The sequence below is a fragment of the Phyllobates terribilis genome, unplaced genomic scaffold, assembly GCF_046119375.1.
Source record: "Phyllobates terribilis strain yellow unplaced genomic scaffold, ASM4611937v1 Scaffold_201__1_contigs__length_3545014, whole genome shotgun sequence".
Lineage (NCBI taxonomy): Eukaryota > Metazoa > Chordata > Amphibia > Anura > Dendrobatidae > Phyllobates > Phyllobates terribilis.
In genome coordinates this window covers 1,815,401-1,887,489 of record NW_027362961.1, presented here as the reverse complement: position 1 = coordinate 1,887,489, position 72,089 = coordinate 1,815,401, and the positions used below count along the sequence as shown (strand labels likewise).

Here is a 72,089-nt window from a genome sequence, read left to right as displayed (position 1 = left end):
GCTGATCATCGGGGGGCCGATGGTTGGACCCCCACCTATCTTATATTAATGACCTATCCAGTGGAGTATAAAAGTGTTGGATAAATCTTGTTTCCATCCCATTGTCTTATACAGCGTGTATCTGTGTTCTTTCTGTAACCAGATGGGCCTGACCTCTGATGGTTCTTCTAGGCTTCTATTACAGCTCTTACAGCCCCAGCATGCATCATTTGTGCTGGAGAGGAATATGAGGACGCAGGAGCAAATAGAAGAACAATTAGGAAAGCTTGGATTATTAGAAGAGCAAAAAATGCTCATAGTGGAGGTGAGCCGATTATTATTTTTTTTAACTTTCATTTTTATATTTTTTTATTTTTAGGACATTTGTTTCCTCTCTTCAGAAAATAACAGCAGATAAGATTGATTAAAGCTTCTGGAAAGGTGTTCAATAACGTCTGATCAGGTGGCTGGTTTGTAATGGTTGTCCCATCTTACCAATCCCTCTCTTCTACCATGAATGTGACATTGTGGGATGAATATATATATATATGTATATGTGTATGTGTGAAAAGTTGTTTGCCCCTTCCTGATTTCTCATTCTTTTGCATTTTTGCATGTTTGTCATACTTAAATATTTCAGATCTCAAAACAAATTTTAATATTAGACAAAGATAACACAAGTAACCACAAAATGCAGTTTTTAAATGAAGATCCTAATTATTAAGGGAAAAAGAAATCCAAACCTACAGGGCCCTGTGTGAAAAAGTGATTGTCCTCTAAACCTAATAACTGGTTGAAGCACCCTCAGCAACAACAACTACAATCAAGTGTTTGGGATAATTGGCAATGAGTCTTTTACAACACTCTGGAGGAATTTTTGCCCACTCATCTTTGCAAAATTGTTGTAATTTAGCCACATTGGAGGGTTTCCGAGCATGAACCTCTTTCTTAAGGTCAGGACTTTGACTAAGCCACTGCAAAGTCTTAATTTTGTTTTCCTTAAGCCATTCAGAGGTGGACTTAATGGTGTGTTTTGGATCATTGTCCTGCTGCATAACCCAAGTGCACTTCAACTTGAGGTCATGAACAGAAGGCCAGACATTCTCTTTCAGGATTTTTTGGTTAACCAGCAGAATTCTTGGTTCCATTTCCACAGCAAGTCTTCCAGGTCCTGAAGCAGCATAACAGTCCCAGACCATCACGCTACCGCCACCATATTTTACTGTTGGTATGATGTTCCTTTTTTAAAATGCAGTGTTACTTCTACGCCAGATGTAATGAGACATACACCTTTCAAAAAGTTCAACTTTTGTCTTGTCAGTCCACAGAGTATTCTCCCAAAAGTCTTGGCGATCATCAAGATGTTTTCTGACAAAACTGAGATGAGCCTTTGTTCTTATTGCTCAGCAATGGTTTTCGTCTTGGAACTCTGCTATGCGTGTCATTTTTGCCCAGTCTCTTTCTTTTGGTGTAGTCATGAACACTGTCCTTAACTGAGGCAAGTGAGACCTGCAGTTCTCTGGATGTTGTTGTGGGGTCTTTTGTGACCTCTTGGATGAGTCGTTGCTGCGCTCTTGGGGTAATTTTGATCAGCCGGCCACGCCTAGGAAAGTTCACCATTGTTCCATATTTTTGCCTATTGTGGATAATGACTTCCACTGTGATTCGCTGGAGTCCCAAATCTTTAGAAATGGGTTTAGAACTTTTTCCAGACTGATAGATCTCAATTACTTTGTTTCTCATTTGGTCCTGAATTTCTTTGGATCGCAGCATGATGTCTAGCTTTAGAGGATCTTTTGTTCTACTTCACTTTGTCAGGCATGTCCTATTTAAGTGATTTCTTGATTGAGAACACGTGTAAACAGGGCTGTGTGGGGCTACGGAAATTGAACTCAGCTTCCCAAAGATGTGACAAATCACAGTTAATTTATGTTTTAAGGAGGGAGGGGCATCACTTTTTCACACAGGGCCCTTTAGGTTTGGATTTCCTTTTCCCTTAATCATAAAAACCTTCCTTTTAAAAACTGCATTTTGTGTATACTTGTGCTATCTTTGTCTAATAGGAGTCTGCTGCTGACATTGGTATTGGGGTAATGTCCCCCAATTCTGTTACTATCCTCCATCCTGGTATGTATGGTCCCTCCTTCCTGGTATATGTGGCCCCCATCACATCTTGGTATACGTGACCCTCATCCCCATCCTGGAATGCATGGCACCCCTTGAGCCCCCGGTATTCATGGCACCCCTTTGATCAACCATCCTGGTATGCATGGCACCCCCTGATCCCCATCCTAGTTTTCATGGCACCCCTTGATCCCCCATCCTGGTATGCATGGCATCCCTTGATCACCCATCCTGGTATGCATGACACCCCTTGATCTCCCATTCTGGTATGTATGGCACCCCGTGATCACACATCCTGGATATATACAGTAACAGACCAAAAGTTTGGACACACCTTCTCATTTAAAGATTTTTCTGTATTTTCAATGACAATGAAAATTGTACATTCACACTGAAGGCATCAAAACTATGAATTAACACATGTGGAATTATATACTTAACAAAAAAGTGTGAAACAACTGAAAATATGTCTTATATTCTAGGTTCTTCAAAGTAGCCACCTTTTGCTTTGATGACTGCTTTGCACACTCTTGGCATTCTCTTGATGAGCTTCAAGAGGTAGTCACCGGAAATGGTTTTCACTTCACAGGTGTGCCCTGTCAGGTTTAAAAAGTCTGGTGGATACACAGCTGATAGTCCTACTGAATAGAATTTGTACTATGGCAAGAAAAAAAGCAGAAAAACATGTCCCCAGCATGAGACACCCATTCAGGGCCGGCGTAATGGCAAGCAGACTAGGCATCTGCCTGGGGCCTCCAGCCCGTGGCATGCCTCTATAGGGTCCGTGAGTTCGTCCCCCCGCATCGCGCATTGAACTGTATCGGTAGCGGGGGAATGACTGTGCCTGCAGAGTGGAGCTGCTGAGACGCTCTGCAGAGCATGGAGCAGCTGGAGAACGAGGAGAGGTGAGTATTGTATGTATTTGTTTTTTTATACGTGGTGACCATAATACTGCAGAACTGGGGGGCTGCATTATACTGTATGGAGTGGCTGAATTATACTCTATGGTTGGGGCCGAATTATACTTTACGAGGACTATGGGTTGCATTATATTATATGTACTATATGTTTGGCTGCATTATACTATAGGGAGGCTGCATTATACTCTATTAAGGACTGAGGAGAATGCATTATACTATATGAAGGACTATGGGGAGTGCATTATACACTATGAAGGACTATGGAGAGTGCATTATACTATAGGGAGGGCTATGGGGAGTGCATTATACTATAGGGAGGGCTATAGGGAGTGCATTATACTATATGGAGGGCTATAGGGAGTGCATTATACTATATGGAGGACTATGAGGTGCATTCCATTATATGGAGGACTATGGGGAGTATATTATACTATATGGAGGGCTATGGGGAGTGTATTATACTATATGGAGGACTATGAGGGGCATTATACTATATAGAGGGCTATGGGGAGTGTATTATACTATATGGAGGACTATGAGGTGCATTATACTATATGGAGGGCTATGGGGAGTGTATTATACTATATGGAGGGCTATGGGGAGTGCATTATACTATATGGAGGGCTATGGGGAGTGTACTATACTATATGGAGGACTATGAGGTGCATTATACTATATGGAGGGCTATGGGGAATGTATTTACTATATTGAGGAAAATGGGCCACATTATACAATATGGAGGGCTGTGGGGCACATTATACAATATGAAAGACTATGGGGAGTGCATTATGCTATATGAAGGACTATGGGGAGTATATTATACTATATGGAGGGCTATGAGGTGCATTATACTATATGGAGGGCTATGAGGTGCATTATACTATATGGAGGACTATGAGGTGCATTATACTATATGGAGAACTATGAGGTGCATTAAACTATATAGAGAGCTATGGGGAGTGTATTATACTATTTGGAGGAATATGGGCCACATTATACAATATGGAGGGCTATGGGGAGTGCATTATACAATATGGAGGACTATGGGGAGTGCATTATACAATATGGAGGGCTATGGGGCACATTATACAATATGGAGGACTATGGGGAGTATATTATACTATATAGAGGGTTATGGGGAGTGCATTATACTATATGGAGGGCTATCGGGAGTGTATTATACTATATGGAGGACTGTGGGCCTCATTATACAATATGGGGGGCTGTGGGGCACATTATAAAATATGGAGGACTATGGCATGTATTATACTAAACAAGCAAAATGCTGCCTATTCATCGAGTAATTGGATTGTTTATGCCAGAACAAAAATCCTTGTTCTCAGCAGCACATCGGCCGGTGTAACCTGCAGATGTGCTGCTGATAACATGATGCTGTATGGGGACAGATTGATCTATTAGTGATTGTTCTGTATCCATCATTCTTCCTCAGCTGGTGTAAAGAGGTCGGGAAACAAGCGTCGAACGGCTTCAGTATTGTGGATTGCGCTCGTTTAGCGGCCTGATCTCAGGGCATGTACATACAAGCTAAATGTTTGTGTGGTGCTGTATGTCAGCATTTGGGACCCCACTTTAAACTTTTCCCCAGGGCCCCACTTTATCTAAAATCGGCCCTGCACCCATTTAAATGGTTCCCGTCCGCTGCACAGACTGGGAGAGAGAGGGGAGACTATTTGTGGCTTATGTAGTGGCGCTCAGTTTTGTGGACATCGGAGGGAAAGTTTTCTTTTAATTTATGAAATTCAATTCATGTGCTAAATGTAAAAAAATATTAGTAACAATTCAACTTTATTTTAATCCTTAGGTTATGGGTGAGGATCTTTTGGCAGAAAGAACAGAGGAAGGACAAATGGACACAAAAACCACTCAGACATTGGCCTCTTACATAATGCCGTCTGACGCCGAGTTCACAGTCAAATGGTTTCAGAAAGCGACCACTTTCCTAATGAGCAGCGAGTAAAGATGATCAGCTCTCCGCCATCACTGACTGTCTGCAGACTGGAGCTTGTCCATCTCTAATCATTTCTGCTCAATGGGGGCCACAATATTTTGACTTCACAGTAATCACTGACATCTTTTCGGAGTATATTGTATACATAGTGATCTTTATACGGCTGGAGCACTTACAGTAGCCAATCAGATGGCATGCAGGTAGCGTTGTGCGAGATCCAGTATGCCGTCCTGCTTCTATCATTAGAGGGTCCTGCTAGAGAACAGCGGCCACACTATTATACTGTGTCCAGAGTTACAGGAGTCTGTCAGATGTGGACTGCTACGTTGCAAAAAATGCTTAATGAGTTATTTTTTTTCAAACTGGATTGATATGCAAAATATTTTTAATAAAATAATTTTCTTATACTTGCAGGGTTTCTGTTTATTCAGTAATGTTGTAGCTGTTTTCTCTCACGCTGTGGATGATTGTAAATGAATACAGTTTCCTACATAATCATTGCAGCGGATCAGTTAAAAACGGGTGCCGTATGTGTTGTACCCAGGGCCGGCATCACCACCCGGGCAAGTGCCTGGGCCCTGAGCGAGCAGGGGGCCCACTCACCCTCTGGGACACCAGCGCGCTATGGGGCCCATGAGTCAGCGGGGCCTGATGCCAGCGAATGGGCACTTGCACTGGGCCTTCCCCAGTGCTTTAAACTGTTTGCAATACTTACCTCTCCCTGTTCCTCTGCTGCTCCTCTGTCTTCTGCGTCTTCTTACTCTGTGACATCTCAGGACAGAGGGCGCAATGACGTCACTACAGAGCGCCCTCTGCTGAGCAGTCCCAGTGCAGAGAGTCAGAAGACGCTGATGAGACAGGCCTGCTTCCAGCATGGAGCGGTGAGTATTTGATTTTTTTTTTTATGTTATGAGTATTATATGGGGCTCATTATCTATTGAACAATATATGGGGCCCATTATGTATGGAGTATTATATAGGGCTTATTATCTATTGAACAATATATGGGGCTCATTATGTATGTAGTATTATATGGGGCTCATTATCTATTGAACAATATATGGGGCCCATTATGTATGGAGTATTATATAGGGCCCATTATCTATGGAGCATTATATGGGGCCTATTCTTTATGGAGCAATATATTGGTCCCACTATTTATGGAGCAATATATAGGGCCCATACTGTATGGAGCAATATTTGGGCTCCATTATTCTGTATGGAGCATTATATGGTACCCATTATGTATGGAGCAATATATGGGGCTCATTTTACTTTATGGAGCAATATATGGGATCCATTATACTGAATGGAGCAATATATGGGGATCATACTGTATGGAGCATTATATACGGTCCGTTATTCTGTATGGAGCAATATATGGTGCCCATAGTACTGGATGCAGGACCATGTGGTGCCCATAATACTGTATATGGAGGACCACGTGGTGCCCATAATACTGTATGGAGGACCACGTTGTGCCCATAATACTGTATATGGAGGACCACGTGGTGCCCATAATACTGTATATGGAGGACTACGTGGGGCCCATAATACTGTATAGAGGACTATATTGTCTGGTCTGAACTGTGCGCTGGGAGGATTCGCCGGTTTCTGAGCTGTTGTAGACTTTACAATAGATATCACTCATGTAATGTGAGAAGTAAGTGAAATCTTTAGCATTGTACTATACCTATATTCCTGTGCATCATGAATCGTGGTAGGTGTGAAAGGGGCCCACTGAGACTTTTGCCCGGGGCCCATGAAATCCTGGAGCCGGCCCTGGTTGTGGCATCTATTTCTTTTTGTACTGTATGCATGAGTTTTAATGGCGAATTTCTTTAAAAAAACAGTGGGATAAACAGTCATGTGAACTTGTCCCTTAACTTACATTGGTCTGTGAGGTGATCTGAAAGCAGAAAATCCAATGCTGACTTCTAGAACATTTGGGGTAACTTTCCCGCATTGGTCTCTACATAATCTGTGAATTCAGGGAACTGCTAGATCTGCGGCAGATAAAAGAGGGATTATATCAAAATGCCATCATGCAGACCAGCAAGTGACACATCGCTGGGATAAGGTCCTCTGCCCCGACTTGTTGCTTTTAGATTACATAGCAAAAACCTGATGACAGTTTCCCTGTAATAAAATCCCAGAGCTTCTCCCATGGGAAATCCAGCGGGTGGCAGATACTGGCCTGGAATCCTGCAGATACACAGCACTGCCGTCGCCTATACACTGCATTGTGAAAGGATTTGGCCCCCTTGAACTTTTCTACCTTTTGCCACATTTCTGGCTTCAAACATAAAGATATAAAATTCTATTTTTTGGGGGAAGAATCAACAACAAGTGGGACACAATCGTGAAGTGGAATGAAATTTATTTGCTATTTTAAACTTTTTTAACAAATTAAAAACTGAAAAGTGGGGCGTGCAATATTATTCGGCCCCCTTGAGTTAATACTTTGTAGCGCCACCTTTTGCTGCGATTAGAGCTGCAAGTCGCTTGGGGTATGCCTCTATCAGTTTTGCACATCGAGAGGCTGAAATTCTTGCCCATACTTCCTTGCAAAACAGCTCGAGCTCATTGAGGTTGGATGGAGGGCGTTTGTGAACAGCAGTTTTCAGCTCTTTCCACAGATTCTCGATTGGATTCAGGTCTGGACTTTGACTTGGCCATTCTAACACCTGGATATGTTTATTTTTGAACCATTCCATTGTAGATTTTGCTTTATGTTTGGGATCATTGTCTTGTTGGAAGATAAATTTCCGTCCCAGTCTCAGGTCTTTTGCAGACTCCAACAGGTTTTCTTCCAGAATGGTCCTGTATTTGGCTCCATCCATCTTCCCATCAATTTTAACCAACTTCTCTGTCCCTGCTGAAGAAAAGCAGGCCCAAACCATGATGCTGCCACCACCATGTTCGACAGTGGGGATGGTGTTTTGAGGGTGATGAGCTGTGTTGCTTTTACGCCAAACATATCGTTTTGCATTGTGGCCAAAAAGTTTGATTTTGGTTTCATCTGACCAGAGCACCTTATTCCACATGTTTGGTGTGTCTCCCAGATGGCTTGTGGCAAACTTCAAACGAGACTTTTTATAGATATCTTTGAGAAATGGCTTTCTTCTTGCCATTCTTCCATAAAGCCCAGATTTGTGCAGTGTATAACTGATTGTTGTCCTATGGACAGACTAACCCACCTCAGCTATAGATCTCTGCAGTTCATCCAGAGTGATCATCGGCCTTTTGGCGGCATCTCTGATCAGTCTTCTCCTTGTTCGAGATGAAAGTTTAGAGCAGTGTTTCCCATACTCCAGTCCTCACAGACCCCACAGGTCATGTTTTCAGGATTTCCATAGTATTGCACAGGTGAGAAAATTCCTGATGCCTTGATGATACTTCCATCACCTATGCAATACTAAGGAAATCCTGAAAACATGACCTGTGGTGGTCCGTGAGGACTGGAGTTTGGGAAACACTGGTTTAGAGGGACGGCCGGGTCTTGGTAGATTAGCATTGGTCTGATACTCCTTCCATTTCAATATGATCGCTTGCACAGTGCTCCTTGAGATGTTTAAAACTTGGGAAATCTTTTTGTATCCAAATCCGGCTTTGAACTTCGCCACAACAGTATCTCGGACCTGCCTGGTGTGTTCCTTGGTCTTCATGGTGCTCTCTGCACTTGAAACAGAACCCTGAGACTATCACAGAGCAGGTGAATTTATACAGAGACTTGATTACACACAGGTGGATTCTAGTTATCGTTACCAGTCATTTAGGACAACATTGGATCAGTGGATTCTAGTTATCGTTACCAGTCATTTAGGACAACATTGGATCATTCAGAGATCCTCACTGAACTTCTGGAGTGAGTTTGCTGCACTGAAAGTAAAGGGGCCGAATAATATTGCACGCCCCACTTTTCATTTTTTATTTTTAAGTTTAAAATATCCAATAAATTTCATTCCCACTTGTTGATTCTTCCCAAAAAAATTTGAATTTTATATCTTTATGTTTGAAGCCAGAAATGTGGCAAAAGGTAGAAAAGTTCAAGGGGGCCAAATCCTTTCACAATGCGCTGTATCTACCACTCGCCGACCTCCCTCTGTGAGAAGCTGATGGTTATTAATGATGGAATACAATGTTTTATTATAGCGGTGAGTGCTGCATTCACTTCTTACACTCATTCATGTGGATTTGTCTGATTAGTGACCTGCACCAGCTTATATCATGGGGCTGCTCAAAGTATAAAAATTTACCAAAAAGGTGTGGTCTGTTTATTTTCTTTTGGTTTCCATTTTTTTTTACTTTTTTTTTTTCTTTACGTGGATCTTTCAGTAAAAAATAAATAAATAAAAAATAAAATATAGTCAACCTCTGGTATGCTCTACTACCATGAGATCCCCATAATAAAGGCAGAATTTAATAAAGGGTTACACATTTATCCAAGACATTGAAAGTTATGGTTAAAAAGGTAAAAAGACTTTTCTTTTTTTGCAGCAAAATTGGCTACAATTGCCCAGACAGGTTATATTTGCCCACAGCGTCGGACTGGGGAGACTGGGGCCCACCCTACAGCTAGATGCAGATACCTGATAGCCGTTATCCCCGTTATAGTGGGACCTCGACTGTAAAACACAGGCGGCTCCTGCACATCTACTGTGCGCACAGCACAACTGGGATGGACAATTACGGTAGTTTGCATTAAAGGGCTTCTTTGGTGAAAACAAGTTATCACCGATCCATGGGCTCCTCAGGATTGGTGATAACTTAATGATCGTTTGGGTCCGACCATTGGAAACTGCACTGATCAGAATTGGGAAGTTTTATCCCTGACAGGACACTTTTATCCCCATTTTAAAATGCAGCGGCAGGTGGGATGTCTGACCGCAGATCCATTCATTCTCTTTGGGGCTTCCAGAAAAAAACAAGAGCAGCGCTCGCAGCCATTGAGGGAATGAATGGATCAGTGGTGAAGTCGCACATGCTGCTCCAGTCTAGTGGGGATAAAAGCTCCACATTCTACCAATCGGTGCGGGTCCCAGCAGTCAGACCCCCACCAATCAATACCTTATCACTTATCCTTTGGAAAGGTGATTACTTGTTTTCACAGTAGAATTCCTGTAAGTGCATCTTGTTCCAAGTATTTAATCACAAATCTAAATAAAGATTATTCTCCTAATATCAGAGAGAACAATTGACTGCTATACACAACACACTCCACTTTTTCAAGACCAATAATACCACATTCAAGGGAGAACTAACGTGACACTGTGACCAGACCACATATTACCAGCATAAAGCGACCGAATAATCCCACGTAGAAGGGAGAAATACAGCCACACCGTGACCAGACCACATATTACCACCACATAGTGACCGAATAATACCACATATTGTATAAGGGACAAATATCGCCACACCATGATCAGACCAGATTTTAGCAGCATATAGCGACCAAATTATTCCACATAGAAGGGAGAACTACCGTCACACCGTGAGCAGACCACATGACCACCACATAGTGACCGAACAAGACCTCATACTGTAAAAGGGACAAATATCGCCACACCATGACCAGACCAGATTTTAGCAGCATATAGCGACCAAATTATTCCACATAGAAGGGAGAACTACCGTCACACCGTGAGCAGACCACATATGACCACCACATAGTGACCGAACAATACCTCATACTGTAAAAGGGAGAAATATCGCCACACCATGACCAGACCAGATATTACCAACATATAGCGACCAAATAATTGCACATACAAGGGAGAAATACCACCACACCATGTCCACACCACATAGTGACCAAATAATAACACATACAGGGATAAATACCACACCATGACCGGACCAGATATTACAACATAGTGACCGAATATTACAATACTGATCATTAATGAAATGTCCTCGGACGCACATTCAGTTGAAACCAGTGGGCCCCCTCTACGTCCTGCTCAAGGTCCTGCCAAGGACCCTGGTCCACCGGATAATCGTCCAGTGTCCCGGTGCACCAGTCAGACCCTGTTTGCCCACCAAACTCATCCATTTAAATGTCTGATTTTAGAGTTTGCATTGTGTTCCTTTTCTTTGCTTATAAAAACATAATAATTATAGTCTATGGACCTTTTCTGATGCTGATGGTTCACAAAAGAAATTTGAGACATGTTTGATTATAATCTGATTTGCAGATAAAGCTGGCCCATTCAAATGATTGGATTGCCAAAAAAAGATCCATTTGCATCCTTGTTCTGTATGTTTTTCACTGACTAATGTTAGAAGTTTGTAAATCTTCATCACTTTTTTTCTCTCATCAATAGGTGGCAGAAAATGTCATTTTTCAACATGAGGAGAGAAAACTTCATTCCACCACTTTACCTGATGGGCCCATGCAGGGTCGGACTGGCCTGGTGTGATAAATTCCCGGTGGGCCCCGATGAGAGAGTGAGAGAATTGGTAGCGGGGGCTCTTAAAAAGTGCGGACCCTTTAAAAGCGCAGCCGAAGGAAATGTAGCGTCGCGTGCGGCGCTCATACTATTCAGTGGTGACAGCGGGTGACGCGCATAGTCACATGACAGGAGGACGTGATCTTAGTGGGCGGTGACACGCACCGCGCTCTGCTTTCCCGCTGGTGGCTGGCAGTTGTGTGGTGTCAGGTGACACGCTGACGTCACGCTCTCCTCTCCCTGCTCCCCTGCCGGTTTTTGATACGCCGACGCCGCGCTCTGCTCTCGAGTCCCGGCTCCTGCTCCCTTGGAATTGGCCTTGTAACACCGGCTCTCGTCCGGGTATGTAACACCGCACCAGCACCGCGCACCGCCCTCTTCTCTCCTGCTCTCTTGGCCTTTTAAGCCGGCTCCTGGGCTGAGTATGCGGTGACCTGCACTCTGCTCTCTCACCATCACCCTGGAAACAAGGCTGCCGGCCCCGGCTACAGCTCTCCCTGCTTCAACTTCAAGTCAAGTGCAATATCCACGTTTTTCTGGGTGAGTGTTCCCAGCATTGGTCATCATCCATATATGGAGGGGTCGCAGGCTGGTCACATGGTGACATGGATGGAGACATGGGGCTGAAGGGGGGGCTGGATGGACCCATGGGGACATGGGGCTGAAGGGGGGGCTGGATGGACCCATGGGGACATGGATGGGAACATGGGGCTGAAGGGGGGGCTGGATGGACCCATGGGGACATGGATGGGGACATGGGGCTGAAGGGGGGGCTGGATGGACCCATGGGGACATGGATGGGGACATGGGGCTGAAGGGGGGGCTGGATGGACCCATGGGGACATGGGGCTGAAGGGGGGGCTGGATGGACCCATGGGGACATGGGGCTGAAGGGGGGGCTGGATGGACCCATGGGGACATGGGGCTGAAGGGGGGGCTGGATGGACCCATGGGGACATGGGGCTGAAGGGGGGGCTGGATGGACCCATGGGGACATGGGGCTGAAGGGGGGGCTGGATGGACCCATGGGGACATGGGGCTGAAGGGGGGGCTGGATGGACCCATGGGGACATGGGGCTGAAGGGGGGGCTGGATGGACCCATGGGGACATGGGGCTGAAGGGGGGGCTGGATGGACCCATGGGGACATGGGGCTGAAGGGGGGGCTGGATGGACCCATGGGGACATGGGGCTGAAGGGGGGGCTGGATGGACCCATGGGGACATGGGGCTGAAGGGGGGGCTGGATGGACCCATGGGGACATGGGGCTGAAGGGGGGGCTGGATGGACCCATGGGGACATGGGGCTGAAGGGGGGGCTGGATGGACCCATGGGGACATGGGGCTGAAGGGGGGGCTGGATGGACCCATGGGGACATGGGGCTGAAGGGGGGGCTGGATGGACCCATGGGGACATGGGGCTGAAGGGGGGGCTGGATGGACCCATGGGGACATGGGGCTGAAGGGGGGGCTGGATGGACCCATGGGGACATGGGGCTGAAGGGGGGGCTGGATGGACCCATGGGGACATGGGGCTGAAGGGGGGGCTGGATGGACCCATGGGGACATGGATGGGGACATGGGGCTGAAGGGGGGGCTGGATGGACCCATGGGGACATGGATGGGGACATGGGGCTGAAGGGGGGGCTGGATGGACCCATGGGGACATGGATGGGGACATGGGGCTGAAGGGGGGGCTGGATGGACCCATGGGGACATGGATGGGGACATGGGGCTGAAGGGGGGGCTGGATGGACCCATGGGGACATGGATGGGGACATGGGGCTGAAGGGGGGGCTGGATGGACCCATGGGGACATGGATGGGGACATGGGGCTGAAGGGGGGGCTGGATGGACCCATGGGGACATGGATGGGGACATGGGGCTGAAGGGGGGGCTGGATGGACCCATGGGGACATGGATGGGGACATGGGGCTGAAGGGGGGGCTGGATGGACCCATGGGGACATGGATGGGGACATGGGGCTGAAGGGGGGGCTGGATGGACCCATGGGGACATGGATGGGGACATGGGGCTGAAGGGGGGGCTGGATGGACGGATGGGGACATGGGGCTGAAGGGGGGGCTGGATGGACGGATGGGGACATGGGGCTGAAGGGGGGGCTGGATGGACCCATGGGGACATGGATGGGGACATGGGGCTGAAGGGGGGGCTGGATGGACCCATGGGGACATGGATGGGGACATGGGGCTGAAGGGGGGGCTGGATGGACCCATGGGGACATGGATGGGGACATGGGGCTGAAGGGGGGGCTGGATGGACCCATGGGGACATGGATGGGGACATGGGGCTGAAGGGGGGGCTGGATGGACCCATGGGGACATGGATGGGGACATGGGGCTGAAGGGGGGGCTGGATGGACCCATGGGGACATGGATGGGGACATGGGGCTGAAGGGGGGGCTGGATGGACCCATGGGGACATGGATGGGGACATGGGGCTGAAGGGGGGGCTGGATGGACCCATGGGGACATGGATGGGGACATGGGGCTGAAGGGGGGGCTGGATGGACCCATGGGGACATGGATGGGGACATGGGGCTGAAGGGGGGGCTGGATGGACCCATGGGGACATGGATGGGGACATGGGGCTGAAGGGGGGGCTGGATGGACCCATGGGGACATGGATGGGGACATGGGGCTGAAGGGGGGGCTGGATGGACCCATGGGGACATGGATGGGGACATGGGGCTGAAGGGGGGGCTGGATGGACCCATGGGGACATGGATGGGGACATGGGGCTGAAGGGGGGGCTGGATGGACCCATGGGGACATGGATGGGGACATGGGGCTGAAGGGGGGGCTGGATGGACCCATGGGGACATGGATGGGGACATGGGGCTGAAGGGGGGGCTGGATGGACCCATGGGGACATGGATGGGGACATGGGGCTGAAGGGGGGGCTGGATGGACCCATGGGGACATGGGGCTGAAGGGGGGGCTGGATGGACCCATGGGGACATGGGGCTGAAGGGGGGGCTGGATGGACCCATGGGGACATGGGGCTGAAGGGGGGGCTGGATGGACCCATGGGGACATGGGGCTGAAGGGGGGGCTGGATGGACCCATGGGGACATGGGGCTGAAGGGGGGGCTGGATGGACCCATGGGGACATGGGGCTGAAGGGGGGGCTGGATGGACCCATGGGGACATGGGGCTGAAGGGGGGGCTGGATGGACCCATGGGGACATGGGGCTGAAGGGGGGGCTGGATGGACCCATGGGGACATGGATGGGGACATGGGGCTGAAGGGGGGGCTGGATGGACCCATGGGGACATGGATGGGGACATGGGGCTGAAGGGGGGGCTGGATGGACCCATGGGGACATGGATGGGGACATGGGGCTGAAGGGGGGGCTGGATGGACCCATGGGGACATGGATGGGGACATGGGGCTGAAGGGGGGGCTGGATGGACCCATGGGGACATGGATGGGGACATGGGGCTGAAGGGGGGGCTGGATGGACCCATGGGGACATGGATGGGGACATGGGGCTGAAGGGGGGGCTGGATGGACCCATGGGGACATGGATGGGGACATGGGGCTGAAGGGGGGGCTGGATGGACCCATGGGGACATGGATGGGGACATGGGGCTGAAGGGGGGGCTGGATGGACCCATGGGGACATGGATGGGGACATGGGGCTGAAGGGGGGGCTGGATGGACCCATGGGGACATGGATGGGGACATGGGGCTGAAGGGGGGGCTGGATGGACCCATGGGGACATGGATGGGGACATGGGGCTGAAGGGGGGGCTGGATGGACCCATGGGGACATGGATGGGGACATGGGGCTGAAGGGGGGGCTGGATGGACCCATGGGGACATGGATGGGGACATGGGGCTGAAGGGGGGGCTGGATGGACCCATGGGGACATGGATGGGGACATGGGGCTGAAGGGGGGGCTGGATGGACCCATGAGGACATGGATGGGGACATGGGGCTGAAGGGGGGGCTGGATGGACCCATGGGGACATGGATGGGGACATGGGGCTGAAGGGGGGGCTGGATGGACCCATGGGGACATGGATGGGGACATGGGGCTGAAGGGGGGGCTGGATGGACCCATGGGGACATGGATGGGGACATGGGGCTGAAGGGGGGGCTGGATGGACCCATGGGGACATGGGGCTGAAGGGGGGGCTGGATGGACCCATGGGGACATGGGGCTGAAGGGGGGGCTGGATGGACCCATGGGGACATGGGGCTGAAGGGGGGGCTGGATGGACCCATGGGGACATGGGGCTGAAGGGGGGGCTGGATGGACCCATGGGGACATGGGGCTGAAGGGGGGGCTGGATGGACCCATGGGGACATGGGGCTGAAGGGGGGGCTGGATGGACCCATGGGGACATGGGGCTGAAGGGGGGGCTGGATGGGGACATGGGGCTGAAGGGGGGGCTGGATGGACCCATGGGGACATGGGGCTGAAGGGGGGGCTGGATGGACCCATGGGGACATGGGGCTGAAGGGGGGGCTGGATGGACCCATGGGGACATGGGGCTGAAGGGGGGGCTGGATGGACCCATGGGGACATGGGGCTGAAGGGGGGGCTGGATGGACCCATGGGGACATGGGGCTGAAGGGGGGGCTGGATGGACCCATGGGGACATGGGGCTGAAGGGGGGGCTGGATGGACCCATGGGGACATGGGGCTGAAGGGGGGGCTGGATGGACCCATGGGGACATGGGGCTGAAGGGGGGGCTGGATGGACCCATGGGGACATGGGGCTGAAGGGGGGGCTGGATGGACCCATGGGGCTGAAGGGGGGGCTGGATGGACCCATGGGGCTGAAGGGGGGGCTGGATGGACCCATGGGGACATGGGGCTGAATGGGGGGGCTGGCTGGACCCATGGGGCTGAAGGAGGGGCTGGCTGGACCCATGGAGACATGGATGGGGCTGATGGGGGGGCTGGCTGGACCCATGGGGACATGGAGGGGGACATGGGGCGGAAAGGGGGGCTGGCTGGACCCATGGGGACATGGAGGGGGACATGGGGCGGAAAGGGGGGCTGGCTGGACCCATGGGGACATGGGGCTGAAGGGGGGGCTGGCTGGACCCATGGGGACATGGGGCTGAAGGGGGGGCTGGCTGGACCCATGGGGACATGGGGCTGAAGGGGGGGCTGGCTGGACCCATGGGGACATGGGGCTGAAGGGGGGGCTGGCTGGACCCATGGGGACATGGGGCTGAAGGGGGAGCTGGATGGACCCATGGGGACATGGGGCTGAAGGGGGGGCTGGATGGACCCATGGGGACATGGGGCTGAAGGGGGGGCTGGATGGACCCATGGGGACATGGGGCTGAAGGGGGGGCTGGATGGACCCATGGGGACATGGGGCTGAAGGGGGGGCTGGATGGACCCATGGGGACATGGGGCTGAAGGGGGGGCTGGATGGACCCATGGGGACATGGGGCTGAAGGGGGGGCTGGATGGACCCATGGGGACATGGGGCTGAAGGGGGGGCTGGATGGACCCATGGGGACATGGGGCTGAAGGGGGGGCTGGATGGACCCATGGGGACATGGGGCTGAAGGGGGGGCTGGATGGGGACATGGGGCTGAAGGGGGGGCTGGATGGACCCATGGGGACATGGGGCTGAAGGGGGGGCTGGATGGACCCATGGGGACATGGGGCTGGATGGACCCATGGGGACATGGGGCTGAAGGGGGGGCTGGATGGACCCATGGGGACATGGGGCTGAAGGGGGGGCTGGATGGACCCATGGGGACATGGGGCTGGATGGACCCATGGGGACATGGGGCTGGATGGACCCATGGGGACATGGGGCTGGATGGACCCATGGGGACATGGGGCTGGATGGACCCATGGGGCTGAAGGGGGGGGCTGGATGGACCCATGGGGCTGAATGGGGGGGCTGGATGGACCCATGGGGCTGAATGGGGGGGCTGGGTGGACCCATGGGGCTGAATGGGGGGGCTGGGTGGACCCATGGGGACATGGGGCTGAATGGGGGGGCTGGCTGGACCCATGGGGACATGGATGGGGCTGAAGGAGGGGCTGGCTGGACCCATGGAGACATGGATGGGGCTGATGGGGGGGCTGGCTGGACCCATGGGGACATGGAGGGGGACATGGGGCGGAAAGGGGGGCTGGCTGGACCCATGGGGACATGGAGGGGGACATGGGGCGGAAAGGGGGGCTGGATGGACCCATGGGGCTGAAGGGGGGGGGCTGGCTGGACCCATGGTGACATATGGATGGGGACATGGGGCTGAAGGGGGGGCTGGGTGGACGCATGGGGTGACATATGGATGGAGGCAGGGGGCTGAAGGGGGGGCTGGCTGGACGCATGGGGAGACATGGATTGAGGCATGGGGCTGAAGGGGGGGGCTGGCTGGACGCATGGGGAGACTTATGGATGGAGGCACGGGGCTGAAGGGGGTGGCTGGCTGGACGCATGATCGGACACATGGAGGTGAAGGTGGCCAAGTTGGGGACCTGGATGGACACATGGAGGTGAAGGGCGGCAAGCTGGACACATGGGGACCTGGATAGATATATGGGGTGGGATGGGATGCATATATGAGGGGGACAGGATGGATATATGAAGGGGGGCGGGCTGGACACATGGAGGCCCGGATGGATATATGGGAGGGGCAGGCTGGACACATGGAGACCAGAATGGATATATGGGGGGGGGGGGGTCAGGTTGGATAGATGGGTGGCCACGCTGGACAAGGGACTTTATTACTGTTTAGGGGCCAGATTGAGGAACTTTATTAGTTTATGATGGCGAATGGGGAACATTATTACTTTAGAGTCCAATTAGGGACATTATTACTTCTGTAATATAATTTACTTTTTAGGAAACTGTTTTCCATAAGAGGGCACAAAAGGGGGGTCCTGTTACTGTGCAGGGCGCCACTATGTCGCTTTATTTCTTCAACTGGTGTAGTGTAGAATCCTGGGGAAAAGTGGGAATGTGCTCTAAAAGAGATCAGTTATTGATAACTGTGTGTTATTTTCTGCAGAGATGATTCCTGGCTGGAAGAAGTGATGGCGGACTGTGCCAGATGAAGAAAAGCGAAGATGAAGGACTTCACCTAGAGACATCACTGGTGAGTCAGTGTATTACTGTACACTTACACTATATAGTATATACTGAGCTCCTGTGTATGTCACTCGTGATAACTGTATTACCTGTACACTATATACAGAGCTCCTGTGTATAATGTCACCGGTGATCACTGTATTACCTGTACACTGACACTATATACAGAGCTCCTGTGTATAATGTCACTGGTGATCACTGTATTACCTGTACACTGACACTATATACAGAGCTCATATGTATAGTGACAGTGTTGTTAGTATTGTGGTTTTTATTCCTGATCAGTATTGTATTATTTGGTCACTATGTGGTGGTAATATGTGGTCTGGTCATGGTGTGGTGATATTTGTCCCTTTTGTATGTGGTATTATTGGTGTTGTTATAGTGGATGATGTTGTGTATGGCGGTTATTTGTTCTCGCTGAGATTAACTAGGAAAAGATTTTTTTCCATGAGGCCACGGCTTCACTATCAGTATTTGGTCAGTATTTTTTCTCAGTAGTGAGAGGCAAAAGCAGGAGTGGGTGATAAATCCAGAATTGGTGACTTGTTTCTATTCTCCCTTTTCTCTGATTGTTCCTCACCTGGTTTTGGCTCCCACTCCTGAGAATAATCCTGACTGAATACTGATAGTGGGGCTGTGGCCTTAGAGATGAAATACTTGGAGCAGAGCGTCAGAGATGCACTTACAGGGGTTCTCCGGTGAAAACAAGTCATCACCTCTCCACAGGATCAGTGATAACTTATTGATTGGTGGGGGTCTGACTACTGGGACCTGCACCGATCGGCAGAATGTGGAGCTTTTCTCCCCATTAGACTGGAGCTCATGTGCGACTCGACCACTGATCCATTCATTCCCTCAGAGGCTGCGAGCGCTGCTCTTTTTTGGAAGCCCCCAAGAGAACGAATGAGGCTGTGGTCAGACGTCCCACCTGTCGCTGCATTGTAAAATGGGGATAAGTGTCCTGTCAGGGATAAAACTTCCCCATTCTTCCAATCGGTGCGGTTTCCAATCAATAAGTGATCACCTATCCTGTGTAGCCCATGAATCTGTGATCACTTGTTTTAACCAAAGAAGCTCTTTCATGCAAACTCCAGAAATTGTCCATCCCTGTTCTAGTCTGTGCACAGTAGATGTGAGGAGCCGCCGGTCACTGCTCCACTATAACAGGGAGAGCAGAGAAAAGAGATCTGCATATTGCTGTAGGTGGCCCCTAGAGTCAATGTCCCCTGTGGGCCCCAGACACCCCAGTCCGACCCTGCTGACATCTGATTAAAGCCTAAGGCCCCGTTCACATGTCAGGTTTTAATCAGTGTTTTTTTCTAATTTTCATCTGATTTTGGTCAGTGTGGCAGTTTCTCTCCTCAGTGGGGCATATTTTTTTATATGTAAAGTAAAAGGCTAAAGGTTTCCTGGCCTCGCTTGCCCGGCCTATAGACACTGGAGAACAGGCAGTACAGGCAACATGGTTGGTTCTGGCCATTTTTCTGACCGACTCATTGACTTCAATAGATGATCTTTATCTACAAATCGCATGAAAATCGGACCAGTCTCAGTTCTGATTTACAGATCAATCGTCCACAATAAATAGAGCTGTAAACCTGTCCCCGGTCTATAACGGAGCATATTCTACCTGTTACAGAAATAACCAGACGTGAAAAGAGCCATGTGCTATTCTTACAGGGAAGGGGCCACCATTTTATGTTTTGTATTAATAATTATGTAATCAATTATTTTTAATACAAAATTAAATGTCCCACTTTATTAGTTTTTTAGTTATTTATGTTGACATTGGCCACTAGGGGCTGCCATTTTTATTTGGGGGGGGGTGTAATAAGCGCTCTTACACACCTCATTTACGGCAGCCCTGGCCATAAGAGACAGTAGTCTGTCACCGACCCTATCTCTAACACTAGAGGCCGCTCCTCCTGCCTCTAGCTGTGACCTGGGCACGCCCCCTTGGCTGTTCAGGTCGCAGCCGTGGGAGGAGATTGCAGCCATCTTTGTGGAGCCTGCAGTGTAAGCTGTACATTCCCCCTGTCGTCGCACGCACTGCTCAGTCAGAGCATGCCATGACAGGAGCTGCCGGGGAGGAAATGCCTGGGAGTGGACGTCCCGAGTGAGTATCTGCGGCGGCGCCGTGCGGTGATCTCAGCTTCTCTGCTGTTATCACTGCCGACATCCTCAGGCACCACAGACACAGCGCTGCGTGGGAACGTGGAAGGTGAGTAGAAGCGTTTATTGTTTTGTTTGTTTTTTTTCCTTTGCATTGAATATATGGGGGCATATACACACAAGGGTGTAGTTGGAGGCATATACCCACCAGGGTGGAGGGGGGGGGCATATACCCACCAGGATGGATGGAAGGGGCATATACCCACCAGTATGGAGGGGGGGATATACCCACCAGGATGGATGGATGGAGGGGGGCATATACACCTACCCAGGATGGATGGAGGGGGGCATATACACCTACCCAGGATGGATGGAGGGGCATATACACCTACCCAGGATGGATGGAGGGGCATATACACCTACCCAGGATAGATGGAGGGGCCGATACACCTACCCAGGATGGATTTATGGATGGAGGGGCATCTACACCTACCCAGGATGGATGGATGGAGGGGCATATACACCTACCCAGGATGGATGGATGGAGATGCATATACACCTACCCAGGATGGATGGATGGAGGGGCATATACACCTACCCAGGATGGATGGTTGGAGGGGAATATACAACTACGCAGGATGGATGGATGGAGGGGAATATACACAGACCCAGGATGGATGGATGGAGGGGCATCTACACCTACCCAGGGTGGATGGATGGATGGATGGAGGGGCATATACAGCTACCAGAATAGACTACCCAGGATGGATGGATGAAGGGGCATATACACCTACCCATGATGGATGGATAGATGGAGGGGCATATACAGCTACCCAGGATGGATGGATGAAGGGGCATATACAGCTACCCAGGATGGATGGATGAAGGGGCATATACACCTACCCAGGATGGATGGATGGAGGGGCATACACACCTACCCAGGATGGATGGATGGAGGGGCATATACACCTACCCAGGATGGATGGATGGAGGGGGATATACACCTACACTGGATGGATGGATGGAGGGGGATATACACCTACCCAGGATGGATGGATGGAGGGGGATATACACCTACACTGGATGGATGGATGGAGGGGGATATACACCTACCCAGGATGGATGGATGGAAGGGTATATACACCTACGATGGATGGATGGAGGGGCATATATGTGACACCCTAGGGGTCTGGTTGCCACAGTGATAGAGATATTACGTCTGAGAGCAGGTGGGAGGTCTCTTGGTCAGGAATCCTATGCATGCCACACCTCCTGCCCAGTCCTGGGAGGGGAAGAACTTCCCCTGTATAAACCTGGGTCTGAGGCAGGGTTAGAGAGTGGAGAGGGAGAGTTCAGCCAGGAGGGCTGACAGGGAGCTGTGGCTCCGGCTGGGCCCAGCTCCTGGGCCATGCCAGAAGTAGAGAAGAGAAGCAGCATAGGAAGAAACAACAGGAGCTCTGTGGGAGCAGTGTTACAAGGAGTCAGGGGCTGCAGAGCTCGCCCTGACTGAGAAGATTTCTTACCGGACCCGGAGTCCGAGGCTGTGGGGACTAACTCCTACCCAGCAGCAGAATCCGTCAGGCAGGGGATTTCAGGTCCTCTGGCCAAGAAACCCGAAGGCACGGTCGCAGGCAGGGGATTTCAGGTCCTCTGGCCAAGAAACCCGAAGGCACGGTCGCACGCATGGGACCAGCACCGCCGTCGTGGAGCGGAAGCTACTAGAAGGCCCCGAGTCACCGGCCATACGGGTGAGCACCACACGGTACACTCAGGGACGTGGGCTACTTATACTCGCTTCAAGCAAGGTAGCCAGAAGAGTATCGTTAGTTTGGGAGGCCTACAACTCCGCCTGGCCAGGGGAGATCCCATCTGCTCAAGGACTGACCAGGCCCCAACCGCTAGCCAGTACTCCGGGAGGGTCTATCTTTGTCACCAGTAAAGACCCTGAACTACACCGCATCGTCTCTGAGTGGTTCCTGCTACCCCCATCATCCACTTCGGCTGCCCTGAGGCCATACCCCTCCCGTTGGGGGTTATACCATCCCCGCTGCACCATCCTTCCACCGGCCTCAGCGGTCTGCCCTGCAGCGGCAGCTCCAAAGCTGCATTCAACGGGTGGCGTAGTCATCCAACATCTACTGCTAATAGACTCGCCACTTAGTTTGACTCCCTGGGCACGGACCGGGTCACCGCCACGAGACTACTACCCCCATCTGATCCGGCTCCGGGTAAGCCCCCGTGCACGCGATGCCGCACGACACAGAAGGCCCAGGGGCGCGTCAACTTTTGGCGTAGTCGGCAGGATTTCGTGCCCGCAACCACCGGGTACTGCGTGCCTGAAAAAGACTGTTCAAACTTACCAGTGGTGAAGATTCCCGCCATCCGGCGCCATCTTCAGCCTTCTTCCCGCCATCCGTGAAGATTCCCGCCATCCGGCGCCATCTTCAGCCTTCTTCCCGCCATCCGTGAAGATTCCCGCCATCCGGCGCCATCTTTTGCCTTCTTCCCGCCATCCGTGGAGTTTTCCCGCCGTTGGACGCCATCTTGAAGACGCCGCGCGGGAAGAAGAGGGGCGTGGACTCCGAAAGCGCGCGAGAACTGAAGCTCCGCCTCACGTCCAGACGTCGCGTAAGGTCCTGGAAGGAGCCCAGCAGACGCTGACGTCACAGGAGCGCGACGGAAGGTCCTCAACCCTGACGATCCACTGCGGAGCCGCGGCCTACGGAAGAGGATCATCGCAAGGTAGGCCACGGTCCACTAGGGGGGAGGAAGATGTCGGATACGGAGGAGAGCTTCACTGCCTCAACCCCCGCCAGCGCCACCGCTGCTGCAGTCATGCCTTTCACCATGCCCTATATCCCGGGAGCGGCCTGGCTACCCCAGTACTCAGGGGAGTCACATACTCTGCATGACTTTAGAGAAAAGCTGGATAGCCTCTTCCAGGTGTACCCCCTCACAGAAGAGCAAAATGTGAGCATCCTGGTGGCCCAATTAACTGGGGCAGCCCAAAGGGAGGTAAAGTCCTGGCCACCTGGGGGAAGGACTGTCGCAGGGATACTAACCCGGCTGAGGGACACCTTTGATACCCGCACCTCAGCCGAGATTAAGCTTAGATTCTATGGGTGCAAGCAGTGAGCACATGAGAGTATAAGGGACTATGCACTAAACCTACAAGAGGCCCTGAGAGCCATTAAGCAGACCGACCCTGACGGCGTGGGAAACGAGGACAGGCTGTTGACCGAACAATTTATAGAGGGACTATATTGCAATGCCCACCGAACCCAGTTGCGGGCAATGGCCTTACAGGATCCTCATCTGGACTTTACACAGTTCAAGGACAGAGCCATCCGGGTGCTCCGAGAACCGGCACCGGGTGGCGTTGTGACCCACAGGCGCCCTACTACCGCTTACCACTAGGAGGCGGCGCCCTTGTCGACAGGGCCTGTGGGAGCTGACGCGCAGGCTTTGAACAATGACCCGGCTCCGGACCTGCACCATCAGGTCCAAGAGCTAGCTAAAAGCGTTGCTGCGCTAACCCGAACTGTGCAGTCTTTACAGGTTTCCACTCCAGGGAAGATCCAGCTGGCATCCGGACCGGAGGACATCCCGTGGCGTCGACCAAGGAGGACCCCACCGGCCAGAGGAAGACCCAGCGACCGGTACAACGAGGACGGACAACCTATCTGCCGCCGCTGCAATCAACCCGGACATATGGCAAGGTACTGTCCTTTAAACTGGCACAACCTGGGGTAGAGGGCCAACCCCCAGGAAAAAGATCACCAGGCCCATCGAACTGGCGTGACAAATATGTGGGAGGACGTCCAGTCTTGCCTGTGGTACTGGATGGCATTCCTATGAGTGCCCTACTGGACACTGGGTCACAGGTCACCACCATCCCGTACGTGCTCTTCAAGCAGTACTGGAATGACTCGGATATAACCCGCTACCCTGACGACGACTTGAGTATCATCGCCAGCAATGGTCAGCCCGTGCCACAGATCGGATTTAAAGAGGTGACCATTAAAATCGGTAGAGTCGTGCTGGCAGCCCAGGGACTGATCATTGTGGACATTGACAAGCGCGAGAGTCACCCTAAGATAACTCTAGGAACTAATGTAATTGAAAATTGTCTTGCAGAGGTGATTTTTATTTTACAGCAGGTTGCCAAGAACGCCAGCTCCGGCCAGCAGCGAGTGCTCCAAAAAGAGATCCGGGCACTGATGCGACGGCAACAGGTGGAACTCTCCGGCGGTGAGATTGGTAGCGTGAGAATGTGTGACCCTTTTCCTATTGCCATGCCCCCAAAAAGTGAAATGATGATTTGGTGCCGGGCGGCTAATGGTCTGAGGGGTAGAGATTACCAGGCAATGGTAGAACCAGTTTACTCAGACAGTAGGCCCACCATTTTGACAGCACGGGGGGTGGTCAATGTACGCCATGGGAGGGTGCCCGTTCGCATAATAAATATCGGGAAGAGGGAAGTGTACCTGCCCCGGTATGCCACGCTAGCCAAATTGTATACTATCAATCAGAATTCCATACAGTCCGTAGAACCCTTGCCTCCATCTTCTCCGGAGGAAGGTAACGGCTCTAAACAACAAATGGAGGATTGGTGTCAGCAACTACATTTGGGTACTGACTCCACTCCCTCACACCAGAAACAGGGAGTCTATCGGGTGGTTCAAGAGTATGAGAGAGTGTTTAGTAAACACCCGTTAGACTTCGGGCGAGTCAAGGGGGTAGAACACCACATCCCCACGGGAGACCATCCTCCCATAAAAGAGAGGTATCGACCCGTACCCCCTGCACACTACCAACACGCCAAGGGGATGCTTAGAGACATGAAGGAGGCTGGGGTAATCAGAGATAGCTGTAGCCCCTGGGCAGCTCCACTAGTCTTGGTCAAAAAGAAAGACAACACCATGAGAATGTGTGTAGATTACCGGAAAATCAACCGTATCACACACAAGGATGCGTACCCCTTACCAAGGATAGAGGAGTCTTTGGCTGCTTTAAAATCTGCTAACTTCTTCTCTACCTTGGATCTCACTAGCGGGTACTGGCAGGTTCCTGTAGCAGAGGCGGACCGGGAGAAAACTGCATTCACCACCCCGATGGGACTTAGTGAGTTTACCTGCATGCCGTTCGGGCTCTGTAACGCACCAGGAACCTTCCAACGATTGATGGAATGCTGTCTGGGACACCGAAACTTTGAGACGGTTTTGTTGTACCTGGACGATGTCATCGTATATTCCAAGACTTATGAGGACCACCTGAAACACCTGGCGGAAGTGTTCGAAGCTCTGGCAAGCTACGGCCTAAAGGTGAAACCCTCCAAGTGTCACCTCCTGAAGCCAAAGGTGCAGTACCTGGGACACGTGGTGAGTGCGGACGGAGTGGCTCCCGACCCTGATAAGATCACCGCAATTAAGGAATGGCCAAGCCCCTCCAGCGTAAAGGAAGTGAGGCAGTTCCTCGGGTTGGTAGGCTACTACCGAAGGTTCATTCCCGGTTTCACCAAAAAGGCAGCCCCTATGCAGGACCTCCTGATAGGCCAGTCCAGGAAAGCCAAGAACCAGAAGCCACCCTTCAGATGGGAGAAGCTGGAAGAAGAGTCCTTCCGTCAGCTGAAGATGGCCCTCACGGGGGATGAAATCCTGGCGTACCCTGATTATAGCCAGCCCTTTATCCTCTACACCGACGCCAGTAGCATCGGGCTAGGAGCCGTACTGTCCCAGATCCAGCAGGGGAAAGAACGGGTAATTGCTTACGCCAGCCGAAAACTGCGACCCACCGAAAGAAACCCTGAGAATTACAGCTCATTTAAGCTAGAGTTCCTGGCAGTGGTGTGGGCAGTCACCGAACGCTTTAAGCACTACCTCGCTTCTTCCCGGTTCACCGTGTACACGGATAACAACCCGTTGACACACCTGGACACTGCAAGACTCGGTGCCCTAGAGCAGAGATGGATGGCCCGCTTGTCCAACTATGAGTTTACAATCAAATACCGGGCAGGACGCTCCAATACCAACGCGGACGCCCTGTCCAGGATGCCAAACCTACCGGACGAGGGTGAGGATTCAGAAGACTTGGAAGAGGTCGAACTCCCTGCGTTCCACCGTCATGGGACTATCCAGTATTCCCACCGTGTAAGGGGTAAGCAAGCCGCTACGTTCAACCCCTTACCTCACTACAACTGGGCGGAAACGCAAGACAGTGACCCTGCCGTCCGGCTGGTGAAGGAGATGCTGACTCAGCCAGAAGCTCGCCTTGACCCAGACGCTCCGGAGGAGGCCAAGCAACTGTGGGCAGAGAAGAGTCGACTGTTCCTTTACAAGGGGAAGTTGTGCCGCAGAATGGTTAACTCCCGGACGCATGAACTGATCTGGCAAGTAGTGGTGCCAAGAAGGGACGCAGCTATGGTGATGGAGGCATACCACGACGGGGCTGGGCACTTCGGATGGAAGAAGCAGGAGTTCCTGCTGCGCGGGCGGTTCCATTGGGTAGGCATGAGAGGAACCATCGAGAGGTGGTGCAGAGACTGTGGCCCATGCAACCTAAGAAGGAAGGACCGTGCCAGCCAGAAGACCCCCCTTCAGTCCATCGTCACCCGGCAGCCGTTGGAACTGGTCGCCTTGGATCATGTAAAACTGACCCCAAGCAGAAGTGGCTACGTCTACGCATTAACCATCGTGGATCACTACTCCCGGTTCTTGGTTGTCGTCCCCGTCAAGGACTTAACGGCTCAAACAGCAGCTAGAGCCTTCCAGCAGCACTTCTGCCGTCCACACGGCTACCCAGAGCAGGTGCTGACGGACCAGGGACCTGCCTTTGAAGCGGAGGTCTTCCAAGAGTTCTGTACTCTGTATGGCTGCCGGAAGATCAGGACGACACCCTATCATCCGCAAACTAATGGACTTTGTGAGAAAATGAACCAGGTGGTGATAGATCTTCTAAAAACATTGCCCCTGGAAGAACGCAGTCTGTGGCCTGAGAAGCTGCCCGACCTGGTGGACCTATACAACTACATCCCTGTAGGTTCCACCAACTGTACCCCGGCTTACCTAATGAGGGCAAGACCCGGTAAGCTACCTGTTGACCTGGAGATGGGAGTCCGAACACCCGAGGACACTTCACCGGAAGCAGACTGGGACACAGAGAGGCAGCAGCAGTACCGGAAAGTACAGGAGAGCGTGGAGCGAAGTCTCTGTCTAGCTAGGGAAAGACAAGAGAAAACTTACAACCAGTATGCTCCCGCTGTTCCCTTGGTACCCGGAGAGCAGGTCTTGAAGAGGAAAAGACGGCTCCACAAGTTGGACGACCAGTGGGAGAAGGACCCGTACATCGTACTGCCCTCAAGCCACGACAACCCAAAGGTCTGTACCATCAGTAAAGACGGAGGGGAAACCACAACCATTGTATCCCGGGATCACCTGAAGAAGTGTCCCGAACAGCTACGGAACCCTGAAGAGGAACAAGAAGACCCTCGACCCGTAGAGGAAAGGGAAGATGTGGTTAGTACTGTGCTCGGAGACTTCCCTCGGTCCTGGACTCAAGTCAGTGGTGCAGTTGTGGTACCCGTCCTCACGTTCCTCCAACCAGCATCCCAAGTACTTGCGGAGCAACCGGTAGAGCTGGAAGAACAGCCGGTCCAGGAGGCAGAAGACTCCACACAAGCAGATCAGGAGGATCAACCCTCTGCTTATAGTGAGCCTGCCATACCCCTAGTGAGTCAAAGAGCCTGTAGACAGCTGCCCAGTTTATCCTTGACAGCTCCTACACCCTGTAGTTCAGGGCCAGACAGTCAGCTCCGTAGGTCCACTAGGGCCACTAGAGGCCAGTTACCCGCACGTTGGAGGATTTGAAGTGTTTAAATTGTTTTATTTGTGGTCACCTGTCTGTTACTTGTAAATAATTATGTGTTTCTAGTTATTTTTAGGAGTCCTTGGTGGATTACCGGGAATCCTTGTACAAATAGTTGGAGCGTAACCCAGGACGGACTAAAGACTGTTAAGGACTCGGGGCAGGACAGACCCCTAACTGGTTACGTCTCCCTGTTTTGGTGAAATGGACACCTTGCTTTTCTTCAAAACTGCACCCGGTTGCGGACACGCCGTAACCATCTTTATGTGTTTTTCTTATTGTATTATTATTGTTTATACCTTGTTATGTTTTTCTAAAAATATGTTTAGTCCCGGAGTACTAAATTTCACTAGGGGGGAATGTGACACCCCAGGGGTCTGGTTGCCACAGTGATAGAGATATTACGTCTGAGAGCAGGTGGGAGGTCTCTTGGTCAGGAATCCTATGCATGCCACACCTCCTGCCCAGTCCTGGGAGGGGAAGAACTTCCCCTGTATAAACCTGGGGCTGAGGCAGGGTTAGAGAGTGGAGAGGGAGAGTTCAGCCAGGAGGGCTGACAGGGAGCTGTGGCTCCGGCTGGGCCCAGCTCCTGGGCCATGCCAGAAGTAGAGAAGAGAAGCAGCATAGGAAGAAACAACAGGAGCTCTGTGGGAGCAGTGTTACAAGGAGTCAGGGGCTGGCAGCTGCAGAGCTCGCCCTGACTGAGAAGATTTCTTACCGGAGTCCGAGGCTGTGGGGACTAACTCCTACCCAGCAGCAGAATCCGTCAGGCAGGGGATTTCAGGTCCTCTGGCCAAGAAACCCGAAGGCACGGTCGCACGCATGGGACCAGCACCGCCGTCGTGGAGCGGAAGCTACTAGAAGGCCCCGAGTCACCGGCCATACGGGTGAGCACCACACGGTACACTCAGGGACGTGGGCTACTTATACTCGCTTCAAGCAAGGTAGCCAGAAGAGTATCGTTAGTTTGGGAGGCCTACAACTCCGCCTGGCCAGGGGAGATCCCATCTGCTCAAGGACTGACCAGGCCCCAACCGCTAGCCAGTACTCCGGGAGGGTCTATCTTTGTCACCAGTAAAGACCCTGAACTACACCGCATCGTCTCTGAGTGGTTCCTGCTACCCCCATCATCCACTTCGGCTGCCCTGAGGCCATACCCCTCCCGTTGGGGGTTATACCATCCCCGCTGCACCATCCTTCCACCGGCCTCAGCAGTCTGCCCTGCAGCGGCAGCTCCAAAGCTGCATTCAACGGGTGGCGTAGTCATCCAACATCTACTGCTAATAGACTCGCCACTTAGTTTGACTCCCTGGGCACGGACCGGGTCACCGCCACGAGACTACTACCCCCATCTGATCCGGCTCCGGGTAAGCCCCCGTGCACGCGATGCCGCACGACACAGAAGGCCCAGGGGCGCGTCATATACACCTGCCCATGATGGATGGATGGAGGGGGATATACACCTACCCAGAATGGATGGAAGGATGGATGGAGGGGTATCCACACCCACCATGGATGGATGGAGGGGCAACTACACCTACCAAGGATGGATTGATCGATGGAGGGACATCTACACCTACCCAGAATGGATGAATGGAGGGGTATCTACACCTACCCAGAATGGATGGATGGAGGGGCATATACACCTACCCAGGATGGATGGATGGAGGGGCATATACACCTACCCAGGATGGATGGATGGAAGGGCATATACACCTACCCAGGATGGATGGATGGAGGGGCATATACACCTACCCAGGATGGATGGATGGAGGGGCATATACACCTACCCAAGATGGATGGATGGAGGCGCATATACACCTACCCAGGATGGATGGATGGAGGGGCATATACACCTACCCAGGATGGATAGATGGAGGGGTATATACACCTACCCAGGATGGATGGATTGAGGGGCATATTCTCCTACCAAGGATGCATGGAGGGGCATATGCTCCTACCCAGCATGGATGGATGGAGGGTCATCTACACCTAACCAGGATGGATGGAGGGGCATAAACACATACTAGAATAGACTACCCAGGATGGATGGATGGAGGGTCATCTACGCCTACCCAGAATGGATGGATGGAGGGGCATATACACCTACCCATGATGGATGGATGGGCCGATACACCTACCCAGGATGGATTGATGGATGGAGGGGCATCTACAACTACCCAGAATTGATGGATGGAGAGGCATATACACCTACCCAGGATGGATGGATGGAGAGGCATATACACCTACCCAGGATGGATGGATGGAGAGGCATATACACCTACCCAGGATGGATGGAGGGGCATATACACCTACCCAGGATGGATGGAGGAAGGGACATATACTGCTACCCAGGATGGATGGATGGAGGGGCATATACACCTACCCAGGATGGATGGATGGAGAGGCATATACACCTACCCAGGATGGATGGATGGAGAGGCATATACACCTACCCAGGATGGATGGAGGGGCATATACACCTATCCAGTATGGATGGGGGGGCGTATACACCTACCCAGGACGGATGGATGGAGGCGCATATACACCTACCCAGGATGGATGGATGGAGGGGCATATACACCTACCCAGGATGGATGGATGGAGGCGCATATACACCTACCCAGGATGGATGGATGGAGGGGCATATACACCTACCCAGGATGGATAGATGGAGGTGTATATACACCTACCCAGGATGGATGGATGGAGGGGCATATACACCTACCCAGAATGGATGGATGGAGGGGCATATTCTCCTACCAAGGATGGATGGAGGGGCATATACTCCTACCCAGCATGGATGGAGGAAGGGACATATACTGCTACCCAGGATGGATGGAGGGGCATAAACACATACTAGAATAGACTACCCAGCATGGATGGATGGAGGGTCATCTACGCCTACCCAGAATGGATGGATGGAGGGCCATCTACGCCTACCCAGTATGGATGGATGGAGGGGCATAAACACATACTAGAATAGACTACCCAGGATGGATGGATGGAGGGTCATCTACGCCTACCCAGAATGGATGGATGGAGGGTCATCTACACCTACCCATGATGGATGGATGGGCCGAAACACCTACCCAGGATGGATTGATGGATGGAGGGGCATCTATAACTACCCAGAATTGATGGATGGAGAGGCATATACACCTACCCAGGATGGATGGATGGAGAGGCATATACACCTACCCAGGATGGATGGATGGAGAGGCATATACACCTACCCAGGTTGGATGGAGTGAGAAGCATATACACCTACCCAGGTTGGATGGAGTGAGAAGCATATACACCTACCCAGGTTGGATGGAGTGAGAAGCATATACACCTACCCAGGTTGGATGGATGGAGAGGCATATACACCTACCCAGGATGGATGGAGGGGCATATACACCTACCCAGGATGGATGGAGGAAGGGACATATACTGCTACCCAGGATGGATGGATGGAGGGCCATATACACCTACCCAGGATGGATGGACGGGCAAATACACCTACCCAGGATGGATGGAGGGGCCGAAACACCTACCCAGGATGGATTGATGGATGGAGGGGCATCTACAACTACCCAGAATTGATGGATGGAGAGGCATATACACCTACCCAGGATTGATGGATGGAGAGGCATATTTACCTACCCAGGATGGATGGATGGAGGGGCATATACACCTACCCAGGATGGATAGATGGAGGGAGGGACATATACTGCTACCCAGGATGGATGGATGGAGGGGCATTTACACCTACTGAGGAAGGATGGAAGGGTATATACACCTACCCAGGATGGATGGATGGAGGGGCATATACACCTACCCAGGATGGATGGATGGAGAGGCATATTCACCTACCCAGGATGGATGGATGGAGGGGCATATACACCTACCCAGGATGGATGGATGGAGGGGCATATACACCTACCCAGGATTGATGGATGGAGATGCATATTCACCTACCCAGGATGGATGGATGGATAGGCATATACACCTACCCAGGATTGATGGATGGAGAGGCATATTCACCTACCCAGGATGGATGGATGGAGGGGCATATACACCTACCCAGGATGGATGGAGGGGCATATACACCTATCCAGTATGGATGGGGGGGCGTATACACCTACCCAGGATGGATGGATGGAGGCGCATATACACCTACCCAGGATGGATGGATGGAGGGGCATATACACCTACCCAGGATGGATGGATGGAGGCGCATATACACCTACCCAGGATGGATGGATGGAGGGGCATATACACCTACCCAGGATGGATAGATGGAGGGGTATATACACCTACCCAGGATGGATGGATGGAGGGGCATATACACCTACCCAGAATGGATGGATGGAGGGGCATATTCTCCTACCAAGGATGGATGGAGGGGCATATACTCCTACCCAGCATGGATGGAGGAAGGGACATATACTGCTACCCAGGATGGATGGAGGGGCATAAACACATACTAGAATAGACTACCCAGCATGGATGGATGGAGGGTCATCTACGCCTACCCAGAATGGATGGATGGAGGGCCATCTACGCCTACCCAGTATGGATGGATGGAGGGGCATAAACACATACTAGAATAGACTACCCAGGATGGATGGATGGAGGGTCATCTACGCCTACCCAGAATGGATGGATGGAGGGTCATCTACACCTACCCATGATGGATGGATGGGCCGAAACACCTACCCAGGATGGATTGATGGATGGAGGGGCATCTACAACTACCCAGAATTGATGGATGGAGAGGCATATACACCTACCCAGGATGGATGGATGGAGAGGCATATACACCTACCCAGGATGGATGGATGGAGAGGCATATACACCTACCCAGGTTGGATGGAGTGAGAAGCATATACACCTACCCAGGTTGGATGGAGTGAGAAGCATATACACCTACCCAGGTTGGATGGATGGAGAGTCATATACACCTACCCAGGATGGATGGAGGGGCATATACACCTACCCAGGATGGATGGAGGAAGGGACATATACTGCTACCCAGGATGGATGGATGGAGAGGCATATACACCTACCCAGGATGGATGGACGGGCAAATACACCTACCCAGGATGGATGGAGGGGCCGAAACACCTACCCAGGATGGATTGATGGATGGAGGGGCATCTACAACTACCCAGAATTGATGGATGGAGAGGCATATACGCCTACCCAGGATTGATGGATTCAGAGGCATATTCACCTACCCAGGATGGATGGATGGAGGGGCATATACACCTACCCAGGATTGATGGATGGAGGGGCATATACACCTACCCAGGATTGATGGATGGAGGGGCATATACACCTACCCAGGATTGATGGATGGAGAGGCATATTCACCTGCCCAGGATGGATGGATGGAGAGGCATATTCACCTACCCAGGATGGATGGATGGAGGGGCATATACACCTACCCAGGATGGATGGATGGAGGGGCATATACACTTACTCAGGATGGATGGATGGAGGGGCATATACACCTACCCAGGATGTGGACCATATTCCATATACCAGGATGGGGCATATAGAAGGATGAGGGGCATATACTGTAGGGCGTATATGGTGTCATTACGCTTAGGCTCTTTTGATACCTGTGATACGTCTGACCTCATAGTATGTCCCCCCCTTTTTACTCTTTTGAAGGAGGCTGTTTTACACTTGAAGCATATATGTGTTACAATCCATAACTAAATCGTGTATATTTTTTTATTTTTCCTCTTTAGTGGTTAACTCTGGAACGAAGCACCGCTTTGTATTCATTTATATGAGATATTTTCATGTGCTGAGTGTCGGCTTATTTGTTACCCCCCCCCCTCTTTTTCTCAGATATGATTGTAATTTGATTTATCATGAGACGATGGATTTTCGTTTTTTATACAGTTCTTCCCATTTTTGTATTGTTTTAGATAAACCTTGATAAAGGCTGAGGCCGAAATGTTGGTCAAACATCTGTATCATGAACAATTTATTGTCTGAATAAATACCTTGATTTGCATCAATATCCATTGTGCCTAAAGGTTTATATATATATATAAAATAAGTATTTTTGCATGTGAGTTTTCTTATAATGGTTTTAAATAGAAGACCGTATTGCGATATCATTGAGATACAAATGTTTCTGTTGCGATCCTCAGCTCTACCTGAGAACACAATCTGCGTGGGGGGCATCTGGCCAACATATAGCGGCGGGCACTCTGCAGCAACTCAGCACTGTTGACTTTGGAGGTCCTCTTCATTCCCTGGTGGTCAGCGGCTGCATGCATCCCCTAGAACTGGATATGCGAAGACTGTTTGCTGTGGAGCCCTCTAGTTTCGATCAGATAAATGTGGAGGACAGCTCAACATATCTGTCATCATAGACAATCTGTGCCGAATCCGCACCCCTCACTGCTGAGCAGCTACCCTGTCTAGGTGGCAGCACACAGTGCTTTGTGTGTGTCCCATTGTGTTACTAGTGATATAGCAGTATACTAGGGATGCACCAACTCCACATTTTTATTAATATTACTCCAGATATGGACGAAACCCTCCAAGATGCAGGCTTTATTATACTACAGAATTTTGGTGCATCCATAATATATGCTCAAGCACTTTAATAGAAACCTGTTCCACCATGTCCATCCTTCACTGCGCTACTGGTATTTATTTGGAAACACAGGGATATTCCAGGAAAACGTGTTTTATGCTTAATAGAAATAAACTGATAACATTTTCAAAGAATTTCCATTGGTGTTTATCTCCTTTTTGTAATTTACCTGTCTGGTTAATTCACATTTTTCATGTTTTTTTGTACAACCAGTTAATGGGGTGGTCTCAGTTTCTTAAAGGGAGTCTGTCACCCCAATACTCAAATCATTTATGGATTTGTATAGGAATCTTGGCCCCTATAAAAAAAAATATACTTTAGGTACAGATGATATTTTTATGCAAAAACAGCATTTACACCCCACGCTTAATTACCATCCTCTGCCCCTTACGATGATTGACAGCACAACCTATATTGAATCCTCATCCCTGCACACACTGACACTGCAGGAGCTGAAAACTCAGTGTCACGAGCTTGTGGGCATCCTCTGATCCCCTTGTCCAGTCTACAGTTGTCTTGTTCAGTGGGCAGAAAAAAGCTTTTACTTAAAAATTGTAAGTCTCGATTTGAGTTTGCCAAAAAACATGTGGGAGACTCCCAAAATATATGGAGGAATGTGCTGTGGTCAGATGAGACCAAAATTGAACTTTTTGGCCACCAAGGTAAACGCTATGTCTGGCACCAAACCAACAGCTCATCACTCCAAGAACACCATCCCCACAGTGAAACATGTTGGTTGCAGTATCATGCTGTGGGTATGTTTTTCTGCAGCAGCCACCTCCATTATCTGAATGCAAGGAAGATTGTGAACTTGTGCAGTAACACTTTGTCATTTCTGCTCCATTCTGTCTTCAAGCACAGGGTTAACAATGCTCTGACTTCATATCCAGCTTCATGGCTTGATCATAGATGCTGGATCCTGATTCCCAAGAAAATCCCACCAACCCAAGATTGTGAAAGAAATGCACAAAACACTTTTAGTGAATGTTAAATAGACCAAATTTTATTACAAATCATATTATTTCATTCAGTGTCTGAAATTTAGAATCAGCCAATTGCTATGAAAAAGACACTGAAAATGGCAAACCTCCGACTCACGAAGAATCATCCGTCAGCACTCAGGAGAGGAAAACCCCCTGTGGAGGAAACCTCTAGGGAACCATGGCTGGAGGACTTGCCCATCCCTCGGGCTTAGAAGGATAGTGCCAACAAGTAACAGCAAATTGTACTAGAATTTGTACATTGTATCATATTTACAGTGAGACATGATATACATCCACTATAGATATGATAGCAGTGACATCACATAGTCACACAAGTTACACATTACATCATCAGAAAACAGACAGTAATGGAGATGGTCAAAGTAGGTGCCCTGTGCGAGCACCATATGGAGAAGTCTAATGCGACATCTCCAGGCCGTACACATAAAGGTGAAGGCAACTAGTACCGGACGTGAGGGAGATCTGGCTGCAACATCTGTCACCCCATTGATCGCTAGGGTTAGTTTGATCTGGCTGGCTAGGCGATATGGCTGATCTGGCTGGCTAGGCGGTATGGCTGATCTGGCTGGCTAAGCGGTATGGCTGATCTGGCTGGCTAGGCCGTATCCCCTTCCTCCCTTACAGGTTGTGGAGTGATGAAGCTCCAGGTCTCCAGACACATCAAGTACGGCGCTTCATACGGCTGAATGACCTGTGGTTCCGGAATCATCTTTTATATCATAGATGTAAGTGTTTATGACATCAGCACAGTTGCCGTAGTTACCACAGGTGTTTATTACTGGTGCTTCACTGGCTAGAAAGTCTCTCTCAGTGTTCCAAAGAATTAACCCTTGAATGACTGGCACTGTACATTTGTCCGGAATCCTGTAACATAATCTTGTCACTATGCAGGACCGTTATCAATATTATACTTTAAAATTGCCCTAAACAAAGTCTAATTAGTGAGCGCATCTACAGATTTGATGGGTAACAAGCACAATAATCCCCTTAAGCCCTACTAAATGCATAAATGTCCAATATGAGTACAGAGCAGTCCATACAGAATGGATGATATAGAGGGCAATACAGTTAGATAAAGAAGTAGAAAGCCAAACCAAGTAAATGTCTCCTGAGATCTCGGCTACTGAGGTCTCAATTGCGCATGTGCTGCCTCAGGCGGCCATTTGTGTAACACAAGCGATCGGAAGATCACAGCTTCTAGTCTGCTAAGGAGACTATTGAAGCATGTAAAAAGTAAAAAAAAATATTTAAAAGTTCAAATCACCCCCCTTTTACCCCATTCAAAATAAAACAATCAAAAATACACGTTTGGTATCGCCGCATTTAGAATCGCCCGATCTATCAATATATAAGAAGAATGACTTCGATCAGTAAACTGTATAACGAGAAAAAAAACAAAACTCCAAAATTAAGTTGTTTTGGTCGCCGCAACATTGCATTAAAATGTAATAACAGGCGATCATAACATCATATCTACACCAAAACGGTATCAATAAAAATGTCAGCTCAGTGCGCAAAAAATAACCCCTGACCCGGCTCTAGATCACCAAAAATGGAGACGCTACGGGTCTCGGAAAAATTTTATTTTTTTTTTACAAGCTTTGAATTTTGATTTCACCCCTTAAATAAAATAGAAGCTCCACATGTTTGGTAACTACGAACTCGTAATGACCTGGAGAATCATAATGGCCGGTCAGTGTTAGCATTTACTGAACATGGTAAAAAAAACCTTTTGTGGAATTGCACTTTTTTTGCCATTTCACTGCACTTGGATATTTTTCCCATTTTCCAGTACACAATATGGTAAAATCAATGGTGGTGTTCAAAAGAATAACTCATCCCATAATACAACAAGCCCTCACATGGCCATATTGACGGAAAAATAAAAAAGTTATGGCTCTGGGAAGAAGGGGAGCAAAAAATGAAAGCGCAAAAACGGAAAATCCTGAGGTGATAAAGGGGTTAACTGGAATTTTCTGCCATGGACTCATTGGCAAATCTGAAATAGATATTTCTCGCTCCCTTATCAGTGTGGAAACATATATCTTTGGCCTCATTCAGACGTCTGTTTTTCATGTTTGTGTCCTCTCCATATTTGTTACGGATAGATCACATACACAATATAATCTGTGGAGTCGTCCACATGTCATTTTTTTTTGTTGAAAACCGCGTAGTGTCCGTTTTTTATCCTAGTGGTTGATGAAAATTCTCCAGTCAGATCTATGGGTCCATGACATCGCTGACAGCTGGCATTGCCATCCATGTGCTGTCTGGGATAACACTGTTACCATAGTAACATAGTTACATAGTTAGTAAAGCCGAATAAAGACTTGCGTCCATCAAGTTCGACCTGTTAGTTCTGTAATTGCTAAAGTTGATCCAGAGGAGGGCAAAAACCCCAAATGATTTAGCCAATCTTCACCTGAGGAAAAATTCCCTCCCGACTCTGAAACCAGCAGTCAGAATAAATCCCTGTATCAACTTACTATTTTATTTTATTTTTAAGTATATGCAGAAATCTGCCTGGTATCTAGAAATGCATCCAGTCCCCGCTTGAACTGGTGTAGTGAATCCGACATTACCGTCTCCTCACTCAGTGAATTCCATATTCTCACTGCTCTTACCGTAAAGAACCCCTTCCTATGCTGGTGCTGAAACCTTTTCTCTTCCAGTCTTAGTGAGTGCCCTCTTGTTACCGTAATATCCCTCCTTTTGAACAAATCCCTGGCAAGATCTCTATACTGTCCCCTAACATATTTGTACACATTTATTATGTCCCCCCTCAACCTTCTCTTTTCCAGGCTGAATAGTCCTAGTTTTGCCAACCTCTCTGGGTATTGCAGTCCCTCCATTCCCCTTATTAATTTTGTTGCCCTCCTTTGTACCTTTTCAAGCTCATTTATATCCTTTCTATATATTGGGGCCCATAACTGAGCACAGTATTCCAAGTGTGGTCTGACCAGTGCTTTGTACAGTGGAAGAACAATGTTCTCCTCCTTTGCAGCTATACCTCTTCTGATACATCCCATTACCCTGTTTGGCCTTACAGCAGCGGCCTGACTTTGGGCACTCCAATTTAGTTTGCTATCAATCAAGATGCCCAAGTCCTTCTCCATCTCTGAATTCCCCAATGATTTCCCATTCAGTGAGTACTGGTGACTTCCATTTTTCCTTCCCATATGTATGACCTTACATTTCTCCTCGTTAAACCTCATTTGCCATTTAATGCTCCACCTACCCAGCTTATCCAAATCCCTCTGTAGGTCTGCACTGTCCTCTTTTGTATTAATTGTTTTACATAACTTTGTGTCATCTGCAAATATTGATATTTTACTATTTATCCCATTGACTATGTCGTTAATAAAGATATTAAATAACATTGGGCCTAGTACAGACCCCTGTGGTACCCCACTAGTGACGCTTACCCAATCTGAGTATATTCCATTTATAACCACCCTCTGCCTTCTATCCTTTAGCCAGTTAGCTACCCACTTGCAGACATTTTCCCCCAGCCCCATCATTCTCATTTTGTATACCAACCTATTATGTGGCACGCTATCGAAAGCTTTTGAGAAGTCGAGATACACGACATCCACTGGTTCCCCCTGATCTACTCGAGAGCTAACCTCCTCGTAGAAGTCAATCAGGTTTGTTTGGCAGGAGCGATTCCTCATGAATCCATGTTGGTTCGGGATTAAAAGATTATTAGCATCAAGATGCTCCATAATTGCCTCTTTAATGAAGCTTTCAAAAATTTTGCCCACAACGGACGTCAGACTCACCGGCCGATAGTTTCCGGCGTCACTTTTCGCTCCCTTTTTGAATATTGGCACTACATTCGCCTGTCGCCAATCAAGTGGCACAGACCCAGTCTCAACAGAGTCCTTAAATATAAGATATAACGGTCTGTCTATCACATTACTTAGTTCCCTTAGTACCCGTGGGTGTATGCCATCAGGTCCTGGTGATTTGTTTATTTTAATGTTACTGAGGCGTTTCTGTACCCCAGCTTGGGTTAGATTTGTCATACTTAGTGGAGGATTAAGTTTGTCACTTCTCATTTCTCCTGTTAGTTCGATTTCCTTTGTGAAAGTTGTCGAAAAAAAATTATTTAATAGATTAGCTTTATCCTCATCTTTCTCTATGATTTTGCCTTCCTCACTTTTTATCGGTCCAATATTATCCGATTTAATCCTTTTACTATTTATATACGTAAAGAACAGTTTGGGATTTGATCTACTTTCCCTAGCAATACGTCTCTCTGTTTCCTCCTTCGCTATTTTTATTTGTTTTTTGCAGGTTCTCGTTTTTTCCTTGTAACACATTAGTGCCTCCTTACTGTTTTCCTGTTTTAATCTCTTGAATGCCTCTTTTTTGCTATTTAACGCCCCTTTTACGTTCTTGTTCAACCATATTGGTTTCCTCTTATTTCTGGCCCTTTTATTCCCATACGGTATATACCTCTCGCACTGAGTATTCAGAATTCTTTTGAAGGTTTCCCATTTACTATTCGTATTCCTTTGATTAAGAACTTTGTCCCAGTCAATAAGTTGAAGGCTTTCTTTCAGCTGATCAAACTTCGCCCTCCTAAAGTTTAATGTTTTTGTTGTTCCCTTATTGATAACCCTACTGAAGGGCATTTTGAAGTCGATAATATTATGGTCGCTATTACCTAGGTGCCCCCCTATCTGTACCTCAGTTATTCTATCAGGCCTATTAGTCAATATTAAGTCTAACACGGCCTTCCCTCTCGTTGGTTCCTGCACTAGTTGGGAGAGATAATTATCCTTAATATTTGTCAAGAACCTTTTTCCTTTCTGAGATCTACAGGTTTCTGTTTCCCAGTCAATATCCGGGTAGTTGAAATCCCCCATTACAATCACTTCATTATGTTTTGCTACTTTGTCTATTTGTCCTAATAGCAGTTTCTCATTCTCCTCTGTTATATTGGGTGGCTTATAGCCGACCCCCAGTAATATTTTATTATTATTTTTAGTTCCCTCTATCTCTACCCACATGGACTCGACCCCCTCTTCTCCCTCTCCTATATCTTCCCTTAGTCTGGGTTTTAGACATGACTTTACATATAAGCAGACTCCTCCGCCTTTCCCCTGTTTCCGGTCCCTTCTAAATAAACTATAATCTAATAAATTTACCGCCCAGTCGTAGCTATCGTCTAGCCAAGTCTCTGTTATACCTACGATGTCATACCTCTCCTCCCATATAAGCGCCCGCAGCTCATCCGCCTTATTGGTCAGGCTTCTTGCGTTGGTCAGCATGCAAGATAAAACTTTGTGGTTATTTAGCATCCTATTCTTCTCTAACGATCTAACTGTACTATCCCCACCCCCCTCTCCACCCTCATTATATTCACTTCTCCCCTTCCCCCTTGCTTGCCTCACATCCCACCTATTTCCTTGGTTTCCCCCCCCTCGTCTCTAGTTTAAAAACTCCTCCAACCTATTAGCCATCTTCTTCCCCAGCACCGCTGCACCCTCCCCATTGAGGTGCAGCCCGTCCCTACGGTAGAGCCTGTAGCCGACCGCGAAGTCGGCCCAGTTCTCCATGAACCCAAACCCTTCTGCCTTGCACCAACTCTTTAGCCACTTATTCACCTCCCTAACCTCCTGTTGGCGCTCCTGTGTGGCTCGCGGGATTGGTAGTATTTCTGAGAAAACTACCTTGGAGGTCCTTGCCCTAAGCTTCCTACCTAGGTCCCTGAAATAATTTTTAAGGACCCTCCATCTACCACTCACTTTGTCATTGGTGCCAATGTGGACCATGACCGCTGGGTCTTCGCCAGCCCCACCCAGTAACCTGTCAACCCGATCCGCGATGTGCCGGACTCGAGCGCCAGGGAGGCAGCACACCGTTCGGCGATCCCGGTCTTTGTGACAGATTGCCCTGTCTGTCCCCCTAATAATAGAGTCACCCACTACCAGAACCTGTCTTGCCTGCCCTACACTTCCCCCCTCCCCCTCATTACTGGAGCATACACTCCCCCGGCGGTCAGAGGATCTGTCGTGCTCCAATAATGCCGGTTCTGAACCAGCCTTCCTATACTTCTTCCCTCTATCCCTCCTTACTGTTATCCAGCTCCCTGCCTGTTCAGCCTGCACTTCCCCTCTATGCTCCACCCCCAGTATTGACCCATTGAGTGTCTGCTCGGTGAGCAGCAAACTCCGTTCTATGTTGTCGATGCTCCTCAGTAACGCTATCTGAGCACTTAGATCCAGAATTTGGGCTTCCAAGTGCACGATATGCTCACATCTCTCGCAGCAGTATGGATCCTCGAGCGGGTGCTCACGGAATGCATACATTGCGCAAGATGTACACTGCACGGCTCCGTCCAACATGGACGTCATTCTAAATATGGGGATACAGTCAGTATATATATACAAGTACAAAACACAATTATTTATATATAGGTGTATGGACGGGGATCAATTAGGGATGTGCAAGTGTATCAATTAGATATCGGCGGGGGATCAGTTAAGTATGGACGGGGGATCAATTAAGTATCAAGTATGGACGGGGGAATCAGCTAAGTAGGTCAGGTGGATTAATTAAGTAAAAAGTAAAGTAAAGAAAGAATGAAATACAGTCAGCAATTCAGTCCTAAGTCCTCCCTTCCAAACTCCCTGAATCCAAAGTCACTGAAAAACAAGTCACACACTTACTTTCGTTCGCACTTACGCTCCGGACACACGCAGCTCGTTCACACTCGCAAACTAAGAGATTTAAAGTGTTTTTTTTTTTTGGTTTTTTTTTTCCTTTTCCAGCAATGTACCCTTCACCTCAATGCACTTCCAAAGGACTTGATGCCCAACCAGCTGCCCCTTATAAACCCTTAATTATGACCCCTTCCCCTTAATTAACCCCTTGTGAGTAAATCTACACCTCAGGATTTTAGTGCAATGTAGTTAACCCTTAAATACACAGGTAGTAAACTAAGAAACTAAAACTGTAGTGAGAAAATAGATTTTTAATAGCCCAATAAATCTAAACAGGTAGAAAAGCACTCAGCAGATCACAATGCAGCACTCACCGCAATTCACACAGGTATTTTCTGCAGGATTCCCAATACCTCTTCACTAGTGTTGAGCATTCCGATACTGTAATATCGGGTATCGGCCGATATTCGCGGTATCGGAATTCCGATACTTAATTCCGATACTTTTACAATATCGGATACCGGAATCGGAAGTTCCCATAATGCCTGCGCTCTGCAGTGTCTGTGAAGGATGACAAGTTGGATGGCAGCGCGATCCAGCCTGTCATCAGAATGCCATCCCAGCGGGGGAGAATTCTCCTGATTGTTTAAAAGCCGGCGGGCGGTATAAAGCCGCCGGCTTTTAAACAATCACACAGCCCCATACTGCTTCCCCGCAGCCTCCCACCCCGATCCTCCGCTCCCCTCGCCACCTCCCATCCCGATCGTAAGTTAGGACCGGGCGGGGAGCGCAGCTCCAAGGAGCGGGGAGTGAAGGACCCGGGCGGGGAAGCCGGCAGTGAAAAGACTTCACCGCCGGCTTTCCCGTTCTGTGCTGCGCTTTCCCGCCGGTTATTTCAAATGAACAGCTGAGGTATCAGCTGATGCCGATCAGCTGTTCATTTGAAGTCGCCGCGTTGCCCTCAGAGGGTTCATGTGAGTTCATGCTTGACTGCATGAACTCACATGAACTTTCCCACGGCCGCACAGGTCAGCCTCACCTCCCAGACCCGTCATGATTAGTGTGTGTGCGGGGTGTGTGTGCGGGGTGTGTGCGCGATGTTTGTGCGGGGTGTGTGCGGGTGTGTGTGCGGGGTGTGTGTGTGTGGGGTGTGTGTGTGCGGGGTGTGTGTGTGCGGGGTGTGTGTCTGCGGGTGTGTGTGCGGGGTGTGTGTGCGGGGTGTGTGTGCGGGTGTCTGTGCGATGTGTGCGGGTGTGTGTGCGGTGTGTGTGCGTGCAGGCAGACATAGGCCGATGTGACACTACTACTCCCATCGGCCTATGTCTGTCCCCCGTCCACTCCTGCCAGCAGGATCAGCTCGATGGGAGCAGTAGTTCCCATCAGCCTGATCCTGCTATTTAAATTGCCCTACTGTGTCCCCAATAAATGTTAAATACATGTCATTGGTGGCCAGTGGTTACCTAAAAGAAATTAGTTCATACATTACCTGTCCCCGCCGATCGCCACCTAAAATAAAGTAAAAAATAAAAAACTACACCTATACTCACCAAGACACCTAATTCCCCGAAGCCATCGATCTCCTGTAATAAAATATAAAATAATAAACCACAACCTTATCCTTACCCCTCCGTAGCAGTCCACGAGTGTCCCACGAAGATCTCCAGTTCAGAGCAGCCACATAGAATGTGACCGCTCTGAACCGCTGCCGCCGCTAGAATGACGGGGCCGTAAGGGTTCACCGGAGTTTAGGCAGCGCTGCTCCGGTTAGCTCCTTTACGGCCCTGCTGTATCGTGAGAAATTCCCACGGTACAGCAGTGCCGTAAAGGAGGTCTCCGGAGCTGCGCTGCCTGAATGCACTCCGGTGACCTCAGTCAGTGGCTCCCGCTGCCGGGAGCGGACGTGTTCCCGGCAGCGTGAGCTTACAGCAGCCATGCACAGCTGTCACCATCTCCAGATGTGACAGCTGTGCATGGGAGATCAGCGCAGGAACGTGGACAGGTAACTATTATTTTTAGTAAACTAAGAATTAAATAAAATTGTGTGTTTTATTTCAAATAAATTATTTTTTTCTGGGTGTAGTGTGTGTTTTTTTTTTTTAACACTTTGTAGGTTAGTAATGGGGGTGTCTTATAGACGCCCATCATTACTAACCTGGGCTTCATGGCAGCTGGCGCTGACATGAACCCCACCACTATTACCCCCTGCCACCGCACCAGGGCAGCGTGGAAGAGCGAGGCTAAGTGCCAGAGTTGGCGCATCCTATGGATGCGCCATTTCTGGGGCGGCTGACGACTGGTGTTTCTAGCCTGGGAGGGGGCCAATATTCATGGCACCCTTCCTGGGCTATTAATATCAGCCCCCAGCTGTCTGCCTAGCCTTTGCTAGCTATTAAATAGGGGGTCCCCCATTTTAATAGCTAGTAAAGGCTAGGTATTCAGCTGGGGGCTGATATTAGTAGCCTGGGAAGCTCCGTGGGTTTTACCCCCTTCCCAGGCTTCAAACATCTGCCCCAGCCGTCTGCTTAACCTCCGCTAGAGACTAAAATTATGGGGGATCCCACGCTATTTTTTTTTTAAATAAATCCATTATTTTAACACTTAATGACATTTGAGGAGTTAATAAAGATGCAGTCCCTAAATTATTATTTATTTTTTAATTAATTTTTCCCAAAACTTTTGACGTGGGCTTCGCCATATTTTTGTATGCCAGCCAGGTACAGCATCCAGCTTCTATGAACGCGCCATTTTCCGGGGCGGCTGCGGACTGCAATTTTCAGCGGGGGGCAGAAAGCTTGGGCCTCCCTGCGCTGCAGATTCCATCCCCCAGCTGCCTAGTTGTACCTGGCTGGACACAAAAATAGGGAGAAGCTCCACGGTTTTTTTTTTTTAATTATTTCATGAAATTCATGGAATAATTAAGAAAAAAAGGGCTTCCCTATATTGTTGTGTCCAACCAGGTACAAATAGGCAGCTGGTGGTTGGGGGCAGCCCGTTCCTGCCTGCTGTACCTGGCTGGACCCAAATATAGTGCAAAGCCCCACGTCAATTTTTTTTTAATTATTTCAGGAAATTCATGAAATAATTAAAAAAAAATTATGTGGGGCTTCGCCCTATATTTGTGTCCAGTCAGGTACAGCAGGCAGGAACGGGCTGCCCCCAACCACCAGCTGCCTATTTGTACCTAGCCGGACACAACAATATAGGGAAGCCCTTTTTTTCTTAATTATTCCATGAATTTCATGAAATAATTAAAAAAAAAAATACGTGGGGCTTCGCCCTATTTTTGTGTCCAGCCAGGTACAACAAGGCAGCTGGGGGCTGGAATCCGCAGCGCAGGGAGGCCCAAGCTTTCTGGGCCCCACCCGCTGCAAATTGCAGTCCGCAGCCGCCCCGGAAAATGGCGCGTTCATAGAAGCGCCATCTTCTGGCGCTGTACCCAACTCATCCAGGGCCCTGGTGCGGTGGCTCACTGGGTAATAAAGGGGTTAAGGCCAGCTTGGCATTATCAGCTGGCCCTAAGCCCGAAATTCATGGGGTCACGCCAATATTAGACATGACCACCATGAATTTCTAGTAAAGTATTTAAAAAAAACACAAACACCCAGAAAAAAAGTCCTTTAATTGAAATAAAGACACAATTCTTTATTGTTCTAAATTAAACCATACTTACAGTCACGCCCATTCCAGCTGAAGCCAACGATCTCCTGCAATAAAAGTAAAATAATAAAGCAACCTCATCCTTACCTTTCCATGGTTCCCAGGACAGCTTCAGCTCTGCTACATCGAGATGACAGGCTGGACCGCAGCAGAACGCTGCCATCCAGCCTGTCATCCCGCAGACACTGAGAAGCGCAGGCATGCTTGCGCTCCTCAGTGTCTCGCTGTGACGGCATCCAGATGAGCCGAGGTCATGTCCAATGAACTCAGCTCACCTCATGCACGTCACTGACAGCGTGGGAAAATTCTCCTGCACTCAGCGCTTCAGCGTGAGAATTTTCCCACGCTGTCAGTGACGTGCATGAGGTGCGCCGAGTTCATTGGACATGACCTCACCTCATGCACGTCACTGACAGCGTGGGAAAATTCTCACGCTGAAGCGCTGAGTGCAGGAGAATTCTCCCACGCTGTCAGTGACGTACATGAGGTGAGCCGAGTTCATTGTCGGCTCATCTGGATGCCGTCACAGCCAGACACTGAGGAGTGGAAGTATGCCTGCGCTTCTCAGTGTCTGCGGGATGACAGGCTGGATGGCAGCGTTCTGCTGCGGTCCAGCCTGTCATCTCGATGTAGCAGAGCTGAAGCTGTCGTGGGAACCATGGAAAGGTAAGGATGAGGTTGTTTTATTATTTTTCTTTTATTGCAGGAGATCGTTGGCTTCAGCTGGAATGGGCGTGATGGTAAGTATGGTTTAATTTAGAACAATAAAGAATTGTGTGTTTATTTCAATTAAAGGACTTTTTTCTGGGTGTTTGTGTTTTTTTTAAATACTTTACTAGAAATTCATGGTGGTCATGTCTAATATTGGCGTGACCCCATGAATTTCGGGCTTAGGGCCAGCTGATAATGCCAAGCTGGCCTTAACCCCTTTATTACCCAGTGAGCCACCGCACCAGGGCCCTGGATGAGTTGGGTACAGCGCCAGAAGATGGCGCTTCTATGAACGCGCCATTTTCCGGGGCGGCTGCAGACTGCAATTTGCAGCGGGTGGGGCCCAGAAAGCTTGGGCCTCCCTGCGCTGCAGATTCCAGCCCCCAGCTGCCTAGTTGTACCTGGCTGGACACAAAATTAGGGCGAAGCTCCACGTTTTTTTTTTTTAAATTCATGAAATTCATGGAATAATTAAGAAAAAAAGGGCTTCCCTATATTGTTGTGTCCGGCTAGGTACAAATAGGCAGCTGGTGGTTGGGGGCAGCCCGTTCCTGCCTGCTGTACCTGACTGGACACAAATATAGGGCGAAGCCCCACATCAATTTTTTTTAATTATTTCATGAATTTCCTGAAATGATTTAAAAAAAATTGACGTGGGGCTTCCCACTATATTTGTGTCCAGCCAGGTACAGCAGGCAGGAACGGGCTGCCCCCAACCACCAGCTGCCTATTTGTACCTGGTTGGACACAACAATATAGGGAAGCCCTTTTTTTCTTAATTATTTCATGAATTTCATGAAATAATTAAAAAAAAAAAATACGTGAAGCTTCTCCCTATTTTTGTGTCCAGCCAGGTACAACTAGGCAGCTGGGGGATGGAATCTGCAGCGCAGGGAGGCCCAAGCTTTCTGCCCCCCCCCCCGCTGAAAATTGCAGTCCGCAGCCGCCCCGGAAAATGGCGCGTTCATAGAAGCTGGATGCTGTACCTGGCTGGCATACAAAAATATGGCGAAGCCCACGTCAAAAGTTTTGGGAAAAATTAATTAAAAAATAAATAATAACTTAGGGACTGCATCTTTATTAACTCCTCAAATGTAATTTAGTGTTAAAATAATGGATTTATTTAAAAAAAAATTGACGTGGGGCTTCGCCCTATATTTGTGTCCAGCCAGGTACAGCAGGCAGGAACGGGCTGCCCCCAACCACCAGCTGCCTATTTGTACCTGGTTGGACACAACAATATAGGGAAACCCTTTTTTTCTTAATTATTCCATGAATTTCATGAAATAATTTAAAAAAAAAATGCGTGGGGCTTCGCCCTATTTTTGTGCCCAGCCAGATACAACTAGGCAACTGGGGGCTGGAATTCGCAGCGCAGGGAGACCCAAGCTTTCTGGGCCACCCCCGCTGCAAATTGCAGTCCGCAGCCACCCCGGAAAATGGCGCGTTCATAGAAGCGCCATCTTCTGGCGCTGTACCCAACTCATCCAGGGCCCTGGTGCGGTGGCTCACTGGATAATAAAGGGGTTAAGGCCAGCTTGGCATTATCAGCTGGCCCTAAGCCCGAAATTCATGGGGTCACGCCAATATTAGACATGACCACCATGAATTTCTAGTAAAGTATTTAAAAAAACACAAACACCCAGAAAAAAGTCCTTTAATTGAAATAAACACACAATTCTTTATTGTTCTAAATTAAACCATACTTACCATCACGCCCATTCCAGCTGAAGCCAACGATCTCCTGCAATAAAAGTAAAATAATAAAGCAACATCATCCTTACCTTTCCATGGCTCCCACGACAGCTTCAGCTCTGCTACATCGAGATGACAGGCTGGACCGCAGCAGAACGCTGCCATCCATCCTGTCATCCCGCAGACACTGAGAAGCGCAGGCATACTTCCACTCCTCAGTGTCTGGCTGTGACGGCATCCAGATGAGCCGAGGTCATGTCCAATGAACTCAGCTCACCTCATGTACGTCACTGACAGCGTGGGAAAATTCTCCTGCACTCAGCACTTCAGCGTGAGAATTTTCCCACGCTGTCAGTGACGTGCATGAGGTGAGCTGAGTTCATTGGACATGACCTCACCTCATGCACGTCACTGACACCGTGGGAGAATTCTCACGCTGAAGCGCTGAGTGCAGGAGAATTTTCCCACGCTGTCAGTGACGTGCATGAGGTGAGCTGAGTTCATTGGACATGAACTCGGCTCATCTGGATGACGTCACAGAGAGACACTGAGGAGCGCAAGCATGCCTGCGCTTCTCAGTGTCTGCGGGATGGCAAGCTGGATGGCAGCGTTCTGCTGCGGTCCAGCCTGTCATCTCGATGTAGCAGAGCTGAAGCTGTCGTGGGAACCATGGAAAGGTAAGGATGAGGTTGCTTTATTATTTTACTTTTATTGCAGGAGATCGTTGGCTTCAGCTGGAATGGGCGTGATGGTAAGTATGGTTTAATTTAGAACAATAAAGAATTGTGTCTTTATTTCAATTAAAGGACTTTATTCTGGGTGTTTGTGTTTTCTTTTAACTTTGACTATGGGGTTAGTAATGGGGGTGTCTTATAGACGCCTCTCCATTACTAACCTGGGCTTGATGTCAGCTGGCATTATAAGCTGACATCAACCCCAACCCTATTACCCCCTGCCACCGCACCAGTGCAGCGTGGAAGAGCGAGGCTAAGTGCCAGAATTGGCGCATCCTATGGATGCGCCATTTCTGGGGCGGCTGACGGCTGGTGTTTCTAGCCTGGGAGGGGGCCAATATTCATGGCTCCCTTCCTGGGCTATTAATATCAGCCCCCAGCTGTCTGCCTAGCCTTTGCTAGCTATTAAATTAGGGGGGACCCCACGTCATTTTTTTGGGGGGGTTCCCCCATTTTAATAGCTAGTAAAGGCTAGGTATTCAGCTGGGGGCTGATAGTAGCCTGGGAAGCTCCGTGGGTATTACCCACTTCCCAGGCTTCAAACATTTGCCCCAGCTGTCTGCTTAACCTCCGCTAGAGCCTAAAATTAAGGGGAACCCCACGCCAATTTTTTTTTAAATAAATCCTTTATTTTAACACTAAATGACAAGTACAGTAAGCAACACTGTCACTGTACTTCATATATATGTGACTGACATGTTTCTATCTATCTAATCTATGTGTGATTCTCTATTCTTTCTATTCTAAATTGTCGGGTACAGATGCTGAATTGCCGGCCGGCTTTCTTAAAGAGACGGTGCATGAAAACACTATTATTTTTTTAAATAAATCCTTTACACTAAATGACAAGTACAGTAAGCAACACTGTCACTGTACTTCTTATATATGTGGCTGACATGTTTCTATCTATCTAATCTATGTGTGAAGCTCTATTCTGTCTGTTATAAATTGTCGGGTACCGCTGCTGAATTGCCGGCCGGCTTTCTTAAAGAGACGGTGCATGAAAACACTATTATTTTTTTAAATAAATCCTTTACACTAAATGACAAGTACAGTAAGCAACACTGTCACTGTACTTCTTATATATGTGGCTGACATGTTTCTATCTATCTAATCTATGTGTGAAGCTCTATTCTGTCTGTTATAAATTGTCGGGTACCGCTGCTGAATTGCCGGCCGGCTTTCTTAAAGAGACGGTGCATGAAAACACTATTATTTTTTTAAATAAATCCTTTACACTAAATGACAAGTACAGTAAGCAACACTGTCACTGTACTTCTTATATATGTGGCTGACATGTTTCTATCTATCTAATCTATGTGTGAAGCTCTATTCTGTCTGTTATAAATTGTCGGGTACCGCTGCTGAATTGCCGGCCGGCTTTTTTAAAGAGACGGTGCACGAAAACACTAATATTTTTTTTAATAAATCCTTTACACTAAATGACAAGTACAGTAAGCAACACTGTCACTGTACTTCATATATATGTGACTGACATGTTTCTATCTATCTAATCTATGTGTGATGCTCTATTCTTTCTGTTGTAAATTGTCGGGTACCGGTGAATGCCGCTGATGAATTGCCGGCATTTCATGTCATTCTACATTATTGTTAGTTGTTTTCCTTCATGTAGAATTAACCTACAAGGAAAGAAAGGGTTTATTTTCATTCCGATATTTGTGTACCATTGACTTGCATTGGTTTCCGGTATCGGAATCGGCGATATCCGATACTTTTTGGGTATCGGCCCGATCCAATCCGATACGATATTTCCTGATATCGGAAGGTATCGCTCAACACTACTCTTCACTGAAAAACAAGTCACACACTTACTTTCGTTCGCACTTACGCTCCGGACACACGCAGCTCGTTCACACTCGCAAACTAAGAGATTTAAAGTGTTTTTTTTTTTTTTTTTTTCCTTTTCCAGCAATGTACCCTTCACCTCAATGCACTTCCAAAGGACTTTATGCCCAATCAGCTGCCCCTTATAAACCCTTAATTATGACCCCTTCCCCTTAATTAACCCCTTGTGAGTAAATCTACACCTCAGGATTTTAGTGCAATGTAGTTAACCCTTAAATACACAGGTAGTAAACTAAGAAACTAAAACTGTAGTGAGAAAATAGATTTTAAAAAGCCCAATAAATCTAAACAGGTAGAAAAGCACTCAGCAGATCACAATGCAGCACTCACCGCAATTCACACAGGTATTTTCTGCAGGATTCCCAATACCTCTTCACGCAATTCACACAGGTATTTTCTGCAGGATTCCCAATACCTCTTCACGCAATTCACACAGGTATTTTCTGCAGGATTCCCAATACCTCTTCACCTTCACCTCAATGCACTTCCAGTTTTAGGCTTTATCAGGTAAGTTTTGGCAAACTCCAGCCTGGCTTTTTTATGTCTCGGGGTAAGAAGTGGGGTCTTCCTGGGTATCCTACCATACAGTCCCTTTTCATTCAGACGCCGACGGATAGTATGGGTTGACACTGTTGTACCCTCAGACTGCAGTGCAGCTTGAACTTGTTTGGATGTTAGTCGAGGTTCTTTATCCACCATCCGCACAATCTTGCGTTGAAATCTCTCGTCAATTTTTCTTTTCCGTCCACATGTAGGGAGGTTAGCCACAGTGCCATGGGCTTTAAACTTCTTGATGACACTGCGTACGGAAGACACAGGAACATTCAGGTCTTTGGAGACGGACTTGTAGCCTTCAGATTGCTCATGCTTCCTCACAATTTGGTTTCACAAGTCCGCAAACAGTTCTTTGGTCTTCTTTCTTTTCTCCATGCTCAATGTGGTACACACAAGGACACAGGACAGAAGTTGAGTCAACTTTAATCCATGTTAACTGGCTGCAAGTGTGATTTAGTTATTGCCAACACCTGTTAGGTGCCACAGGTGCTCTTTCAGCTGCTCATAAAACCCGGCCCTGTAATCCGGACCCATTAAATTCCTCTCAGCACTATGTGTGCTGGAGCCTGCTTCTCCGGATCCTACATCACCGAAGCATGGCACTTCGAGGACACATACCTCCCGTCCACGATCTGTCCGGCAGCAACCTTACATACACCCCCCCTCTGTCCAAAGCCGTAGGGCTTGGCACCTTCTGTCACCATACAATAAACCCTTGACAAGGCAGCGGCATTCCCATGTTGTTTCCCAGGCCTATGCTCTACCCGGAAACTAAAATCTTGTAGAGCCAGGAACCACCTAGTCACTCTGGCATTGTTTCCCTTCTTTTCTCGCATCCACCTCAATGGGGCATGGTCTGACACTAACCTGAACCTTCTACCTAATAGGTAATACCTCAGAGTGTTTAACGCCCACTTAATGGCCAAACATTCTTTTTCTACAATGGAGTAGTCCTTCTCACAAGCGGAGAGCTTCAGACTGAGGTATTTTACAGGGTGTTCTTCTCCGTTAATCTCCTGGGACAAGACTGCTCCCAGCCCGACATCCGATGCATCCATCTGGACCACAAACTCCTTGGAGAAGCTGGGTGCCACCAAGACTGGTTGTTTACAGAGGACCAGTTTCAATTCCTGGCAGGTCGCTTCTGCTTCCGGGGACCACTTGGCCATAGCTGACTTCATCCCTTTCAGAAGATCCATCAGTGGGGCTGCTATCAGGGCAAAGTTAGGGACAAATCTTCGATAGTAGCCCACAATGCCTAGAAACGCCATGACCTGCTTCTTCGAGAGGGGCTGTGGCCAGTTCAAGATCGCCTCGACCTTATTTATTTGTGGTTTTATTTCCCCTCTACCAACCACGTACCCTAGGTACTTGGCTTCCTCCATCCCCATGGCACATTTCTTCGGGTTGATAGTAAAGCCCGCCTTCCTTAGGGCATCAAGTATGGCTTGAACTTTGTCCAGATGACTTTCCCAGTCCTGGCTAAATATGACGATGGCATCTAGGTAGGCCGCTGCATACTGTTTGTGGGGTGCTAAGATCCGGTCCATGGCTCTCTGGAAGGTGGCCGGAGCTCCCTTCAACCCAAACGGCATCCTGACGTATTGGCGTTGAGAAGGCTGTCTTCTCCTTAGCCTCTTTGGACAGGGGAATTTGCCAATATCCTTTGGTGAGGTCCAGAGTGGTGATGTACCGAGCGGGTCCTAGCCTTTCGATAAGCTCATCTACCCTAGGCATTGGGTAGGCGTCGAACTTTGAGACCTCGTTCAGCTTCCTATAGTCGTTGCAAAACCGCCATTCCCCATCTGGTTTCGGCACTAAGACTATAGGACTGGACCATCCACTTTTGGACTCTTCAATGACTCCCAGGTTTAGCATCCGCCTTACTTCTTTAGAGATCACCTCTCTGCGGGCTTCGGGGATCCGGTATGGTTTTAGATTGACGCGAACATGAGGCTCTGTGAGAACCTCATGCTCTATGACCTGAGTGAGTCCTGGCAACTCCGAAAACATGTCTTTATTTCGCTGTAACAACTCTTTGCACTGTTGCTTTTGGGCATGTGACAGTGACTCTGCCACCTTGACCTCTTTCACATCGGCCTCAGCCATTAAACAGGGAGCTTCCGCAGGCTCTCTATCTTGCCATGGCTTAATCAAGTTAACATGGTAAATTTGGTAGGGCTTCCTCTTCCCTGGTTGGTGGATCTTAAAGTTGACTTCCCCCACTTTCTCTACCACCTCATAGGGGCCCTGCCACTTGGCCATGAACTTGTCTCCACTGTGGGACTAGCACAAGCACTCGATCTCCTGGGTTGAACGATCTCACCCTGGCCGACCTATTATACACCCTGGACTGTGCCTTTTGTGCCTTAAGGAGGTGCTCCCTCACAATGGGCATCACATGGGCAATCCTCTCTTGCATCTGGGCAACGTGCTCCACCACTCTCCTATAGGGAGTGGTCTCAGCTTCCCAGGACTCTTTCTCCACCTCCAGGAGTCCTGAGGGTGTCGTCCATAGAGTGGTTCAAACGGGGAGAAACCTGTGGAAGCTTTGGGAACTTCCCTCATGGCGAACAACATATAGTCCCAGTCTCGGCCATCCTTTTCCACTGCTTTCCTCAACATTGCTTTCAAGGTTTTGTTAAACCTCTCTACCAGTCAGTCCGTCTGGGGAGAGTACACGGAGGTTCTCAGTTGTGCAATCTGCAGTGTCTTGCACAATTCCCTCATGACCTTCGACATAAATGGAGTTCCTTGGTCTGTTAGGATCTCGTTAGGCAACCCAGTTCTTGAAAACATGTGGACTAACTCCCGGGCTATACACCTGGTGGAGGAGTTTCGTAGTGGTACGGCCTCCAGATACCATGTAGCATAATCTAATACCACCAGGATATACTGATGCACTTGGGCGGACTTGACCAGAGGCCCCACTAGATCCATTGCTATGCGTTCGAATGGAACCTCGATGACTGGTAGTGGCACTAGGGGACTGCGGAAGTGGGCCACTGGGGAGGTTATCTGGCATGTGGGGCAGGAACGACAATAACTCTATATTTCTCTATAGCAACCTGGCCAGTAGAATCTTTGGAGGATCCGTTCTTGAATCTTGTCTGCACCCAGGTGACCACCCAACACATGAGAATGAGCCATGTCTAACACCCTGCGTCTATAGGGCCCTGGCACCAGCAACTGTTCTATTCCCTCACCCCTTGGCTTGGTTATTCTGTACAGCAAATCCCCATTCACAGCAAAATGAGGGAACCGAGTGTCAGCCCCCGGTTCCTGAGGCACCCCATTTAACACAGAAACATTTTCAAAGGCCCCTTTCAGAGTTAAATCCCTGAGTTGGGCAGTTCCAAAGTTTCCCTCGGACACCTAAAGCTCAGGGATATTGGACTCAGGGGATGCTACTTCAGCCTCATTGCCCACCAGCACACACATGGGAAACTCATCTACTATGTTCTGCGGGTAAGTTTCCTTAGGGGCGATCTGGCTGTCGTCCAAGCAACCAGGTGTCCCCGCTTTCCCCCACATTTCCCAGAATAATGCAAAGTAACGTCCAATTATTATGGGATGCAATAGGTCCTTAACGACCGCCACTTCATGAGATGTGGTGCCACAGTCTGTGTTTACATCCACCTGGGCCACAGGATAGTTCTTAGCGTCCCCATTGATACACCGGACACCCACCACCTTCCCAGAAACCAGCCGATGAGGGAGTGTGGCCCTTATCAGGGTCACCAAACTTCCTGAGACCAATAGTCCAGAGACTTGTGCCCCGTTAACTGACACTGAGCATCCCTGAGGGCCCTCGCCATGTTGACGAACCGCGCTGCAGGCGGGGTAGGCAAAATAAGAGCAACGCCGGCCCATGTTACAGTCCATTGGTTCAGAGGTTATGGGACACCGGGAGGCAATATGGCCAGGGGTATGACATCTCCAACACACTATATTATGGGGTGGGACCTTGGGCAGCAACTCAGACCCCTCCTGAACTCTAGGATGCCCCCCAGGTGTGGCGCTAGCTCCCTTCTTTTGGGTGTCCGCCTCCTTTTGGGAACCCCAGTATTGAGAGGCTACGACCCCTTGTTTTCCCAACGGACTCTCAACCGCCTGGTATCTTTCCACCAACCCCACCAAGTCATCAGCATTATAGGGATCTCCCTGGGCAACCCAGGATTTTACCGACTTCGGGAGAGAGTGTATAAACCTGTCTATAACGACCTCTATCTCATATCATAGGACTATCTATCATCTATCTATTATCTATATGACGCGCCCCCTGGGCCATGGGGCACCCGGGACCGGACTTCAGGGCAATGCTGGGAGTAGTTGTGGCGACCTGGTCCCGTGGCTCAGGGTGGCCAGACCAATATTGTGGCAGTCTCTGTATCAGTATAATGCAATGTCCGACTACGCCACCCGTGGATTGCGGTCAATAAGAACGGCCGCTGCTGAGCAGACCTCTGAGGCTGATGTTGTGAGGGCAGCAGAGTGTAGTATAACTCCCCACGGGAGGAGTATAGCCTCAGGCTAGTGAGTGTGGATGATAGGAGTGATGGTACACGAGCGCAGCAGGAACGACTCAGAGGCTTTGCAGTGCAGTTCAGGGTCTTTACTGATGGTGATAAGGCAGACCCTCCCGGGAGTACTGGCTAGCATAAGAGGCCTGGTCAGTCTGTGAGCAAACTGGAGTTCCCCTGGCCAGGTGGAGTTGTAGGCCTCCCCGACTATCTGCACTCTTCCTGGCTACCTTGCTGTAAGCGAGTGGAAGTAGCCCACGTCCCTGAGTGTTCCGTGTGGTGCTCACCTGTATGGCTGGTGACTTGGGGCCTTCTGATAGCCCCCGCTCCTCGATTGCAGTGCTGGTCCCTTGCTCGTGACTGAGCCTCCGGGCTTCTATGGCCAGAGGACTTGAAATCCCCTGCCGGCGGGTTTCTGCTGCTGGGTATATATAAGTCCCCGCAACCTCGGACTCCTGTGTCCGGTTCTCAGAGTCTTCTGCCAGGATGAACTCCGCTTAGCTCAAGTCCCTGGTCTTCAGCTCCTGCTCCTACAGAGCTCCTCGCTGTTACTTTCCCTGTGTCTGGAACTAACTCCAGGCTCTGACTTCACTAACCCCGCCCCAGATCCAGTTTATATAGGGCAGGTTCCTCCCCTATCTGGTCTGGGACAGGAGGTGTTCCATGTTTAAGGGCTCCGAACCAGGAAACCTCCCACTTGCTCTCAGACATAATATTTCTATTACAGTGGTAACCAGACCCCTGGGGTGCCACATATCCATCTATCTATCTCATATCTATCTATCTATCAATCTCATATCTATCTATCTTCTCCACTTTTTATCTGGTCTCAGGTATGACTTTCATATTACCCACGACTGTTACTTGCCACAGGTGAGTTTTAACGAGCATCACATGCTTGAAGCAAAGTTGTTTTTCCACAATTTTGGAAAAGTGCCAACAATTTTGTCCGGCCCATTTTTGGAGCTTTGTGTGAAATTATGTCCAATTTGCCTTTTTTTCCCATTTTTTGTGCTGTTTCAATACACACAAAGGAAATAAATATTATAACAAATGTATAACAAAACGTGTAATTGTAATAATTTTCTGGGAGAAATACTTCACTTTCTGGAACAATCTCAAGGTTGCTAAACACTTCCGGCCATGACTGTGTGTATATATGGGCCCTCAATAAACCATCCCTCTCAACGAAAAGGCCACAGCAAGGGTCAGGAATCGGTGTCCTTCCCTCTCCGAATCTTAGGGAGAGACGGTTGTGCTTCCAGCATCCACCTAGGCTGCCACCCCAGTGGAACTAATAGCAGGGTAGCCAACTGTCCAGAAATTCTTGGACAGTCCATAAAAATAGGGCACTTTTTTCCCTGTCCGTAAAAAAAATGTGATGCGTCCATAATCTTTCTGAAGTTGGAGAGACTTGTTCAGATGGAGGGAGATGTAGGGGCATCATATTGTGTATAGGGAGATGTAGGGGCATCATATTGTGTATAGGTATCATATTGTGTATCTGCATGTGTGGGGACATCATACGGTGTATATGGAGCTGTGAGCACATCATACTGTATTTAGGGAACAATGAGGGAATCATACTGTATACAAGGAGCTGTGGAAACATAATGCTGTGTAAAGGGTCTGTGGGGTCATCATCTAATATACAGTACAGACCAAAAGTTTGGACACACCTTCTCATTTAAAGATTTTTCTGTATTTTCATGACTATGAAAATTGTACATTCACACTGAAGGCATCAAAACTATGAATTAACACATGTGAAATTATATACTTAACAAAAAAAGTGTGAAACAACTGAAAATATGTCTTATATTCTAGGTTCTTCAAAGTAGCCACCTTTTGCTTTGATGACTGCTTTGCACACTCTTGGCATTCTCTTGATGAGCTTCAAGAGGTAGTCACCGGAAATGGTTTTCACTTCACAGGTGTGCCCTGTCAGGTTTAATAAGTGGGAGTTCTTGCCTTATAAATGGGGTTCGGATCATCAGCTGTGTTGTGCAGAAGTCTGGTGGATACACAGCTGATAGTCCTACTAAATAGACTGTTAGAATTTGTATTATGGCAAGAAAAAAGCAGCTAAGTAAAGAAAAATGAGTGGCCATCATTACTTTAAGAAATGAAGGTCAGTCAATGCAAAAAATTGGTAAAACTTTGAAAGTGTCCCCAAGTGCAGATGCAAAAACCATCAAGCGCTGCAAGAAACTGGCTCACATGAGGACTGCCCCAGGAAAGGAAGACCAAGAGTCACCTCTGCTTCTGAGGATAAGTTTATCCGAGTCACCAGCCTCAGAAATCGCAGGTTAACAGCAGCTCAGATTAGAGACCAGGTCAATGCCACACAGAGTTCTAGCAGCAGACACATCTCTTCAACAACTGTTAAGAGGAGACTTTGTGCAGCAGGCCTTCATGGTAAAATAGCTGCTAGGAAACCACTGCTAAGGACAGGCAACAAGCAGAAGAGACTTATTTGGGCTAAAGAACACAAGGAATGGACATTAGACCAGTGGAAATCTGTGCTTTGGTCTGATGAGTCTAAATTTGAGATCTTTGGTTCCAACCACCGTGTCTTTGTGCGATGCAGAAAAGGTGAACGGATGGACTCTACATGTCTGGTTCCCACCGAGAAGCATGGAGGAGGAGGTGTGATGGTGTGGGGGTGCTTTGCTGGTGACACTGTTGGGGATTTATTCAAAATTGAAGGCATACTGAACCAGCATGGCTACAACAGCATCTTGCAGCGGCATGCTATTCCATCCGGTTTGCGTTTAGTTGGACCATCATTTATTTTTCAACAGGACAATGACCCCAAACACACCTCCAGGCTGTGTAAGGGCTATTTGACCAAGAAGGAGAATGATGGGGTGCTACGCCAGATGACCTGGCCTCCACAGTCACCAGACCTGAACCCAATCGAGATGATTTGGGGTGAGCTGGACCGCAGAGTGAAGGCAAAAGGGCCAACAAGTGCTAAGCATCTCTGGGAACTCCTTCAAGATTGTTGGAAGACCATTTCCATTGACTACCTCTTGAAGCTCATCAAGAGAATGCCAAGAGTGTGCAAAGCAGTCATCAAAGCAAAAGGTGGCTACTTTGAAGAACCTAGAATATAAGACATATTTTCAGTTGTTTCACACTTTTTTGTTAAGTATATAATTCCACATGTGTTAATTCATAGTTTTGATGCCTTCAGTGTGAATGTACAAATTTCATAGTCATGAAAATACAGAAAAATCTTGAAATGAGAAGGTGTGTCCAAACTTTTGGTCTGTACTGTATATAATCGTCTAATCCCGTCTGTCTGTCTGTCCTTCTGTCCAGGAAATCCTGCGTCGCTGATTGGTCCAGCCGCGGCCAATCAGCGACGCGGGATTTCAGAAAAAGATGGCGGCCGTTAGCAGCTCATCTGCCGCACGGAGGTCAGCGGCGATGCAGCCGGGAGATGACCGGCGCTAGCCGCTCATCTCCCGGCTGCTCGCAGCAGAAGTACCGCGACCGGCGGCGCTGCTGACCTCCATGCGGCTACCGTCGGGAGATCAATGGCTAGGGCCGCTGATCTCCCGACGGCAAGTGTGAAGCGAGGACCGGGGAGCGGCGCCGCCAGTCGGGATACTTCGGCTGTGAGCAGCCGGCCATCTCCCGGTTCCTCGCAGCGGAAGTACCCGCACAGGTAGCGTCGCTGCCCGGTCCTCAGTAATACGATTCGCTGATTGGTCGGAATCAGCGATATTGGCGCCACATTTAAACACCACTCTGTTGATTGCTCCTGGTCGGCCGCATACAGATTCTAGAATACCCGATGCGTTAGAATCGGGACACCATCTAGTACTGTATATAAAGAGCTGTGGGAGCCATCACACTATATATAGAGACCTGTGAAAAGCTAATGTGTTGATCCAGAGGAAGTCAAAAAACCCCATGAGGCAGATGCTGCTTGCCCAAAATTAGGGGAAAAATTCCTTCCCGACTCCACATATGGCAATCAGACTAGTTGCTTGGATCAACGTCCCATAACAAAATCTAGTATGAATAACCTGTAATGTTATTCAAGAAAGTCACACAGGACCTCCTTGAACTTTTTTTTAGAGAATTAAGTATTACAAGGTCATGTGGTAGAGAGTTCCATACCTCACACAATAAAACATTGCCATCTAACTTCCTTTAGACAAAGCGAATTAGGAGCTTGATGCTAGAGTAGTTGAATTAAAACTGAAAAAAATTATTAACACAGCAAAAAAGAGGAACAGTATTTATTCTCCAGCCCAGGTCTCAAAACGAATGCACTAATCAGGATGAAGCAAACCATATAATAAAGGCAGGGGCAGCACAGGTGCAAAATACTGATGAGACAACCAACTCATAACCTACCAATTCTTGGAGGGGGTCATTGCTTGGTATTAAAACTGCACACAAAAAATGGCTTGTATAGGTCACTGGTCACACACAGATTGTTAGGGGAATGGTTGCAAACAACTTTATTAAATAATGGAAAGCAAACGAACCCGGGGTCCGCGATGCAGCCTGGAGGACTGCGGACGAACACCTTCCGGGTAAGAAGGTAAAACAACCAACTGAAATAACAATCCCCCCCGTGTTACTGCACACCGGAACGGGAATAGGGATTCGCACTATCTCCGTTAACTGCACGAGAGATGCGCGACACATAATGTAGCCGTAGCCCTGTTAACTGCACAGAGGCTACGCAGCAGGCGCTAGGATGCGTGTGTGATTCACGCCGGCTTATACGTGCTCCCAGCCGGCGTGCTACCGGACTGAGGAGTATCTCTCCACGTGGCTAACAGGCGGTGCCGGGAATACGGAGTCCGCAGTCTGCTCGGGGTGTATAGCGACCCCCTTGTTGGAGCCAGACTGTCAGACGAAGCTACCTGCCTCCCTCCATCTAAGGCTGCCTATCCCCTGCTAAACCTGCCTGTCAGAAGCTATAACAGCAAAAGCACACGTGGAGCCGAAACGACCAAGCGTCCACACAATAACACCAACTCAGCTCAATGATCAGAGCGCGCCGCCATGTTTGTGGGCGTGCTATTTAAATATTAAGCCATGCCCACCGTCACATTATTGGTGACGTCACCCGCGACCAATTAGGCGGTGCCAGGTCACCGGATCAGCTGACTCCCAAACCACTAATCACGGTCCGCCATGTCACGGGCATGCTCAGTGCAATGTATCCTGGACTTAGGCTGTAACAGCCCTGTTTCCCTCCGCAACCTATCCTTCATGTTGCTAGGAACAAAGACCCAAGAGACAGCTTGTACATCTCGTGCACCAGCTAGGCGTTGGGACCAATGATGATGCTGAGCAGCATCTGCCCTGGCTGGACCAGAATGGGAGACCACAGAATCCACTGATGATTCTGAACCCATTTCAAATCCAGAAAACACCTTACACAGATAGTGCTCAATATAGGGCTTACAGCCTATTAGTGACCCTCATACTGTTAGACTAGGCAGGCTGCAAAGCACTATCTAAGTGCACCCCATGAGGACAGACCCCCTAGTTTACAAATCCAGCATTGATGGGCTTGGCTGCACCCTGAATAAAAATAACGTGCAAAATCTATATATGAGGTACTGGTAGATATTTTGGCGCTGGTCACGCACAGTGTCTGGTTTACAGCCTATTAGTGACGCCCATACTATTAGATTAGGCAGGCTATGCTCCCCTCATACACCTTACCACGGTGTGTAGTGTGACATGGAGCTAAACCCCCTGTCTTCTTAAGAATAAGGCTGCGAAAACCCTTCTCTTTATTGATAGTAGAGAAACCTCCATACAGTAGATGCGGAAAACATACGATGAACCCCAGTATTGTACCACATAGATAGGGCTCTTACCGGCTAAGCTTGGAGCAGGCTGTGTGCACAGAGCCCAAGATACAAAACTGTAGGGATGTGGACTGTCTTACCCTGTTCCTGCCCCTGAAGACAACAAACACGTCATGTGAATACTGTCTTGCGGTTTTATATCTAAAAGTGATATGTGTCTTATGTAATGTATAATGGTGATGTAACAGCATGTGAAGTGTTAATGCATAATGTGAGTATAGCATAAGATAAGCTTAGGATACCATAAGACATAAGTATAACATAAACCCTAAAATACAAATTTTATTAAATCTCTTTAAAATCGGGACATGCGGCATAAAGATGATCCGCATCAGTATTGCACTTTATCAAGATAAGTTCCTTTTATTGTTTAGTCTTGTGATCATTTATGTCATTGATACCTCTATGGGTGATTAATTCCAGGGCTGGCTAGGGTTATCCAGGGATAGCCGCCGTGGAGCGGGGGCGCCACAGTGTCAACATTAACTAGGGTGTCACCCTCCACTATAAGGCAGGTAATCAGCATCTAGAGTGTTGAACAGGGCTGATTGTAGCCTTTGTTTGGATGCCCGAATGTATCCTTTGGCTTGGAGGTCCAAAGATATTAGGAACGTTCTTGGGTGTTTTTATAAATTTGCACATTGTCACTTTATTCACTGTTGTCACTTTAATCATTTAGTACACACTGAGGATTGATTGTTTGATGTGATATCTGTACCAGTTTCTGGTAGACTGTCAGATCTTTGGTCTATGTAAGTACGAATAAGGGACTTTTAGGGTCTAGGGGCAGCTGCTGTTCAGCAAGGGTGCCATTGTCATCTATATGTAGGATGCCCATCTCCGTTGACATGCAGGTTCAGGCTAGGGTATCTATAGGGTGAGTTTTATTGAAGTACAGTGGGTACGGAAAGCATTCAGACCCCTTTAAATTTTTCACTCTTTGTTTCATTGCAGCCATTTGGTAAATTCTAAAAAGTTCATTTTTTTCTCATTAAAGTCCACTCTGCACCCCATGTTGACTGAAAAAAACAGAAATGTAGAAATTTTTGCAAATTTATTAAAAAAGGAAAACTGAAATATCACATGGTCATAAGTATTCAGACCCTTTGCTCATATTTAAGTCACATGCTGTCCATTTCCTTGTGATCCTCCTTGAGATGGTTCTACTCTTTCATTGGAGTCCAGCTGTGTTTAATTAAACTGATAGGACTTGATTTGGAAAGGCACACACCTGTCTATATAAGACCTCACAGCTCACAGTGCATGTCAGACCAAATGACCAGTATTGAGTAGAAGCCCCCTTTTGAGCTAGTGCATCCATGAGTCTTCTTGGGAATGATGCAACAAGTTTTTCACACCTGGATTTGGGGTTCCTCTGCCATTCTTCCTTGCAGATCCTCTCCAGTTCTGTCAGGTTGGATGGTGAACGTTGGTGGACAGCCATTTTCAGGTCTCTCCAGAGATGTTCAATTGGGTTTAGGTCAGGGCTCTGGCTGGGCCAGTCTAGAATGGTCACAGAATTGTTCTGAAGCCACTCCTTTGTTATTTTAAGGCTGTGTTCACACGATGCGTATTTCATGCGTTTCCGCGGCGTTTTTGCAGTTGCGTAAACGCCGCGGAAACGCATGAAAAACGCATGGTAGAAAGGAAGCAATGTTCCCCAATGGAAATCCGCATGTGCTGTGCCCATGATGCGGATTTTTCCGCAGCGTTAACGCTGCGGTCAAAAATCCGCAGCATGTCAATTAATTTTGCGGAAACGCGGCGATTTCGCCGCCATTGACTTGCATTAGAACGCGCCAATTCCGCAAGACTGCATCTGTACTTGCGTAATTGGTGCGTTCTAATGTGCGGATGGTACCCGGGTGTGGAGGAGAGGAGAGTCTCATCCACACCCAGGTACCATTAAAAAAGCTGTAAAAGAAGAATAAAATAAAAAATAAATGTATTCTTACCTTCTGTCGGCCCGCGCAGCGCTCCCGCTTGGTTCCCGGCACTTGCAGTGAGTTGTAGGACCTGCGGTGACGTCAGAGTCATGTGACGGGTCACGTGACGCTGACGTCGGCAGGTCTTTCAATTCAAAGTTGCCGGCGAGGGAGAACAGATTGAGCAGGACAGCGCGGGCCATCGGAGGTAAGTATATACACTCTCTCGGTTCACACTGTATAAATCCATGCTGTTTGCATGGATTTATACAGTGTGACCTAGTTATCAAGCACTTTCCAGGTTATGCTAACATCGCCTGGAAAGCGCTTGTCAATCTGCATGCGGAAACGCATGTGAATCTGCATGTGGATCCGCATGTATTCTGCAGGAAAAACGCATGCACAATCTGCATGCGTTTTTTCTGCCAGGGAGATGCAGAAATGATGCAGAAATTTTCTGCTTCATTTCTGCATCGTGTGCACATACCCTAACTGTGTGCATAGGGTCATTGTCTTGTTGGAAGGTGAACCTTCGGCCAAGTCTGAGGTCCAGAGCACTCTGGAAGAGGTTTTCATCCAGGATATCTGTGTACTTGGCCGCATTCATGTTTCTTTCAATTCCAACCAGTCGTCCTGTCCCTGCAGCTGAAAAACACCCCCATGATGCTGCCACCACCATGTTTCACTGTTGGGATTGTATTGGGCAGGTGATGAGCAGTGCCTGGTTTTCTCCACACATACCCCTTAGAATTATCACCAAAAAGTTCTATCTTAGTCTCATCAGACCAAAGAATCTTATTTCTCATAGACTGGGAGTCCTTCATGTGTTTTTAAGCAAACTCTGTGCAGGCTTTCATATGTCTTGCACTGAGGAGAGGCTTCCGTTGGGCCACTCTGCCATAAAGGCTCGACTTGTGGAGGGCTGCAGTGATAGTTGACTTTATGCAACTTTCTCCCATCTCCCTACTGCATCTTTGGAGCTCAGCCACAGTGATCTTGGGGTTCATCTTTACCTCTCTCACCAAGGCTCTTCTCCCACGATTGCTCAGTTGAGCTGGACGGCCAGGTCTAGGAAGACTTCTGGTGGTCCCAAACTTCTTCCACTTAAGGATTATGGAGGCCACTGTGTTCTTAGGACCCTTGACTAATGCAGAAATTCTTTTGTAAACTTGGCCAGATCTGTGCCTTGCCACAATTCTGTCTCTAAGCTCCTTTGGCAGTGTCAGGATGCCAGGTTTAATTTTACTTTGCCAGTAGTTTTTCCCTTAGCCAAGATGGCTTCCATTGCCTCACTGGGGTCATGTGTTTCCTGCCTGTGGACCTACTTAAACTGCATGTGTTGCAATCATGCCTTGCCTGAGTATTGTGTGCTTTTAGCTTTCTACTCACCTGTGCTAGCCCTCTGAATAGAGTCTTGCTGACTTTGTGTTTACTCCTAGTCATCCGCTGAAAGGATTTCTGCCTGAATCCTCTGCTAAGGGGACTTCTGCTGAAAGGAACCACTGGCTGTTGTTCACTCACGCTGGGATCTCTGAACTTTTGTCTTCCTGAAGAAAACTTCTCCTGGATCTCTACACCTCTGGTATAGTCACCATCTTGCTCTGTGTTTAAATACCCGGCTCCAGCTCTGCTTAAGACATCGCTGTTTCCTCCGCTGCACCTCCTGCATTCTTCAATATCCAGATCCATATTCCAGTTTGTCTTCTCTTCTGCACTACGTGAGTCCACAATCAACTGAGGAATGCCTACGTCTGCTTACTATCCTTATTTCTGTTTGCATATTACTGTACCTAAGTAAACTTGAACTATGGTTAACTTTTGCATACCCTAATAGTAATGAAGGCCGTGCCTTACAGATTAGGTTCTAAGAAGTATTGTTTGGAATGAACTTACCTTCATAAACTGTTTGCTGTGATCTTTTGCACTTGAGTTTAAAATAGACTTTCACACTACTCTTGTCTCAGTCTCTGCTTTTGGCCCACGCCATTGGACTTCAGGGTATCTACTAACATCGTAACAGGCAGTTCCTTTGAGCTCATGATTCTCATTTGGTCTGACATGCACTGTGAGCTGTGAGGTCTTATATAGACAGGTGTGTGCCTTTCCAAATCAAGTCCTATCAGTTTAATTAAACACAGCTGGACTCCAATGAAAGAGTAGAACCATCTCAAGGAGGATCACAAGAAATGGACAGCATGTGACTTAAATATGAGCAAAGGGTCTGAATACTTATGACCATGTGATATTTCAGTTTTCCTTTTTTAATAAATTTGCAAAAATTTCTACATTTCTGTTTTTTTTCAGTCAACATGGGGTGCAGAGTGTACTTTAATGAGAAAAAAATGAACTTTTTAGAATTTACCAAATGGCTGCAATGAAACAAGGAGTGAAAAATGTAAAGGGGTCTGAATGCTTTCCGTACCCACTGTATATAGTACTCAATGGGTGTGGCCTGCCTCTGATTGAGAAGTGCCTCTTCCGGCAGTCTGAATAAGGGTCTATCGTTAGGGGTGTGACTAATTTGTTTTCACTTAGGGTGATATATGTCCCGCTTTTAATGAGATTTAATAACATTTGTATTTTAGGGTTTCTATTATAATTCTGGGATTTCCTAATTTGTTTATAGAATTTTTGAATTGCATAACACATAGGATAAGGATAATAGGTTTAGTATATGAGATAGGAAATAGTTATTGATAGAACTAGTGCAGTGGATGGGCACTAGTGTTAATAAAAAGAGGGGCACTTCCTGATAGTGTGCGCCATGTCCCATGATTTGGGAATCTTACAGACCATATTGCACTATCATTAAGTTGCTGTTTTGTTGCTATGCAGTAAGGTTTTCCTTTCTTATAAGTTTGTCCTTTGTCTCTCCCTGTCTCTCTCAGATGTAGCTGTGATGTCAGTAACCCCTCCCTTCTTCTCCATTCTTCTTCCTCATTCACCATCTTCAGCCATGTTAGAAGCTTATGTGCTTCCAGCCCGTTTCTAAAAAAGTCTTTTTACCTGCTGTACATTTGCACATCATCGAGTATTCTGCTAGAAAATAAATCTTCTTCTGAATCTTCAACAATGTGCTTCTTGCAGTCGAGTTAAACTATCTGAAGACATCACTATGTGTGAGTACGGTAAAGAGACAGCCTAGAAACGGTGTCTCACAGCGCCCTATGCTTGCAGCTTAGTCATGGAGTCAGAATAGTGTGAGTTCAGTGAGAGTTAGTGAAGTGCATAGTGAAGGTGAAGTTCAGGTGCGGTGGGCTGCTAGGGGCAGCATGTGTCACTTGTTCCAGGCAGTGGGAGGCATTACTGGGATCCAGAGCAGTCGCTCCAGTCACGTCCAGAGCCTAAGGTCTGGCATAGGAGCTGCCGGACACTTTGTGTGCTCTGAAGTACAAAGGAAGATGGACAGGGACCTGCATAGATGGAAGTTGAAGGCCAGTCCCGGGTGCACTGCAGAGGTGGACGAGAAATACAGGATGAGCTAGCAACAGGGCTGAAGAGGAGTTATGCTAAGAAGGAGGATAATGTGAATTGCTGTGCCTTATCCCATCTGTACCCACCTGATGAACTTGAACTGTCAAGTATATGTTTGACTGTTACAAAGAACTTCGTGTTCCCTAAATTGTGAGCGGCGGCTTCTGAGGACAGAAGCCTGAAGGCAGTGGAGGCCTGCGGCCTACAAGAGAGTGTGCTGCACCCCACACCCTAGAGCACACTGGGACTGGGACACCCATTGTCTGTAAAGTGCCAGAGCGAAATCAGACCGACGTTCAGTCACGACTACCGCTCTGTGCCACTTTACAAGATGAGTGATAAGGGAACTTCTCCATCAGAAGAGAAGAGGAAATAATGGTCGCTGCCCAAACTGTGACAAGAACAGGACCACAATGCAACAAGAACTGTCTCACAATGCTCTTGGAACTTTCCCATAATGCATTGCAAATTGAAACTAGAGCAAATACATTAAATCACTAGCAGACAGTGCAGTTATCAAACAATAAAAAAGAGACAGGATTCAAATGCAAGCAACATAATGTCAGAACTGATATACACATAAAGTGACTAGATTCCCTGGATAGCTAAATTCGCTGCTGAGGCAAGAACACGGGCTGCCCAGCACTATTTAAGTGCACCCCATGAAGATAGACACTCTAATTTACAAGGCCATAACATATAGGTGCATCTCACAAAATTAGAATATCATCAAAAAGTTAATTTATTTCAGTTCTTCAATGCAAAAAGTGAACCTCATATATTATATAGAGTCATTACAAACACAGTGATCTATTTCAAGTGTTTATTTCTGTTAATGTTGATGATTATGGCTTATAGCCAATGAAAACACAAAAGTCATTAACTCAGTAAATTAAAATAATTAACAAAAAACACCTGCAAAGACTTCCTAAGCATTTAAAAAGGTCCCTTAGTCTGTTTTAGTAGGCTCCACAATCATGACAATCATGATGAAGACTGCTGGCTTGACAGATGTCCAGAGTTCCAATTTTCATTTGAAATCAAGGTCCCAGAGTCTGGAAGAAGAGTGGAGAGGCCACAATCCAAGCTGCTTGAGGTCTAGTGTGAAGTTTCCACAATCAGTGATGGTTTGGGGAGCCGTGTCATCTGCTGGTGTAGGTCCACTGTGTTTTTTCAACACAAAAGTCAGCGCAGCCGTCTACCAGGAAATTTTAGAGCACTTCATGCTTCCCTCTGCCACAGTATCAAGCTACCAGGGGGGCAAAGGGGGCGGTGGCCCCGGGCCCCTCGCTCTTAGGGGGCCCATCCAGGGCTACGCCAGTGTAACTGTATCTAGCATGCCCCTGGTGCCAGCATCGGGCCCCACTGCCCGCCACCGCCGCAAGTTTACTGATGAGAGAGGGAGCGCGGATCTCTCTCCCATTAGTCCCTTCTGTGACTGACGTCTCTGACATCATCACTTGGCGCCCAGCCCGCTGTGCTGAAGATGTGTGCGTGCTGGGTGCTCTGAGCAGCGAGGGAACCAGGAGGAGAGATGAGTACTGTTTATTTATTTTTTGCCGGGTGGGGGGCGGCATTATATTACAGACTCTGCCTATGGGAAGGGGGAGGTGCATTATACTACAGACTCTGCCTATGGGGGAGCATTATCCTAAAGACTCTGCCCACAGAGAGGGGGGGCATTATACTAAAGACTCTGCCTATGGGGAGGGGGGGCATTATACTACAGACTGTCTATGGGGAGGGGGGGAGCATTATACTAAAGCCTCTGTCTATGGGGGGGCATTCTACTACAGACTCTGCCTATGGGGGGCATTATACTACAGACTCTGTTTATGAGCAGGGGAGAGCAGTAGACTACAGACTCTGCCTATGGGGGGACATTGTACTACAGACTCTGCCTATAAGAGGGGGAGCATTATACTACAGACTCTGCCTATGGGGGGTGCATTTTACTACAGACTCTGCCTATAGGTGGGGCATTATACTACAGACGCTGCCTATGAGATGGGGGGGGCATTATATCACAGACTCTGCCTATGAGGAGGGGGGGCACATTATACTACAGACTCTGCCTATCGGGGCGCATTATACTATACGAAGGACTATGGGGAGTGCATTATACTATATTGAGGACTATCTGGTGCATTATACTATATGTACTCTATTTATACAGTGTGGGAGATAATGTGGGTTCTTTGAACAGTGTGGGGGCCATCATACAGTGTGGGAGATAATGTGGGATCTTTGTATGGTGTGGAGGCCATCATACAGTGTTGGAGCCATCAGCTTGTGGGCTACTAAGGGGTCAGTATACTGTGTGGGGGTACTATACAGTGAGGGGGAATTATATAGTGAATAGGAGAGCATCATACTGGTTAGAGCGGAGCTCTACATGGGGGGAGACTCAGGACATTATTAAATCTTAGGTGGGCACTTATTGTTATAGGGGAACTCAGGTTATCGTGACTGTCGAAGGGGCACTATTACTTTCTAGGGGGCACAATGTGGGCACTGTTTTCTAGGACACTTGCACACGGCATTACTTTATTTTAGAGGTTTGTTTTACCATCTAGAGGGCACACAGTAGGTGCAGTAATAGGGACACATTTTGCAGCAGAGGCTCAGTATTGGGGTATCAGCAGGATGAGAAGTTTGTGCAGGTTGGGGATAGATGTGGTCAGTGCCTGAAATGTAAGGAGTCAAATGTGTCTTTGTTGTGATCTCTGCATACCTGAGACTCTGAGTCCTGGCTGGAGAAGTTGTCGTGTCGGTCTGGGCCAGATGGAAAAGACGGGAAAAGTGAACAATTTAATCAGAAAGAACGTCAGCTGTAAGGTACTATATATAACTGAGCTGTGATCTCTTATATGTTCTGCAGGACTGGCATCTATCAATATATGTCACCATATGGCGGTAATATCAGTGCTGGTCTTTGTATAGAGATTATTTTTAGTAACAGCGCGGTCATCTGCTGAGGTTTTCCTACATCCACTATCTGGGTGCGCCGCTATAGTTGGAATCAGGGTTACCTGGTTAGAGGCCCACTCAGAAGTTTCGGCCCCCTGAACCAAAACCTTAGCTACGCCAAGCTTTTTGGAGATGGAAATTTCATTCTCCAGCAGGACTTGGCCCCTGTCCACACTGACAAAAGTACTAATACCTGGTTTAAAACAACAGTATCACTGTGCTTGATTGGCAGCAAACTCACCTGACCTTAACCCCATAAAGAATCTATGGGGTATTGTCAAGAGGAAAATGAGAGACACCAGACCCAACAATGCAGACGAGCTGAAGGCTTCTATCAAAGCCACCTGGGCTTCCATAACCCCTCAGCAGTGCCACAGGCTGATCCCTCCATGCCACATTGCCGCATTGATGCAGTAATTGATGTAAAAGGAGCCCCGACCAAGTATTGAGGGCATTTATTGAACATACATTTCAGTAGGACAACATTTTGGATTTTGAAAACATTTTTCAAGCTGTTGTTATAAGGTATTCTAATTAATTGAAATAATGACTTTTGAGTTTTCATTGGCTGTAAGCCATAATCATCAACATTAACAGAAATAAACACTTGAAATAGATCACTCTATGTGTAATGGCTCTATATAATATATGAGTTTCACGTTTTGTATTGAAGAACTGAAATAAATTAACTTTTATGGTGATATTCTAATTTTGTGAGATGCACCTGTAGATGGGCTTGGCTGCACCCTGAATAAAAATAGCATGTAAAAAATATATATGATATATATGAGGTATTGGTCGATATTTTGGCCAAAATATACAAGCTCGCAACCTGCTCAAGGGTCCTCACACTTGCGAGTCCCTACACTAACATTAAAAGCAAAGTCACAAAAACAAGGAATTAAAGTTCCCACCAAAATTCAAGAATTAACACAGCAAATACAGCAACAATAATTACAAGGATGCAGCAAACCCATATAATGAAGAAGTCAGCAGCACAGGTGCAAAATATTGATGAGACAACCACTCACAACCTACCAATTCATGGAGGGGGTGATTGCTTAGTATTAAAACTGCACACAAATAAGCCTTGTATAGGGCACTGGTCACACACAGGTAGTGCACAATGTCTGGCTTACAGCCTATTAGTGAAGCCCAAACTATTAGATTAGGCGGGCTGCCCAGCACTTTTTAAGTGCACCCCATGAAGACAGACACCCTAGTTTACAAGGCCAACATTGATGGGTCTGGCTGCACCCTGAATAAAAATAACGTGCAAAAAATATATATGATATATATGAGGTATTAGTAAATATTT

At 48.5% G+C, this 72,089-nt stretch overlaps 1 long non-coding RNA gene across 1 annotated transcript; it reads left to right on the top strand.

Moving 5' to 3' along the window:
* Positions 1-11,711: 11,711 nt before the first annotated feature.
* LOC141213653 (uncharacterized) lies at positions 11,712-66,002 on the top strand. The gene is made up of 3 exons (XR_012283072.1): positions 11,712-11,987; positions 18,467-18,553; positions 65,767-66,002. It is a non-coding gene; the product is annotated as an uncharacterized lncRNA (long non-coding RNA).
* Positions 66,003-72,089: the final 6,087 nt, after the last annotated feature.